This window comes from Haemaphysalis longicornis, unplaced genomic scaffold (assembly GCF_048455015.1).
Source record: "Haemaphysalis longicornis isolate Haplotype H1 unplaced genomic scaffold, Haemaphysalis longicornis Haplotype H1 scaffold_5, whole genome shotgun sequence".
In the NCBI taxonomy this organism is placed as follows: domain Eukaryota; kingdom Metazoa; phylum Arthropoda; class Arachnida; order Ixodida; family Ixodidae; genus Haemaphysalis; species Haemaphysalis longicornis.
This window is the reverse complement of record NW_027526385.1, coordinates 32151679-32223767: the sequence shown is the minus strand read 5'-3', so window position 1 is coordinate 32223767 and position 72089 is coordinate 32151679. Positions and strand designations below refer to the sequence as shown.

The following is a 72089-nucleotide window of genomic DNA, read 5'->3' as shown; positions in this document are numbered from 1 at the left end:
TGTGCGATTTCATTGCTATTACAAGGGATAGCAATACAAACTTTACGTTATTGTCTTCACTTGAACCATAAATCATGGTGATCAATGTAGCTCTCTTGTGCGAGTGATATATGGGCAGCCAGCGCCCAGTGTTTCCCAGTGCTCAGCGTGTCCTAGTGTCCGTGCTAATGAACCAATTTTTTTTCTGACTTCATATGTGTGATGCCGGAAGTCCTTTTAGATAATAAAAAAAACTTCTCACACGCTTAAGCAAAATTATGAAGTTTTGGGCATCAAAAAGTTAAACGAGATTCCCGATGGATATAACGACAACTGGTCCTAATCTAAACCCGGAATTACACTCAACTAAGGCTTCGTAAGCATGCTTTGTAGAAAAGTGTTGTGTTCGTGCCCAGCGGAAGCGCATTCCGTTTCGGCGCCTCCCGACAGCGCGCCAGTCGGCGCCTCTCGACCGCGCGCCAATTAGTGTCCCCCGCAAGGAGCCCTTTCCCTCGCCGACGCCGCCCCCGGTTCCGCGGTGCGATAGACAATGCGCGAGAGACGCTTTAAGGACCTTGCTGCAGAGCAGTCGCAAAAAGCCGCGTTCTTCTTGAGTGAATAAACCCTATTTTCGAGTGTGCCCGTGCGTCAGCTTGTCACTGACGGCGCGGACATAACAGTGGCGAAGAGGAAGTGTTTGTGCGACCCACGTTGAAAGGCAGTGCTACGCAATGGCTACGCACGCATCAGGACGATTACCTGAGTTCAACGGCACCTCCTGGGGATCATGGTTTGGACGCCTTCAATTCTACTTTGAGGCCAACAACATTGTAGACCCCAGCAAGAACGCACACCTGCTCACGCTGTATGGGGAGGAGACGAACGACACCGTCTGCTCCTTAGTTCAGCCAAGCACACCAGCGGCAGTGGACTACGACCACATTGTTGCGGCACTGCAGAAACACTACGACCCAAGGCCATCGGAAGTGTACAGCCGGGCCCGTTTTCAACGAAGGGACTAGATGGAGGGAGAAGCGGTCAACGCCTACCTTGCGGCGCTGAAAAAAATGGCCGCCGATTGCAACTTCAGAAAGCTGCCCACCACAACGGTAGCTACCAAACACCCAGTCGCCACGCCACCTGCGAACCCTACCATGCTACCACTGGACATTATACTCCGTGACCGATTTGTGTGTGGACTGCGGGACGGCTTCCTACAACAGCGCCTGTTTGGCGACACCGACTTGACGTTCGCAAAGGCTTACGACATCGCCATTTGAGCGGAGAGTGCCGGGAAGCAGCACCATGACATCTGGAAGCCCACCGAGCCGGCATACCTCACAAATCACCAGCTCGAACCCCCCCCCCCAAGCAGGTGGTAAAAAACCACCTAAGACGCAGGGCTGCTGGCGCTGCGACGAGCAGCACAGCCCGCAGTCATGCAAGCTTCAAGGCGCAACGTGCTATTTTTGCAAGAAACGAGGTCACATTGAGAAGACATGCATAACAAAGAAGAAACAGTCGAGGGCACCCCCTGAACGACACAAGCACGTGAATACCTCAGAGGCCATAACGCAGGGTCTACCAGCATCACCGGCGCTGTACGACCTAAACACCGTTCTCAAACTACGCACGCAACTGAAGATCGTGATCGAAGTCACCGTGCATCACCAGCCGATCCACTTCGAGGTGGATTCCGGAGCAGCATGCACGCTCACTAACGAACAGACGTACCACCAGACCTGGCGGCAGCATGCACCCATCTTGCTCGACGACGACACGCACCTGAGAACGTCGTCAGGGCAGGCCTTGCCACTACTGGGAAGTGCCAACGTAGACGTTTCCTTCAACGGCACAACCTGCCAGCTACCACTACTTATCCTGCGAGGGGCCGGACCTAGCCCCTTGGGCCGAAATTGGTTCGACGCTCTTGGGATAACGATGGGAGGTATCAACCAGGCTACCGAGGGCAATATTCCTGAGAGACAGGATTTCGTGGAGCGACCTAAAAGAAGTACGAAACGGTCTTCGCTAAGGATATTCCCGGTCACAACGAACCTCTTATCAACCTGGAGCTACATCAGGACGCCAGCCCCAAATTTCTCAAAGCGAGGCCATGCAGTCGGCATACGACGAAGAGCTTCGCTAGCTCGAGCAGCAGGATGTCATTGAGCCGGCGCAGCACTCAGACTGGGCCACACCACTTGTCGGAGTCAGAAACAAAGATGGAACTCTACGTCTTTGTGGAGACTACAGGAGCACCTTCAACCTGGCAACGAAGGCTTCTGCTTACCCACTACCAACGCCACAGGAGATTTTCAGCATACTCCGTGGAGGCCGAATTTTCAGCACGCTGGACCTGACCCAGGCGTACCAACAGCTGAAGGTGAGCGAAGAAACATCTGAATTGCTCACTATAAACACTACAGCGGGCCTCTACAGGGTTAAACGACTAAAGTTTGGAGCGGCAGCAGCCCCACCAATTTTCCAGAAGTACATGGAGTCCACGCTTGTTGGAATTCAAGGAGTGTGCGTTTACCTGGATGATGTGATCCTCAGCGGCACATCATGCAAAGAACACGCAGCACGCCTAGAGCTTGTACTTGACAGGCTAGCCAGCGCCAACTTGCGCTTAAGCATAGAGAAATGCTGTTTTGCAGTGCCCGAGGTAAAGTTATTGGGGCACCTAATGAATGTTGAAGGCATTCATCCAACTGATAACAAGGTGCGTGCTATCAGTCAGGCACCAGCACCAAACAACAAGCAGGAACTGCAGTCCTTTCTTGGGCTCATTACGTCCTACGATCGATTCCTAGAGCAGCGAGCGACTGTGGCTAACGACCTGTACCACCTGTTGCAAAATGATGTCCAATGGAGCTGGTCGCAACGCCACCAGAAGGAATCCGACGCGCTTAAGGACCTGCTCCAGCGGCGCGTAGTCCTTAACCACTGCGATGAAACGAAGCCCCTGCTTCTCGCCTGCGATGCATCGCCCTACGATGTGGGCGCAGTGCTCTCACAAGCCGACGATCAAGGCAGGGAAGCACCGATTGCTTTTGCTTCCCGCACCCTTTCAGCGGCAGAGCGCAACTACTCGCAACTGGATAGAGAAGGACTCGCAATCGTGTATGGAGGCATACACTTTCACCAGTACGTTGCTGGCAGGCACGTGATCATCATTACAGATCACCGACCTCTTTTGGGTATTTTGGATCCCCAGAAACAAATACCCCATACGCTGTCCCCCCGTATGACACGGTGGTGCATAAAAATGTCAGCTGACGACTACGAGCTCGTGCACCACCCAGGAAAAAGAAACCAGAACGGGGATACATTGAGTCGTCTGCCGCTCGACGAAAAAATTGAGGATCCCCCCCAAGTGGGCTGCGTGCTGATGTTTGAAGCTCTGCCTAACCCACCGCTAACGGCCGACACAGTCGCCGCAGTGACGCAAGAGGACCCGACGTTGTCGCAACTGAGCGGGGCACTGAACCAAGGCCGCGTGCAGAAACTGACCGGAGAAAACTTCAACGCCTTTAAGAAAAGATCAACGGCGTTGAGTCTCCATCGGGGCTGCGTGACACTCTGGTCACGAGTCGTTATCCTGCACGCACTACGTGAGCAAGCCATGGCGTTCACTAATGCTGGGCATCGAGGAGTAGCAGCCATGAAAAGGTGCGCTCGCAGCTACATGTCGTGGCCAGGAATCGACTACGACATCGAAACAGCTGCGCAAACGTGTCAAACTTGCCAGGGAAACCAAAAAGCCCCACCGAGAGCCCACATTCCTGACTGGGAGAAGCCAACAACTCCATGGCACACCCTGCACGTTGACTTTGCAGGCCCAATCGAAGGAACAACATTTCTAGTTGTGGTGTATGCCTACACAAAATGGCCTAGAAAGTTGTACAAATGAGTGGGCAACATCTCCGGTAGTCATCGACACCCTGCGCGCGTTGTTTGCAACGTTCAGACTACCTCAAAAGATAGTATCGGACAACGGCAAGACATTTGTGTCGGCAGAGATCAGGCGGTTCTACAGAGACAACGGCATCACAGCTGTGACATGCGCCCCGTACCACCCACCAACAAACGGCCAAGCCGAACGCTACGTGGCTGAACTCGAGAGGGAACTTTCCAAGGACGAGACAGGGTCATTACAGCGACGCTTGGCCCGCTTCCTTTTCAAGCAGCCCACAGCAGTGCAAAATACTACAGGCCAGACCCCTGCGAGGCTAATGTTTTCGCGGGAAATGAGGACGCCTCTGACGGCCGTTCTACCAGAGCCATCTTCAAAGGCGGCACAGGATGCCCGCGACCCACCGCGCAGCCGGTGGATACAAAAGGGAGAACGGGTGCTCGCCCGCCAGTTTCACCACAAGCCGGAATGGGTCCCAGCGACCGTGAAAAAACGGATTGGCCTGCGGTCGTGGCTCTTCGAGATTTCCGGGACGACAACTCGGCGGCACCTCAATCAGCTCCGCCAGCTTAGGCCGTCTCCAAGAAAACCAGGGGATTTGGAAAGAAAGTTAGGAAAGAAAATTTTGAAAGAAAGAAAGAAAGTGGAGAAAAAATGCCCGCCAAGTGGGGTCCGAACCCACGACCTCCAGAATACCGGTCTGGTGCGATAACCACCACGCTACCGGCGAGGCGATTTTCCCCTCCACTTTCTGGGGCATTCATGTAAGGTATTTTTGTTTCCTGTGCTTTGGGGTGGTAGCTAGTGCCACTCGGACTACTCTGGGTGAAGGAGACCTTGTTTTTAACCCCTGGGCCATGACTCGAATGTCTACGACATGTCAAGAGTGGTCGACCAGCTTCGAACCCTCTTAAACTTCTTATGGCACCAAGACTGCCAGAACAGATGCCCTTGCTGTGCATGTAGAGCATCAGAATGGGAAACGAGGGGATCGTTGAAAATAAGACAGAAGTAAGGGTTGGCAGTCAAGAAAACCTCGGAAAGGAAAGGGCAGGATGTGCTGGGTGTTTGAAAGAGATAACGAATTTGGAAAGAAAGAAAGAAAGTGGAGGAAAAATGTCCGCCAGGTGGGATCTGAATCCACCACCCAGAATACCGATCTGGTGCGATAACCACTACGCTATCGGCGGGACGACCTTCCCCTCCACTTTCTGGGGTATTTATGTTAAGGTATTTTTGTTTCCTGTCCTTTGGGGTGGTATCCAGCGCCACTCGGACTACTCGGGGTGAAGGGGACCTTCTTTTTACCCCCGGGCCATGACTTGAGTGTCTACGACATGTCAAGAGTGGTCGACCAGCGTTGAACCCTCTTAGCTCCCTTTGGCACCAAGACTGCCAGAACAGAGGCCCTCGCTAAGCATGTAGCGAATCAGAAAATGGGAAATCAGGGGCTCCGTAAAATAAGACAGAAAATAAGGGTTGGCCGTCAAGAAAACCTCGAAAGCAAAGAGGAGGTTGTGGTGGGTCATAGAAAGACATGAATAATTTTTTGAGTCACCTATCCTTTAACCTTACAAGGAATGATCATATTGACGATGTAATTTCAAAAGAAAGTAGAACTCTTGGCTTCATTAAACGACATTTGTATTTAGCAAATCAATCGACCAAACATTTAGCTTACACAGCCTTAGTTCGTAGATGGAATATGCCTCTTTAATTTGGAATCCAAATCAGACATACCTAATAAACAAACTGGAATGCTTACAGAACAAAGCAGCACGCTTTGTCACTAAAAATTACTCCCCGACATTCAGCATCACAGCTATCAAAGCATCCCTCCAATTACCCTCTATAGAAAAACGACGACTGATGGCAGTGCTCTCTCACTTCCACAGACTGTATCACACCCAATCATCCTTTGCAGCATCCCATATCAAGCACGCGAATCTCATTTTTCCTCGACTCGATCATCCGTTCAAAGTCCGCCCCATGTTTGCACGCACAAATCTTCTTCGACAGTCGCCGCTGTTTCTTGTCATTTATCATTGGAATAAGCTGCCGCAACAAATTGCATTTATTAAAGATCACGACTCATTTGTCAACCATTTGTAGGGCAGTTTAAACATGCTTGTTTAGGAAAGTAGTGTTGTGCTTTTGACAAGATGCACTATGTGCTTTGTATTGGGTGATTTTTCATTCTTGTATTCCTTTTGTTATTGTTTGCTAAACCCTACCCGATTTTCAAAATTACACTTGCTGTTGATTTTGAGCAACTGTGTTGAGTTCTTTGAGCTGTTTTGTAACCCCCCCTGAAAGGGCCTTTAGGGTATTTGAATAATAAAAAGAAATATATATATATATATATACCCACAGCCAAATCTAAAGGGTCTTAGTCCGGCGTCATTGTTCATACTTGTCAACTCTGTCGGACAGGAACAAGACATTACGAGGGATAAGGCATAATTGACATATACAGTCTTCCTTTAAAAAAATTATTGACGCTTGATTTTTACGGAATGCAATACTACATTCACTGCAGAAAAAAATTCACTCAGTCGCCTGCTGTAGCTCGCGCCATTACAGCTTCTGGCGGCATTTTAAGAAATCATGCCGCAACAGATACGAATAGTTCCACTAGGTAGGTTGGACCTTCTTCTTGGAACGCAAGTGGAGTAGGGCAACTACGTTCTACGGACGTTCAAGTAGGGCACCTCGATTCACGCGCGTCTCCGCCATACGACATGGCTGGCATCGAGGAACCCGGCCTGGAGCATTGGAACGTGGTAAATTTAAATTCACTTGAGTAAACCTCTAGCTTTTTAACCTTGGGAGGAGCGTGTCGGGAAAGGAATGGCATGAGAGGTGAGTGGGAAAGCAAAGAGAAGCATTTACGCGGCAAATGCCGGCAAAAGACTGTGGTCTGCAACGGAAGGAGCAGTTAGGCGGCATATTTTTTTCCTATTCAGATCTGTGTGCTTTTCTGCAAGCGACATACGCGCACAAAGCTTATTATCGGCGTAGTAGTTCATTTTATTCGTAATTCTGCACATGCCATGTCCAATGTGCACGTACCTCTGAAATTGTTTAATTGGCAGCAATTATAGTTTATTACTACCCAAAAAATCGTCTTTTCAAGTAACAAAATATTGTTTCCGTACGTTCACAATTTTTTTTATAAGTGATAAGTGTCGTCAGGTACGGCTTCCTGTCTCATTGCAGTTTTTTTGGTGGTGATTACTCTTTGGTTCCTTTGTACGAATTTTTTGAAATACATTTATTTTTACACCGAAGGAGACCGGTAGCTGCGGCAAAGACTGCCTGAAAGGTGCTCTAACCTCCCTTCAGACTTTGTCAGAAGCATTCTAACTTCACCAAATACTTCACACAATGTATGTCAGTGTACGCCTGTCTCTAAACAGAATTGTTTCCGCACAGCTAATATGGACGCAAAAGCTTGCTTTGTGCGCACGCTGCACGATCACTGACGAGTCAGAACAGCAGTCTGATTGAAAAGAGCGCGGAGTAAATTTTGGCCACGAACTACGCAAAAAATTACACCATCTTCCCGTGGGGAACCCTTATGAGGATGCGAAGCATCGTGGTGGTTCCGTGTGGTTCCATTGTGGTGCCGTTATGTTGAGTGATCTGGTTTTTACTAGCGCCACAGGTAATTCCGCGTCAGGGTCCATACCGGTGGCAAAGGCACGCAAGTACTGTTGTGTTACGGTGAGTAGGCGGTGGTTCTCGAGGCTCCGAAACTCGTCCATCATGTTGTTGTCGATGCTGCCTCTGTGGTAGAATCGGTAGCCTCCGTCAGCTTTGGTGAAGTAAAGGTTGTTGACATTAGTCAGTGTTGTACGGAACGGCGTTACAAGGAACGGCGTTCCTGGAACTAGTTCCTTTTTGGAGGAACGGAGGAACGCCACCGTTCCATTAAGGGTCGGTGGAACTGTAACGGGAACTCGTTACGTTTTTGAAGGAACGGCAGGAACGGCGTTCCTGCCGTTACATCGCTAGGATTAGGCTGTTTTTGATGCCAAGGCTCGAGTACAAAAATCCCCAAAGCGCTACTGCGTTTCTCTTCGTATAAGATGGTCAGTTTGCCCGCCCTTCAGCCGTACGTGCTTCCTCGAAGGTCAAAGGCAGAAGAATAACCACGCAGCAGGCAGCAGCTTGTGCTTGCTTTCATGCTGGTTGCTTACGCGGCGCTCGACGGGGGAATAGCGTAGCCGCGAGAATGCTTTTCACCCTTCATCATTTGTCTGGGGAGGCCAGAAAGTGCATCTGGCCGATAGAATTGTTCCCTGGCGGGGAAAGAATAGAGAGTTTTAGCAGTCCGTCCGTTCTGTCGTATGCGTTGTTACTGGGTTTACCGGGACCCGGCTGGGCACTTGGGCATTCATCACGGTAGGGGGATTAGTTCGGCGGGCCTGCCTTCTCCATGTCCGTTCCTCCGCACCCTTTCTAGTCGCCCTTACACGCGCTCAGGAGCAGACCGGTTTAGGCAACCCGGTAACAACGTAGCCAACGAAACGGACGGACTGCTAAACGCGATCCGGACTTTTCGGTGTCGGACATTTCGGTCCAGGACGTTTCGGTGTGGAAATTTCTGTGACGGACATTTTGGTGCACGACGTCTTGGCCCAGACATTTTGAGTGAGGGGATGTCCCAGGCATTCTTTGAACATTTTAGCTTTACTATTGTAATTTCGTGACTTGATATGATTTTACGTTCGAGACTTGTGCTTGCGCCGCCGTTCGTGGAAACGAACGGCGGTGTTTCGTTTCCTGGCGGAGCATTGCCACCCTGGCGGAGCATTGCCACGTGAAACCCAATTTCTGTAGCAGATGGTAAAAATTAACGTTGTTAATTCGGATCCGTTCAACCATTTTTTATTATTTCAACATTCATGTGAACAACCCTAATACTTAAAGTGTTACCAAAGCGCTTTCCTTTCACTTCACCCAACGGTGCAAGACGCTGCTTCTTTTAGTCTATTCCTCCCCCCCCCTCAGCAAAACTTCCGCGAAAAAACAACAACAGAAAAACGAGGTCGATTAGGCGCGTGGGCATATCGTTTTAATTATTCTCTCAATCAATCTAACCTTCGTTGCATTCGGTGTCAGTTCTACTTAAAACTAACAAAGCAACGATCGCACTTACGGTGGCGTTACTTAGGGGAGGGGAAGGCTGAGCCCCGCCGGCAATCATCCCCCAAAGTAGAGAGAGAGGGGTGTCACTTGTGTTTCTACCTTTGCGTCCACTGGACTTCGAAAACTTGAAGAAGACTGTTGCCGCTCTCGTCACACTAGCCTATTCATTTTTTTTTTCTGCTCTTTATATTGGGAGGAAGCGATGTATACCTGGGGTGTCCATGATATGTGCGACTTGATGAGTTAATTCCCAAGGCGCAGAAAGAGCTGAAGGCGCAGAAAGAGCGATTCCTGGAGTGGGGGAGCCGTCGATATGACCGCGACACGCGGAAGCGCGTAGCCAGGAAACGATAGTGGCCATTGTGTTCTCAGCGGCTTTTTGGGTGGCTTTTTGTGTCACATTATAGAGGTTTCGTCGCCCATGGTGAATGTAAAGCCGTTTCTCTGTTTCAAACGCGAAGTGTGCTATGTCATTGTTCTGAATGTATCATCCAATTCCTGCAAAAGCCTCCACTAAGAGGCTAGCAGTATGTTCTAAATAAAAAATAAAAAATCACTGCGGTGACGCTTCGGAGACCTTGAACTCCACCACGCCAGTAGGATTTTCAGGGGAAACCGATAGTAATATGGCTGTAAAAGAAATCTGGTCGAGATTCGAGCGTACAGGCGGGAGGTGGGAGGGGGTGGGGGCGCTAGAACAAAGAATTAAAATGTGGTAAATGTAGGCTTGTAAACATTAAACGAAGGTTGGTTGTCCCGAAAACAATGGGTGGAATTTGTATGCACAACCGGTTCGCGCTTAATCAGCATTTAGGACATTAGAACCTGCGGCTGTTTTCCAAAAGGCCCGTTTTTCCTCCCCGACAATATCCTAGACCAGTGTTCGCAAATTCATTTCAGCAAGGCAGCCCAGCCTACGTAATACTCTTCATAAGGTTTTCTTCACTCTGGGGGGCTAGCTAATGTTTGTTTCTTTTTGTATATTGAGTGTGCATGTAATTAATGTAATTTGAGGGTGTGTAATTAAAAAAAATACAAGAGAGGCGGTAGACCATCGTAAACACGGGTAATTGTGTTAGCTAAAAAAGAGCGAATCTAAATTAACAACCTGTCATAAATGAAAAAAAAAACGTGAGCTAAAGAATTCAATCGGCTGCCTAACAGGTGTCCCTAGGAAGAGGTATTAAACAAAAATATATAAATGTAGAATTTCTAAAAATAGCTGGCAAACATCGAACATGGCATCAATCAAGAAAATAAATTCACTGCTCCAGATTGTTGTCCATAACCCACGTTATGCGGAAATAAAAATATAAGGGCTTTCGCAAACAGGCAAGCACCGGATTATTTGGTCGCCGAAAAGTCCGTACACCGAAATGTCCGTACACCGAAACGTGCGTGCACCGAAACGCCCGTACACCAACATGTCCGTACACCGATATGTCCGCACCGAAATATGCTGCACCGAAATGTCCTCGAGCCGTCTGGAGTTTGTCCGGTGCTCCCTGAAACAATTCGTCTAGGAGCGTTTCTTTTGATTATCTTAATCTCCAGATAATCTGCTGCCGGTGGTGTTAATATTCGTATAATATACGTAGTTCGGTGTGATTTTTAAATGCCTCACTTAATTTCGACCCAGGATTATCCGACACTATATTTTAATTTAAAAACCTAATTGTAACGTTAATGTAACGACACGTTCCAATTTTCGAAGTGGAACTGGAACGCGTTCCTTTCGCAATAAAGGAACTTGTAACGGGAACTCGTTTCAAAATTGGCAAGGAACGAGGAACGGGCTTTCGTTCCAATTTTGGAGGAACGTGTACAACACTGACATTGGTGCACCGGCTGAGAACAATGTACAGGTTGGTTGGTTGCCTCCCACCATGGCACATACCCAAATCCTCCTTTCCGCAGCTTTGTCTTCTCCTTCTTCTTCTTCGACGGTTCCCCTACGGGAAGATGACGACGGTGGTTGAACGCGAAGTTATCTCGTGATGGATTCTTTGGTTGGCCAGTCCCTAGGGGCATCCTGCCACAATCGGCATCAGAGGCGCTGCGGGCGGGGCTGGTTGAGCTGCAAGGCGCGTGGCGCTTCCCGCCACAGCTTTCCCACGGGAAATTCAACATCCTCCTCTAATGTTTTCAGTTCGTCGTTTTCGTTGACGTTCAGCTTCGCGTGCCTTCGTTGTATCAGTAGCTTCTTGCCGTAGTTTGAATAAGTCAAGGAAATAAGGCGCGTTCGTAGCTCTTGCTCCTGTCCCGGATTTGTAGCGTAGTCGGAAGAGCACCGCGTACCTCCCGTTGCGTCCAGAGAGTCGTGGGATTGAAACTGCGCGCCGGAAACTATTTCTTTTTTATATTGTAGTCTCGCGCAGCTGTGGGTGTAAGAAGGAGAGTTGGGCATGCGCAGTGTGAGTGCGGACGCCAACGCGGGACATTCCGAAATCATAAGATGCTGCGCATTTTAAAAATGTCGAGTTCTGGAAAGTATTTTAAGAGTGCTCATAAACTAGTCGACTCCGTTCTCTATGCGGAATATTTCTTGCTTCTGATGGTTTACTATGTTTCCAAGAATTTCGCATTTTATGCCGGATAACTGGCGACTTGGCCAAAAACTTTTTTTGAAACATAAAGGTCAGCTGATAAAATTTCGATTGTATTGAAAGCGATGTTTAACCGCGAAACAGCGCTGGCATGATAAATGTGTAATACCTTTTGGTAAACGGGAACACTGCAATGATTTCATTCTTCCTCACACCATACATGTTCTGCACGTAGGGGAATACCAGACATGCTTTCCTACGGTTTATTCTGTCCGGGTGTAGATCTGTGGCTATTTATGAATGAAAAATCAATAGTCTAACTGAGGGTTCAGTAATCTTTTAGAAGCTTCGGATTAGATTTTAACTACGTTTTAGCATAGTTAGCCCTAATCCTGAAATATTGCCTTTTTTGAACTGGTGATGTATTCGGCCATGAAGCGAAAATCGCACTGGCTGTTGTCATTTCATCGCTATCTACGGTTTTGGGACTTCTGTACACTTGCCATTACAGCTTTATATCCGAACTGTTTTTTTTTCATAATTGAAATAAAATTAGTTGATTGTTCGACTCACCCGCTCAGGTATAATTCCCACTAGTGATGCCGCATGAAGGCGTAGGTTCAACCTCGGCTCAGCCGGGTGTTTATTTGTGATGTAACAGCAGATCCGGACGCTTGTTTATCACAATTGTGGGGCCTCTAAAGTTCCAGACGTGCGTATAAAATACCGTATCCGCTAACAACGGCATGCTGCATCACCCATCTACAGCAATGAACTGTTAAAATTAAATTTTCTATTATAATGTTTTTAACCGATTGTGTCTCTGTGTAGATTTCGGACTAAAGTCGTTGCTTCTTAAAACGGCGAGTTAATTTCCGAATTGCTGCGTTATTTGCTAAGTGGGTAATCGAATGGTAGATTTTCTCCTTAAATTCTTTTTTGGGCGTTTTTTGTATTTTACATTGCTTTGTCCGTTTACTCTATGCCTTCAATTTCAAGAAAGAGCCACGCTTTGTGCGTGTATGTATATTTCGCCAAACATTTTTAATCTTTTTGGCATAACGCCTACTGCAGTTTTTTTCTTTCAATCTGATCATCTGCATCTGCGCCCAAAACGATTGTCACGCTTCTCACCGGTGTCATTACTCCTCTTCTCTTGTGACGAAGAACCACAGGTCCTTCGTGTTAGAGTAAAATTTTCGCACTATCCGCCTCTCTTAAGTGCGAGTAGATGTGCGGGATACCGGACTAGCGCTTCCAGCGCGGTTGTCCAGCGCTTCCCGAGTCCGTTCTGTAATCCAAATACTGAATTTCCTCCCTCCATCGAGTAAATGACTGTCCCCTTGTTCTTGACCCGTATATGCACGTTAATTCTGTTACCCTTTGTTAGTTCGTCTTATGGATGAAATTCTGAGGATGAGAACTTCCTTATACGCTGTCCTAGTGGTGGTGTTCCTTTCTCTTTCTTTTGTGCGGGTAATTTTGGGGTATGGCAGGCTCTGCAATATTCTGGTCATGACCAGTGGTTGCATGAGTTTTATCGTTTCTTTTCCATTTTCATTGCAATTCCTTGGTTGGCCGTTTCGGTTGTGGGCAATGATTGGTTAAAGATTTCCTGTTTTGGCAACTGTAAGTTGGGCACTACCCGCTTGTCTAGAACACCGCCAGGAATTCTTACGTGGTTGTTCCCTGGTAGGGTATTCGGACCTATTTTTAGGGTAATTGTTAACTTGTCCGCGTGGCACCATCTGTCGTTTACCAAACCGAGCTTTCAGCGGAGACGTAACCGTAGGAATATTGAAAAGTATTTTGAACACTTATGTGACTATACGCTGTATAGTGGGCTTTATTTCATCTTTTTCGGCCTATAACCCATGCCTTGTTTGATTTTTGAGAGACCGGTGTTAATCCTTCGTCGCCTGTTTTAGTTAGGTCACCCACTGTTGATGCCAGGGTAAGTCCCTGTAGAAAACTCAGCGCGGTGGATCAATGGGCAAGGCGTTGCGTTGCTCAGCCCAAGGCCACTGGTTCAATTCCAGACTGCGGTTGTAGTTTTTCTGGTGGAAGCAAGAAACAAAAATGCTAATGTGTCTAAATTTCAGCGCACTTTAAAGATCCTACAGTGGTCAAACGTCTTTCGGAAGCTTCCACTACAACAAGCCTCGTAGCCCATGAGTCGACTCGGGTATAAATTTCCGACAATTTATATTTTTGATGTTCTGGTGGAAACCCGCTTTGATGTGATGACGTGAGTTGCTAGCACGGCTGGAGACCGTGTCTGCCGAGCATGCTACCACACTTGGCGTAGAATAATATTTACCGCGCAGGCGCAGCACCTGGTGAAAACGCGTGTTCTGTCTTTCGTATCCGACGTTGTATCATTGTCGTCCTTCCCAAACTTCTGTTGCCGTAGTGTCACCTCACCGGTTCAGCCGAGCCCTCGAATCTTGCTACCTCAGTCGCAGCTTACGGGTGGAAGCGGTGACGTATTTCTGTGGACGCTCGATGAGCACGACTGATAGCGGACGGCTAGGAGCCACGGGGTATCAAACAATTAGGCTAACAAAGCTATCGCGTTAAAAACCGACAAAAACACGGTATAGCAGTGATACATTTTTATTATCGGTTTGCACTTGCTTCAAGCTACTTAAGCGTACTTGGGTGCCTGAAGAAGTCTTCCAATATCATTTTATTTACCTATAGTTAATTTTTCTGTGTTTTCGTTCCTCGGTCTCTTGCGAGAGGATTTGTCGAGAGGACGAACGCTTGTACGAAGTAGCCTGTGAAGCACGGTGCTCTTGAAACACAGCGTCTCCCCTCCTCTTCTTTCTTGTGGTTCCTGAAAATATGAGGGGCAAGGATAAATTGCAAAGCAGAAACTGAAATTGAAAACCATATATTGGATGGTAAATTTTTGTTGATATGTCTTTGTAAACAAATAGGCCATATCAATTTAAACATTTATGATGGACTAAGGTTTCCAAAAAAGCACACAGTTTTCAAAAGAAACCTAAATCATTGCCTAGTCTAAAAGTAAAATTGATATTACCATCAAATCTCGGCTCATTGTTGCACATATTTTAGCACAGCAACTGGAGGCAAAATTATCAAGCATTATCTTTCTCTAGACTTTTTCTTTCTTTTTCTAGCAAATGTCCACATTGGTTGTGTTGGGTGAATTGTTTTCATTACCATATTTTACTGCCCTTTGTATGTAAATTGGCGAAATAAAAGTTTCCTTCACCGGCTACGGACCAGAGTGATGTTGGATCAATGTTGGAGCTCGTTTATGCCTATTTTAGACACTGAACTCCTTCCAAACAGTCCTTTACGACATTACCATGTTAGGCATTTGCTTTAACAAAATCAAAGCAGGAGTGCAGAATCCAGCTCGAGCAAAAGAAAAGACACCGAGGGCTTTTCCTACACTTTTAACCGCTATGCTGCGCATCACTTAAGCGCCCGCTCCTGTGGTTTCACGGCACCGTCGTCCGTCGCTGTAACTGAGCGAAAAAAGCGGGCACTGAAGGCAAACGAGATAGAACGATCGGGAAAGTGGAGGAGGAATGCATGGGGAAAGTGGGAAGGGGTGGGCAGCATGCCGAGACGGCGCGAAGTTTTCCCTCAGGCGGGGACGCGTTGCGAAACAAAGCCATAATATATTGCGCGCTTTCATGCGTTCGCATGATGCGGCGATTACTACGTAAGACGCAGGAGGTTTGCGCCCTTACAGAGGAGATTTCAGTTCGCGCACAGGCCAAATTTTCCGTTAGAAGCATCGCAATTGTCAGCAAAAAGTTTTATTGGAAGAAACTTGCTTACCGAAAATTCAACGCATGTCTGTGTGCGTATATGCCTGTGCGTGTGGGTGTGCTGTTGTTGTTGTTCCTGGTCACTTGGCTCATACCCACGTGTGGGATTGGCAAGGAATCGAACGTGAGAAGGGCTAGTGCGCCCGCTTAAAACACCGGAAACTTATAAACCTCGCTATTTATACGCAGAAAGAAAGAAAATGGAATTGGTTGAAAGTTGTAAGTGGATTTTTGAGTAGAACAACTGAGCTTTTTGGACCGGAAAAACTACATGCAAGAATCACCGCTAACAGGGCAGGCGCCTGGTCTCGGAAACGTATGCATGAATGGCTGCAGGCACCCCTCGGTGACAATATCCCAGTGATGTGGCCCCAAAAGATAGTAGTACGGGCATGGGAATAAGCAGGCCAATTCGTCACAATGGTGTGGCAAGATGACGTTGCCACATCATTGAAAAACCGCGGCAATGCAATAGGAAGTGCTCTAGAATCTCCTGATCACCACAGACAGCACATCGGGAGGAGGAGGCTAGACCAGCCCGGTGCATATAAAAGTTGAGTTGGGGGACTCGACATTTGAGGGTAGTTAATATGACCTCGCATTGTCGAGAGTCACAAAAACGGGTATTCCAAATATATTTTAAATGGAAATAATCTTCAAAATTAGTGATGATCCCTTCCTGCACTCTTGCTAGGCGTTGGTAGGTACGAAACCTTGCTCCTGCTACAATGAAGGGAATAGGGCATAGGTCAACTGGAGGGCTATCAAACGACGATCGCGCCAAGGAATCAGCCTGTTCATTAAGCTGTAACCCTTTGTGACCTGGAACCCAAATGAGGCAGATGTCCCGCAAATTGGAAGGCACAAGGAAGTTGAATGTACGAATAAGAGAGGAATTTTCAGATGAAGACAGAGTAGAACAAACCGATAAGGAGTCAGTAATTATTGCTACGTTAAAGTGCTGCGGAGGTACGTGTTTTAAGGCCAGAACTATCGCTAGGAATTCGGCTTGAAATATCAGTGTGAAATCAGGTAAACTCAGCGAGACTGACCAGTTAAGGTGTGGACTAAAAATTCCCACACCTGCGCGCTCCTCACGCTGGGATGCATCTGTTGCAACTATTGCATAATCCTTAAAGCTTGCCAAGTGGTCGTTGAGTATTCCTGTTAAATATCGAGACGTAAGCATTTTAGCGTCACTGGGAAAAATATTATGGAAAGTTGAAGGCGCAGGATGAACGTCAAAGGGCATTGTCAGTACTGTGGGAATATTGATACTCAATGGTGAGAGTAACGTCTGGGCATAAACACACTGTGGTCGAATGTACAGAGGCCACCAAGAGCTAAAAAACAGTGCCGGCTGAGCAACCATCAATGAAAAATATCTGCTCTGTGGAGATTCAAAAGTCCTCATAACCATCAGTGCTGTTAGTAGCCGAAACCGAAACTCCAGGCATGGAATGCGGGCCTCCAAATACAAGATGTTATTGGCCACGCACCTTGGGAGGCCGAGGCACAATCTCAGTGCACGATGCTTCAACATAATAAGCTTTCTGAGTTTGTAATATGGTGAACCGAAAAAGAGGGCGCAGCAAAACTCTAAAATTGGACGCATGTACTCCCTGTAAATAAAAACTAAAGTGTCCCTTCTCATTCTAAAACTCCTATTGCTGAGTCTCCGCAACAGTCCAAGTGCCCGTTCCCCTTTGGTCGCTATATGGTTTATATGAGGGCGCCAATCCATTGTCTGATCATATATCACACCCAAATAATTCAATGATGCCAACTCAGGAATAGTCGCCTCCCGATACGTCAGGCAGAGGGTAACCGGAGCAGATACCGGAAAAACAATAACAGTGCACTTATTGAAGTTAATTTTCAAATTTGTGTATGTTAACCACCTTTCAATGGAAAACAAATATGCCTATGGTATTTGATAAAAACATGAATGTCCTGGGCAGCAGAGAAAAAGGCTATGTCGTCAGCGTAAACATAAGTACAGACTTCCTGATTTATTGGAATTGAGCTCATTAGTACAATAAATAGGATGGGCAAAAGCACCGAGCCTTGGGGGACACGCCTTGTCTGATATAAAGTCGACGATTTAAAGCCATTTTTCGAACAAAAGAACTTCCGTCAAATTAAATATTGTTGAATCCATGAAAGAATGTACTTGACTACCCCACATTCTTTAAGTTTGGCTAGCAGTACGCTATATTCCACGCTGCCATACGCTTTAGCAACATCCAGTGTGATGAGTGCGCATACCTGTTTGTTTCTGCGCAAAAACTGAATACGGCTCTCCAGGTCAACATGGGCGGACCAAATGGAGCAACCCGGACGGAAGCCAATTTGATGCGGGCTAAGAATGCGTGTGTGTGTGTGTGTGTGTGTGTGTGTGTGTGTGTGTGTGTGTGTGTGTGTGTGTGTGTGTGTGTGTGTGTGTGTGTGTGTGTGTGTGTGTGTGTGTGTGCGCGCGCGTGCTTGCGTGCGCGTGCGGGTGTGCGCGTATGCGTGTGTGCATGCGTGCGCGCGCGTGTGCGTGTGTGTGTGTTCCTGCGTGCTTGTGCGAGGGCGTGCGCGTGTTAAACAAATAGGTTATACTATGCGTTATACATATAAGCATATGGTAAACATATGCTTATATGTTAAGCAAATATGAATTTTTTTTAAGTTCCGGTCTCTACTCATCATGTCTGAGTGATTTCTGTAAAGCGTTAAATAGTGTCCTGCACGCTTTATCATCCCAAAGGAAAAACGTCATTATTATCGGCGACACAAACGCCTACCTACTTTACTGTGCCACTCCTTCTTAATCGTATACAATAATATTCTAAACGGGTATGGCTTAAACGCTTTATTCCCGTCCTAACTCGGTGTCCTACCCACCGGCCCAACACGTTGGTAGACCAAACGTTATCCAATCTTGTTCTTCTACCCTCCTATGGAATAATTAAAGTAGAAATGACAGACCAATACCCCATTTTTTTAACTACACATGTCCTCTAGGAACGATGGCATGCGGTTCACGAATGTCTTAACGCGCCCTTATTTCTTGAAGAAACCTGAAAAACTGACTGGTCAGCATTTCTGCTCCAGGATTACGCGGAGAAAGCGTTTGATCTATTTACTTCCACCGTCTAAAGCCCTAGAAATATCATGCACCACTGTCCACTGCAACAAAAGATTTCTGGGTCCACATGACACATGGTTAAAACACAGTCTTTTGATATGTCTTAGAAACAAAAAAATCTTTATTTGGAAGCTAAAAAACAGCCGATTAACATACATCTGCTAGGTCTGTAAAAAAAGTACTCAAAATATTATGAATGCTGCTTAAAAACGCCAGAAAAGGTACTATGCGAGCGAAATTTCCGATTTGGGGAATCACGTAAGAAAGCAATTAAAAGTCATAATCTCTTTCCTACATAAGACATCCACGAATTCTTCCATAAAAAAAGAACTTTAGACTACAGAGTATTTGACGACCCATGAGACATCAAGATTGATTTTCTAAATTCTTTCAAACCGAACCAACCAGTTCTACGTGAATCGCCTAACAGGAGTTAGCAACGTTTACCTCAAAGTTAGTTTTTTTCTTTTGCCCAATTTGGCTAAAATGTATATGGTTATTCAAAGCTTGAATAACCTGGGTTCGAGATTAGACAACTTTGCGCACTCATACATCAAATTCAGGGCGCATCTCGTTTCTGGAGCCTTCCCCAACATTGTGAATCTTATTTAAAAAATACTCGATTCACATTCGTACAGAAAAAGGCCAAGCTAACACCTTTGTTTATGAAAGGCGAGAGACCCTGAACGAACTACCACCTCATACCCGTATTATGTTTCTTCGGGACTGGGTACTGAAAAACTGCTTCTTTTTTGGCTACTACGTTATTTATAAAAATTTGAGATACTATGTGCGAATCGGTTTAGATTCATGGCTGGCTATTCCACTGATCTTTCCCTAATATTTTTAACTTATACAGTTACAGAAGCCCTTGATGCTGGCAAGCTGGTTCGTTTGCGGTTTATTGACCTCTCTAAAACTTCCGACTCTGTTAACCATCACAATGTTGTTTAAAAATTAAATGCAATTGGGGTTCTTGGCCCTGCTCTATCCCTAAAAAAACTTTTTGTTCGAGAGGAAACAAATTGCTACTGCTATGCATCTAGAGTACATGCTCCTAACTTAACAGAACTAATATAATCGTTCCGCAGGCACCTTTGCTTGTCCCTCTGTCATTGTTAATCTTTATGGGTGATAGTTCACCATGCCTCAACTTTTCAACAAATGTACTTCATCCTGATGATACCACTATATTTACTACTGATACGAAATTAGAATAGCTAATTGGGAAGCCCAATGCTGCTTGTAATATTTTAGCTACAAGGTGTCGGAACAACATGTTGACCACTAACACATGGAATTTTAGATTTATTATTCAGATACACTTTATTCACTCACTCAGATTTGTACACAAAATATTCCCGAAAAACTCTGCCGTTTGCTTAAATGGGACTTAACATCCTGGCCCAGACTGGGGCATCTTCTTGGCGTCGAGCTTGATAAACAATTTAAATATCAAAAATACATCTCTTCGTTAAATAAAAAAGTAGCCTATCAAATACGAGTACTAATTAATGTTCGCCCTTATTTTGGGGTTGAAGACTCTAATTCTGTTGTACTATTATTTCATTCATAGTCAAATTAGTTATTGCACATTGTCTTGGGGCAATACATACCCAACGCGAGTGTCTCTCTTCAACATATCCATAATCAAGCTATACAAACGAATATTTTTAGTCATTACCATTGGAGCTCATTGCTGCTGCTTCGTGCGCATAATATTTTGTCTTTTTTCTAATTTTGCATGATTGCATTCAAATTTTTCAGTGGAAGGCTTCCTATTGTAAATATTACTGCTAAACAGCTTGCCAATCAGAGCTGCGCTCGTTTTGCGTTACATAACAAGGTTTTCCTCCTAAAGTTCCAACTAATTATGGTAACAAACCTGCCTTTTCTGATTTTTAGAAATTCAACTGTTTTCCTCATTTAAAAAAGTGCTTCCAACATTTATTCCAAGCATTGCGTACGCCCTAACATTCAGTCTATGTGAGTTGATTTTGTTTATTTTTTTCGTCTATCTTAGTTTGCTTTTTTAACTGTAATTGTGCAACTCTCTTTCAATATCGCCGCTTTTGTGTTTTAGATAATTCTGTAACCACTGTTTGATGAAGTATTTTCAAGTTGATGCTTGTAGTATCGGAGGTCCCACGCAGTCTTTGAATTCGAGACCTCCTACTGCAGATAAACACTGTATATAGTTTGGTTTCTGTGAGCAATAAAGCAACACCGAATCGAATCGAATAGAACGCTGCAGTGTCTCTCTTCAGAATGAGCCTGTGTCCTGGGCATGGACATGGTCACATCTAAATCGTTTATTACATCTGTCCTTTTACCCCTGATATCCTGAATCCCTAGGCCAGTTGGACTACTCTCCGCCAGATTAGATGGGTGCTGGGTAGCTCTTCCGCAGCTTGCTTTAAAGTTCTCTAAGCCTACTGATACATCTTTTACTTGGGAGATGCATTGAACACTTTGCGCACTGAAAACACAGAAATGTACAAGTACGGATTTAATGTAAGTGCTAAAAATTGGTCTTGTATCTCGCTCAGAACCACTTTATCAAGCGACCTGTAAATTTGTGGAATCACTTGTAACACAAGAGGTTTATCAGTGTCTCGGGCATATTGCTTGCTATATGGCTTCTATCTCCGAAGAGTTGTACCCCGGAGCAGTCGGCTTAGGTTGGCGCCACGAGGAAAAAACATGGCTGCCGGGACCTATCTTGAGTTCCACCATAGACAGTACGGAGGTGTGACTTGCCTCTTTGTGCATAAAGTACACTTTGTGACTGGTAGGCTTAGCAGTGACCATGAACATTCTGGGGGAGTGACCTTGCCACGCGGACTACATTCGGGGCAGCAAAAATAAAATGGGGCTGATGCCGCCTGTGAACGGTCATTGTGAGTCCAGCCTTTGAGATCCGTCCACTGTGAAGAATCTGCTTTTTGTATCGCACAGGTGAGATACTAGGTCGAACGGGGGAAGAGCGCGCAGCGTCCTTCTGTACATCATGCGAATCATTTTGTACACCAACGTACACCAGGGATGTCCTTTACATCGGCACGAATACATGTGTGGAACACGAGTACGCTTGTTTCGCGTTGGCCACATCTACCTGACGAATTTTTACGTTTTGTTTTTCGCCAGCGTCTCCAAAGCTGACACCGCGGAGTACGATTGGGCGCGGTTGCCTTTCTAAAACCAGGAAAACGTGAGCAGCAATTTATTCAAACAAACATGCCTAGCTGTCTACGCTTGTGAGCAAACAGGAAAGCTCCGTGCAGCACAGCATAAAGCATCACCGTCACCCCCCCCCCCCCCTGCATTGATAGGAGCGGAGAAAAAATTAAAGCCGTTCCACTCAATGTTAAAGCGGTTGGAAATCAAGAGAAGTAATTCGCCATAATTGGCTGGAGCGCAGTTATTTGCTCACTGCTGCACAAAATGCATTTCAAATTTCCCGCCTTCACACTGCTCGTGCGCCTAATGCCGGAAACTGCGCCAGCGGGAGTTGTCTTCTTTTTGAGCTTGCTTTAATTTTGTATGCTAGAGCTTTTTTGCGTCCTTTTGAAAGCGTATTTGTTTTTTTTTTTGTTTTTTTTGCTGCTGGAGACTGTCTGTGTCATTCCGAACGCGCTACGTTTTTCTTGGGCGCCTGTAGCCTTTCTGCGTCATTTCGAACGGGCCATTTTCTGCGGGGCTGGATCTTTTGTGCGGCATTTCAAACGCAGTGTTTTTTCTTGCACGGCTGGAGCCTTTCTGCGTAATTTCGAACAGGCCGTTTTTTTTTATCTTGCGTGGCTGGAGCCTTTCTGCGTCATTACGAACGCGCCATTTTCTGCGCTGGTGAAGCCTTTCAGCGGCATTTCGAACGCGCCATTTTTTGTAGCGCGGCCGCTTTTTACGCTTACTATCGTGAAAACAACCCTAACTGAATGAAAAAGGGGGCTCCCGGTTATATCCACAGATTTTTCCTTTTATGTACACACATGAGAAGACGCTTACGGAGCACCAAAGCAGCAATTTCGAGGTATTTCTCTGTCGCACGGCAACCCGGAGTACAATGTGGGGTAGTTTTGGTTAGTTCAGTACTTATGCGACATCTCGCATGCATTCGATAGTTTGCCGGGCTGCTATACGAAGAGAAATAACCTAAATTGCCATTTCCCTTGTCCGTAGACTTTTGATCTCGGCTGTACTTGCAGTTTTCTTTGCACTAAATAACGGGGAGAAGTATTACAGGCGCCAGCGGTTCGAACGTTATGACTATTTAAACCGCGTGGTTTTCGAAGCCTCAGCTTGACTCCCTGACGACGGTAAAGAAGGCTCTACTTGGGTCCGTTATCTAGCTCGGCCGCCAGATTCCGGCAGCCGCATCGAAAGTTAGCGAGCTACGACGACAAGGCGAGCCCTTAAAGTGTTCTGCACTTAATATTTTGGTGTGCCTGCGCGAATTTGCGGGAATAAATTCCCTTCAGATACGGCGTCACGCTCTGGCTGGCTGGCTAAGAAAACAGCTGGTCGACAATGTTGGGTGTCCACAAAAGTTGGAGGTTAAGCTACTCGGGTTCAAATAGAAGGGATTTGGATGGTCGAAAATATGTCCAGGTTACAATAGTTAAGCGTAACAGGCATTTTTACGAAATCAACCTGAGTTGCCGAAATAAAAGGGGAGGTGACCCGAGGAGTTCGCTCTCAATGCATTGTGATAGCCACCAATTCAGCGCGTAAATGTATTTCTCCTATTTGCAACCTGCATCGATCGCCAGTCGGAGCCTGCTACTTCATATAAAACCAAAATAAATTCCAATACGTTACGTCACCTTTATGTTAGTGGTGCGGATATGACGGAAATAACTTACTTCATCTTCAGCCCTGTCCTGAAAGGAGGCGACGACAATTCGGGGCAGCATTGCTATAGCAAAACACTGCCTTTATGGCGCTTTTCGTAGTTACCTTTCGTGATTCTTTGTTGAACATAATTTTATGAGAGAAGTAGATAATTATTAAGATGTCCCGTTCTAAGGGATTCTGCAAAAACTCTTGTAATTGTAATTGCACATTTGCAGCTATGCAAACATTTTTCTTCGAACAATTGAGGGCTTACCTTGCGGTTTAGGGTTCCGACGCACACGTAATGAATGTTCGGGTTTTCAGAAACTGCCCACTTGCTGTGGTCTACCGTGTTTACGACCTCGATTGCGTTATCCGCGCTTAAGTTGAAGTTCAGCATATGAACGTTTTTCACGGTGTAGGGGCCGCCGAGATAATCTTCTCGCTTCGCGCCCGGGCTGTTGAGCCACGTGGACACCAGTAGGTTGGACTTCAGTTCAGGAGCAACCAGGGCCGAGTAGACATCTGCGGAGTGAAGACAATTGCGAGAAAGTGGCATGCCCTATTAATACCAAATTGCAACCAGTCTGTACCTTCGATTCTCTTCTAATACAGACTTTCATGTTTTCCCAATAGTTCATTCATAAACACCAAATTCGTTCGAATTAGAAGTTCTGCGATGGCCGACGGGGATGAAAAGTAGGAAAGTTTGAATGGTATTTTATTTGCATCAAGATTCCACTCTGAAATCATGTTTGGGATAGTATTGTCACTGCGACGAAACTTATTTCGGTTATGTGCAAAACTTTACACCTGTGATTTCCAATTCTGCTTTGCAATTGATTACTATGGGGCACTCACGGGCTTCCTAAACGGGCGTTAATATTATTTTTTGCATAAATGCCCAGCGCTCCAACCTAGATAATATACAGTCTTCTGGAAGGTTTCATGACACTTTGGCAAAGTAATCGGTAGAGATTTGGCGTTTCTTATGGCGTGCTTCTACCCAAGGATGTGTTGCGTGTTCAAAACCTTTGTTCGGCCGGAACCCTACACAATACGTACTGGCCTCTGACTAAGTGAACATCTTAGAGAGTACGATCATAACGGCACTCCACTGTAATTGGCTATTTTGCATTCCCTATTCGTACTCCTGGGGCGAAAACACAAATAGCTCCGCGCAATATTTACCCAGAGCGACTGACCACTCACACAAGGAGTACCTAGGCGCATCCATCGCGAAGTTTCGACACGGTTGTGTCACTACGCGGTCTGTACCAATCAGGGTGTCGAACCGGAACCGGAACCGAACCGCAAACCGGAACCGAACCCGAATTTTTGCCCGGAACCGGAACTGAACCGGAACCATATTTTTTCCGCCATTTTGGAACTGAACCCGAACCGGAACGAATTGAAGGAACCGTTCCGAACCGGTTCCGGGACCTCAAAACTGTGATTTCTAGTTTTCCATCCCGGTACCCTACCTTGCATCCGAAGATATTTTTACCATTCGCCAGACAGCACCACGCAATATTTTGCATAGTCTGCAGTTCCCAAGGCCCATCATGTACTCTTCTAACTACTGCCCTCAATTTAATGTAAAGTTGTCCGTATATACGATCAGTTTGCGTTAGGTACTGCCCATCTCCCCAAATTATCTTTTTGCATTTACAATAACTTAATTTAGAACGCATATTCCCTGGCAACATATCATGGGGTATTCTTTATGGTTTCTATCTGCAGCGTGTTCAAAATCGTGAGAAATTTTCATGTTGTTAATTCCAATGCATCCGTGTCCGCTTGCGAAGGCCTTCAGGGACACCATCAACAATAAATCCGTATCTTCCACTTATATTAGTTTGAGTGGGCACTTATAGAAAAACAGCACTGAGACACAAACACTCACAGTTCTCTACATCACCATCACTTTCTCTTGTACAGTGCCGTTGTGTCCTTTGGTTACTGCCCTAGGAGAACATGAGAACTGAAAAAAAAATTGGGGCCTTCTCGTTTTCACTTTTAAAGTAAATGCGATAGCATTTCGATGCATGGATTTAAGTCGATCAACGCGGATTAGCGGGTAGACTAGGGTGGTTTAGTGAGATGAGTGAATGAACTAATGTGAATTAGTGGGACTCTGGTGTTGATTAATATGGATTAGAGGAATTAGCGAGTCAGCTAAGGCGGATTAGAAGGTTGGACCAAACATGATAGATTTAGGGTCCTTGGCATTTGTAAATTTTGCAGCGTTCTCTTTCTCGACCAATCAGGAAATTTAGTTACGCACGAAATAGGCGGAACGTTATGTGTCGACCACCTGAATGCTATAAAAGGCCTTTTTTTATGCACGTATTACGCTCTTATGGTATTTCTCGCGTAAGATATACATATTGCAATGAAGTTAAAAAATTATTGCCTAATGCATGTCTTATATTCACCAAAAGGTTCTCAAAATGTGTATATATATGAGGTAAGACTAGGAAGAAACTAAACTGAAAGAAAAAAAGGAATAATCAACTGGTGCGATGCGAAGACACCCCATAGCATTCTCCGATACCTTCTCTTTCTTCGTGCTACCGTTCGGCAGCCTTACGCAGGTGTAGCATCTCAACCCCCGAACACAGCCCCTTCCAAGCTGAGGAAGAGGCGATAGCACGTGCGCTTAGCCTAAGGGCCTCCAAATGTCTTATAACAGACTTATATCAGGTGTGGCGCAACTTTGCCAACAGTATATATTGCATGTTACAGCACTTCGAATGAAGAAGCAGAGACCACCAACGAGACCAGCCAGGATTGTATGGGCATCAGCTCATACTGCCATCGCCGGCAGACAAGATCACCAACCTCGTGGCTGGACATTTGACCCCCTTAGCAAGCGCTGATGAAGCCGAGCCCGAGCGCATGCATCCTGTATACATACCAGGAAATTAATTAGCACTATAAGCTCTCCCGTAGAACGTATTCCTTCCCGCACAATTGCTAGCGAATAACCAGGAAAGATTATTCCGTGCACTGCGGATTAACACCTTCCCACACATCACCAGTCTTCACCTCTTTGACAGGACACAATTCTCTCCATTTCGTCGCTTCTGTGGGGAGCCTTGGAACCTCATACACACAGTAGGCGGCTGCGACAAGTCCACCCTAGATCCACCCAACCTACACGTTTCCATAGAGATTTGGGAGAAAGCCTTGGCCAGCTCCGGCCTGGAAGATCAGTTTCTCTTGATGGAAACGACTGTCGACTCTACCCCTTGAGTGAGGATGCCTCTCTGAAACTTTTACTATATTTATTTAAAGTTCATTTTCCCTCTCTCTGCGAGGGATAATTACTGCTGCTTGTGACTTCACTCAGCTATTATCTTTCATAGAGCCCAACTGCTCTCACCTGTCGCTGAAGTGCCATTTAGCAAGTTCTTATCTCCGGTGGTTCCCTATCCAATGGCGTCCTGTACACGGCGTCCAATGAGTCATTAAAGCCGTTCTTTCTTTCTAACTGGTACGTTAGCATATGCAAGATGAGCAGAAGGAAATCGCTTTAAACGCCACCAGCCACGCTTGACAGTCGCAGGTTGACGCCGACGCCGGACTGTTTTCGACTTCTAGCAGTGCTAATGATTTCGTGTTAAAGCTGAAGCGCCCTTGAAACAAGGGGTACATGAAAAGCGTAGCAGACCAATCAATTTATTCAAATGCAAAATTATTTGCCTCATTGTGCGAAAACAGGGGTGCATGCGCGCGCGTATGCCTAGACATTTGGTGGAACCAAGAAAGATGTTGGGCGCTCAGGCTCTCCTGCGCGCCAAAAAGACTTCCCGCTCGCCAGTAAACTACCTGCCTGCCTGGCTCCCTGCCAGGCAGGCGATTGCTGCGAGGATGCGCGATTTCGGGACGAGGGGCAACCCGCCATGAGACGGCCGGACGGAGAGAGGAGGCGGCGGAGACGCAAAATACTGTACCATGGCGACACTCCAGGGTACTAAAAAAAGTCTGCAGAAATTCAAACAATCATCTACTAATGCGTAGCATTCCTACGCCGCTTGTCCTCAGTGTGAGTTTTTACAGCCAATTTTCTGGTTTTTATAAATCCTGTCCGACCAATTATCTCAATTGACGCTGCTATAATTACAAATAGAATATTCGCGAATCCATTATTTTGAAAAGGCAGGCAGTTATACGGTTTCCCATTTTCCTTAAATGCTTAATATTTTTCATATTTTATAATTTTTCAAAATTTCGTTCGACCAATTATTTCCATTCGCGCTATTATAACGATTACATTTGTAACTCGCGAAATCTGCCTTATTGTGGAAATGCAGGGTGTTACACGGTTCGCCAGTTTCCGCAATTATTTTACATTTTTTTTATTTTTGACATTTATAAATTTTGTTCGACTAATTATCTCCATTTACCCTGTATAACGATTACAGGTGGAAATTTCCCTGAATCCTCATTATTGTGGAAATGCAGGGTGTCACACGGTTTGCCAGTTTCGGTGATTACTTTTTTTTTATTTTTTACTTTTTCAGAACTTTTGTGCGACCATTTATTCTCCATTTACGCTATTATAACGATTACAGGTGGAACTCCCGCGAAATCGGTATTCTTGCGGAAATGAAGGGGGCTAGACGGTCCTTGCTGTTGGCAAAGAATGCTACGCATTAAAACGATTGTGGACGGACGGGTCGACTGCTTAGTAGGACGGGGCAATAGGCAGTCTGCAGGGACGCTACCCATTACCAGAAGCTTCTGGCGGAGATGCACCGAGGGGGAGGCGTCGGAGGCACCCGTGTGCTGCCCACTGGTCAGGAGGATACCTGTTTGCCTTCCAGAAGACTGTGGCGAAAACGCATTATTTGGAGACGATGTGCGGCCCGTCACTTGTCGGCGAAGGGAGTGGATCACATGGCTGCACAGCGGCTACGTAGAGCCATGCGTTAGAGCGCAGCCCTTAAGCACCCGCTCCTGTGGTTTCGCGTTATCCCTCAGCGTCGGACTCGTTGTAACCGAGAGAACGAAGACGCCACCGAAGATAGAAATGGCAGGAAAACGGAGGTTGCAAGTATGACGAAAGAGTAAGGGGGAGGGCATAATTCCGTGACCGTGCGAGACGTGCTTCACAGTGGCGACCCCTTACGAGATAACGACAGAGTATGCAGCGCGCCTTCGTGCATTAGCTGATGACCCGATCACTTCCTGAGGCACAGCATCTATGCGCCGTCGCCGAGAAGACCACAGTTCGCGCTGCACTCAAATTTCGCATTAGCGAGTGTTGTAATCGTCCGTCATTTTATTTTTCAAGAAAACAACTACGGGGTATAAAACTGCCGTGTTACGATCCAAAAAAAAAATTAAATTAAATTATAAAAATGAAAGAAACTAAATCAATAAAAATAAACTTCGGCCATAAAAAGCAGGGCTTTCAAATTCATACAAATACGCAGTCTTGTGTGTCCGAACGAATTTTTCATTTCGCTTCAGTTAATTTTGTAATCGTGGACCTACTATAGAAAACATTTTGCAGTACATTTTACAGTTAAAGGAACTCTTCAACACTTTAGATCAACGCTCTCGCTCTTATCTTCGCATCTGGAAGCACTGCAAAAGTTATAGCTATTGCCAGCACAGAAGAGCAGTGCGGGATTTGCTCGTCCCAGCAGATACGCCTTCCGTTTCTCCTTCGCTGTTGTGGTTTCATTTTAATGTCGCAACTTAAGGAAAGCCTGCAAATAGCCGCTACATCGCTGTAATGACGTCATTCCAGCGGTAGAAGAACGCTAAGGCTGGGGAAGAGAGAAAAATATTTCAAGCAAGTTTGTAAGTTATCTGATGGGGATAGAGCAGTACTTTTTGTCTGAGGGACTTTCCGACTCCCTGATCTAAGTACTGGATGTGTTGGTTGACTACTTTCTGCAAGCATTCAAGATTTCGAACAAAGTTGAAAAAAGTGTTGAGGGTTGCTTATTTTTGGCCAAAACAAAACATTTGCACCAAAAAAACTACATTATGGCTTCGTTTTTAACAAGAAAACCTGACAAGGAAATGAAAACCGAGCACAAAAAAATTAACAGAAAAAAAAAAACACGCCTGCTTTTTTTTCTCCGAACCCGTTCGAACCCGTTTGTACCGGTTCGAACCGGTTCGAACCGGTTCGAACCGGAACGGAATGGTGCGCCGGAACTGAACCCGAACCGAACCCGAAAGGCCTGAACCCGAACCCGAACCGAACACGAAAAAATTCCGGTTCGACACCCTGGTACCAATATCGATGAAAGACATTGACTCATAATGCACGAGGGAGCGCATATCTTCCGCTAGTGGTGGTATTTGAGCTGCAGTTGCCAAAAATCAAACATTTAGTTGAAGTCCGTGCTGCCGTGTTTTCCTGTTATTAATGTCATTCGCGCTGTTTTATTTCCTTTAACCAACTACACCTGTCTTCATGCCTCCTGCTCAACAGTATTCATTGGTTGTATATTCTTCTTTTGAGAGAGAGAGAGAGAGAGAGAGAGAGAGAGAGAGAAAGAGAGAGAGAGAAGTAGCATAAATGTGATTACTTGGGAGCGCTTGCCGAATTCCCCCCCCCCCCATACTAATGTACGCCGATTTTTCTCCCACGACTGCAAGGAGCACTGATAATCTGTCCGAGGTATTTATGCTCTTATTGTGGCTTTTCCTTGCACGTGCTCAAGAGGGCTTTTTCTCGATGTTTATTCATTTTTACTGTGGAATTATTCACATTATTTTTAGCCCCATGGCCCTTCTTTCTGATTTTGATTCTTCAAGCGTTTTTGCAGGTGTTCTTCAGTTCTTTAAGTATGTGCACATATGAAATAGCTCAACAATTTTTCGCTTATCCTTAAATTATGTGTTTTCCATGTCAGGCTTTCTGAATACCTCCTCCAGGCATGCTGTGAAAACTTTTTCCGAGATGGTATCTGCCTCACTAACTTCCGTTGGAGTCGAGAATTTGTCGTTTTGCTAGTGAAGGATTATCCTGTCCATATATCCCGTATATATGTAGTCTAGAAGTGTTTTGTGTGTCTCTCATATTCGCTGGTCTTTTAACTTGTCCGGCCCGACGGCGGTGTGTACCGTGAAATGCTTCGTCAGAGTCTATTAATGCAATTTAAACGTGTTTATTGGAGTTTGTGGAGTTTTGTATTACTTGATTAACGACATAGAGGCAAACCATTGTTGAGTACACTTCTCTAACACAAGCCTGTTCAATGTGTTGTCGAGAATCTGGGCTGCCACTTTTGCCGATAACTATTGCTGCTGTAAACATTTTCTAAACAACTGAGAATAGCCTCATGGGTCTTCAATTCGTAAGATCATTGGTACCTGTCTTCATGTGAATCATAATTATGTCGGCGTTTTTTCAGGCAATGGGACTTTTTGAGTCCTTTAGCATTCTGAAAATACTGTAGTAAGCTTTTCCAGTACAACATCATTTCGTTCCTTTAAGAGATTCACGGTTATGCCGTCGTCACGTGCGGCCTTTCCTCTGTTATTGTCCAAAACCTTTTGTACTTCCTTTTTAGTTACTAGTGGGACATCTCTATCTTGTATTGTAGGTTCAGTAGTTGCTCCCGGTTTAACGTCGCTAGCGTGTAACCTTGTGTTAAACTGTACAGCTGCTTTTATTATCTCGTCCCTGCTGATCGTAATGCTACCTTGCTCGCCTCCCAGTGCGGAGACTCTGTCATTGCCCTTGGCTTGCTTTCTCTCAGTTGCTTTTAGGCTTTCTCCTATTTCCAGCGTTTCCTCGATGACTGCCATATTGTGGGCGCTCATTTCGGCTGTTTTACTTTTGGTAACGACTTCCGACAGCTCAGCTAATTCAACCTAATTTGTCGTTCTTGATATTTTCATGTTGTTACTGTTCATAATTTTTTCCTTCGTTTTCTGAATTATTTGCTGGTTTGTTCTCTACATGCTGCTTCTCACACACCGACTATTTATTCTGCGATTGCCGTCGTTAGGCTGTTATTTATACTGCCTACACCATCTTTGTCTCCCTTGTTCAGTTAGGTAAATTTGTTTTGAAGGGTTATTATAAACTCCCGTGTCCGTGCTCACACAGACTTCATGCGCGGTTTCTTATTAGTATTAACGAGCTTCCTTGTTTATGTTTTGACATTCAGCCTTACCTCGCATCTAACCATGTCATGATGGCTGCTCCCAATGCGTGGGTATATTTATTTATTTATTAATTTATTTATTTATTTCAATTTACCCTCAAGACCAGAGGCATTAAAGAGGCGAGTGGATACAAAGATACAGGTCAAATACAAAATTCATTGGATGAGTACAGGCTTTTTAGGTTCCTGGGTAAACAATATTAGCTAGTGCGGTACGAAAAAGTTTGTGATCGACAATGTCATTTAAATGCAATGTTGTCATTTAAAATGCAGTCAGTTTTGTTTTTTACTGTGGAATTGAGATTTTTTATGTTCATTCCCTTTCCTGTTGTTTGTAAAAGAATGTGATTATTATTCCTAGGTTTTTTTTCTATCCTCGAATTTCACCAGTGTATCTCCTCGACTGTTGCGACTGTCTATTCTGAAGTTTCCCAGTGACCGTTCTTACATTTGCTTCCCACCTACCTTTGCGTTAAGGCTATGATTATGATCATACTCTCAAAGTTTTGGCACCTACCCAAAAAGGGGGAATTGCCAGGGCTAAATGACTTATTGTAATTTGTTAGAACTTCAAAATACTCATGTGTCTACGGAAGAAAAGAAGCCGTGAAAAGAAAGTTATCGATGATTAAAACCCGAATTACCATTATTACAGGCTGTCTCGCGTATCAGCAATCTGAAGCAGAATGTTAAGTTTGAATACAATTATATTATTTCCCTTTTTGCATATCCCAAACTTATTTTCCGCACTAGATAATAATTATTGAAACGATAGGGTCATCTTCTTGAACCGCGCTGTTTTAAAACAGGACAAGGAAATAGCACACAGGACGAGACGAAGCGCGAAAATCAACCCCAAAGGCTCAACTTGGTCCTTGAAAAGAAGTTGTCTAGCTGCCGAGAAGCGGCGACGCGTGAACAAAAATGATCTATTGTTTTCGATGCCTAGCACCAAACATAGTTCCGTAGGGGAAAGTCTGTTCTAATCAGATAGAAATTTACCCGCGGAACTCTGCAGCGTAGCACGGTGAAGGTCACTTCGCATTTGCGCTAACCACAAATACGAACATTCCAGAACTTGAGGTGTCGATAACCTTCAGTTGATAGGAGTGCCGGAGAAAGAGTAGCGTCTAAATTTGAATTATTTTCTTTACCTTGAAAATCAAAAAGAGCCATCTTAGGTATGCCAAATTGAACTGGAGCTGTGACATCGAGGTTAGCTAGACTGTCTGATAACTCGTTGCGTCTGATGTCCTTATGGTGAAGGGCACATTCTATCCATACAAGTGCCGTGAAAAGTAATTGTTACACGGTCTCGTAAACTTACAAGGATTTCTTCTCCCGGAAGCTGCCTGCCTGAATTGGTGTGCATTTAAAGGAGTCGTCTTCCCTAATACAAAAGCTTCCTGTAAACTTTTAATGGCTATCATAACGCCAGTGAGACAAATATTTGTGCTATTCACGAATGCGCGCTCCAGTTACCTATGGCGGTGCCTGTACCTCCTTCTGTTCCTTGCAACAGAAAACAATATAGCGTGGTACAGTGAAGAGTCTGACCAGAAAGTTACTGCCGATATAACTGACATTAAATTCTGATGCTTGTAAGGGCACTTCACATAGAGAGCGCGTAATTGCTAAACGACGGGTGCATAGATCGGGATGCATAACGAATAAATCTAATCTAGAGGTTTCTAAAAAAACGGTCAATTTCAGCTTTTTTGCCATTTTGAGATACCTCTGTATAATCGCAACACACAGGATAGTTGAATAAAACCTGATTTAAAATACCAGTGAACAGGGAGCGTGGGGGAAGTTTTACTGCCGAAGGGAAAGCGTTGTGATAGAAAATCTGAGCATCTCGCTCGATAGCGGATACTGGGATACCTTGATACAGCGTAACAGAAATACAAGCAAGGCACGGTTTTCCAAACTGCCCTTGGGGTGAAGCACGTTTTGGCCATACAGATGTATATAATAAACTTGGAGCACAAATAATGCAACGGCATGCGGAGGAGCACTGGCGCCGGGGGCACGCCGCCCGAGCGGACGCAAAACAAGCAGACACGACAACGTTGTGTGCACGCTACGCTGTTGTTTATCGGTTTGGTTGTTTTTCATCTCCAGTAAATTTGGTTTGCTTTGAATTAGCAAAACATTATAATAATTCTGGGCTAACTATTTATGCGAGGAGCGATGGAAACCAGGGGATCCCACTTCGAAATAACCATTATTGCTAACGACGCGTTCGAATTACCCGGCGTTTTCCCCCTGTGAAATATACAGGGTTGTACTGGGGCGAGAACGTCGGTTCGAATTAACTGTCAGTTCAAATCACAAGTTTTTGCTTGGCTGTCTTTAGCCTGTACCACTTGTTAATCTTGATCACACCAGCTGCTACTCTTTCGTTAGTGGCAAAACATTCCTCCGCGTTCTTACCTTGTTGGAATTTATTGTTCGTTGCGAAGCTAATGTATTCGTTCTTGGCTACATCGTGGAGCCTTCCCGTGCGGAACCAGCGTCCCTCCTTGATTTCTTCCTTGTTCACAAGAGCTTCGAGATTTGGGCTTTTATACCAGTCTGAGCGAGACGCATGTGCGTAGATGTTCGGTTTCTGAAGCCGCAGGTGGTCCGCTGTAAGAGTGAAGCAACAAATATAATTAAAATGTGGAAGGATTGTCCCTAATAGGTTTTGGGATTTTTAAATCATAAATGGCTATTTAAAGGAGCCATGAAGAGAAAACAAAACTTTGGTTCATTCAAAACATCGCCTCGTCAGAGCCGTACTGACGCCACTTTTAACCTAAACTGCGCTCAAATAGGCTGCATAACTAGGAAAATTGGGAATGGCCATGTGACCCACTAGCTCATTTTCCACAGCAGAACCTATCATGTCATACCAGAGAGCTCTGCGATTGGCGGAGGGCGGCAGCAGCAAGCGGAAATTAGGCAGACCTTATAAGCTTGCCGAACGTGCTATTAGCGCATTTTCTTTCTAAAGCCGTAGGAATGGTGGGACGAACAGTGGAAGTCACGAGAGCACACGTAAACATAGAAGTATCGATGCGTACTGCTGCTCGTACTGCGCGCACTATGCTTGGTTTAGCTGCACAGGACCGCTGGGCTTTGTTGTTGTCTCAGACGGCGCTGGCCGATTGACGCAAGCAACGGTGTCTTACGTGACCATATTTGTCGAGCGAACTTAATCTTTCACGAAAGGATTACTTTCTCCCTGAACAAAAACAAGCCAGGTTTAAATTTGGCCAAAAAAAAGCAAAGGCAGAAAATGGCTTGCCACTGTATGGTGGCGCCATCCAGGCTCACTAGCGGTAAACAAGGCTTCTCAATCGGCTGCAGAACGGTCGGTTCCTGTGATGTGCTTGCAGACCCCAAAAACGCGCATTTAGCGGGCAAATCATAATTTTACCTTAAAATAATAACTTTCTCAGTGAATAAAGCATCCTTTGCATCCGGACAAGCGCTGGGGGCACTACAAAACAGGAAATCTTCAGAATAACACAAACTTGTATTTTGTCTTCATAGCTCCTTTAAAGTACGGGGAAACCGAAATGATACCCACCATTTACGTCATACCTAGTATTGTAATCTTCATCTTAGACATAGCTTTGAGTGACGAGGATACAAAACTGGCCTATCTCTCAGTATATATGCACTCTCCCCGGTTCGCGTAATGTCTTTGGCGGCTAAAGTTCTACCGTTTTAGCCGTTGTGTGTCTGCGGGTGAGAATACCTAACTCATGTTTGGTGGACAGTGATTGTAGTTCTCCATCCTACATTTCCTCACTGCATTCGCGTGATATGGGGTACACTGATCTCAATACAAGCAACTACTACTATTCCGATATCCTCGATTAGCTCCGCTGTATAGGTTTCAACGTTAAAACACTAAATGTTATGTAGAACGCGTTGGCTGGGATAACCGTTTCATCCATACCAGCCACGTCTTACCCAGTTTACACTATATTACGAAGTTTTCCACAGATTCATAATGTTTAAAATCAGGAGCTTCACGTGGATGTCTGCTAGTTACCTGCTAGTAGATGAAGTACACTCTTTGTAAGTGAAAGTAATTTTTCTAGAAAAAGCCGGACGTATATTTATTCTGGAATAAAGTTAGGCGGATGTCAGCTAGTGTCAGCTGGGTAAGCTAGGAAGCGAAAGAATTCAAAGAATTCAAGATGTAAGCTAGGAATCCAAAGAATTCAAAGTCAAACAAAAGTTCGCAAACATTGATTTATTATGGAGCCACACTACAACGAAATCACCGAGAAGAGGTTTACGGAGCGAGAGCACTGATTGGGCATAGGTAAGATGAGCTGGGAATGTCTGCATTATACTATTTCGCAAATGTCACATATAGACCAATAGGACATTTTAGATGAAATCAGACGTAAGCGAATGGTATTGTGTCAGCTTAGCATGTTTACTTCTTCCATGTTTGCCTAATTGAAATGTAAAAGCCTTCGGCATCTGTGCTGTTGGGTTGCTTATTATCAGGCACCAGAAAGAACATTGTCCACTGGAGAGAGAGAACAAAATTTTGTTCTCCGCAGGACCTAAGTCTACTAGAGAACTGGTGTTGTAATGCCAAGGCTATTGGATGAATATATCTTCTTATTCATCATCATCATCGTAAGACTATCTACGCCCACTGCAGGGCAAAGGCCTCTCCCATTAATCTCTCTTCTTACGAACAAACATTTTTTGTACCCCAATCATGCACGTCATTTCATATTGCCCTGCTTCGAGGCTCACCCGCAAAGAACGTCATTACCTATCTTGGAAAAGCCTGAGGCACGGGGTTGAAAGCCACGTCAATGTGATGCTTGGTAACAGTATTTCACTCACCTATTGTTTCCAGCTGAGTTGAGGGGAAGGTCACACACAGCACTGTTTGTCCCTTGTCGAACCTTTCGTTTCTCGGAAATTCGTACCCATGAAAAGTTTTAGGAAATTTCGTCGCAGTATGGATTAACCACACTCCTGTCCGTTCATCGAACATGAAAAGTCCTGTAAAGAGGCAGTGACATGGCGATGCTTCAAAGTCTCCGTTTTTATCTTGGACTGCAATCAATGGCGTAAGCGGAAAATGGAATGAGATAGAGGCGAACAGCGAAAACGCCCGTTTGGTCGAGGCATGTTAAAGATCCCCAGGTGGTCAAACTCAATCCCGAGCCTTCCGCAATGGCGCGCCTCATCGCCTGTGTGGTGTTAGCGTTAAAGTCCTTCAATCAATCAATCAATCAATCCATCAATCAATCAATCAATCAATCAATCAATCAATCAATCAATCAATCAATCAATCAATCAATCAATCAATCAATCAATCAATCAATCAAAATAGAATCAAATAGAGCGGCAGCATTGATTCTCTTGTGACGACGCTCTGCGCAGGTCTTGAGCGAAAGGGCGTTCACAACGCTAAGAAAGGAGCTAAGGCGAAAAGCAGAGGCACTCTCTTGGCCTCGCGGGCTGATTAGTTTACGAGAAAAGCTTTAGAATTGTACTTAAATATCCAAAATAGGTTGTAGATCAGTTGGCGGAGAAACCGCTTCTAGACCATTGCTCAAAGCCTCCAGCCTCCGCGCAGAGCTAAGAGAGGAGAAGACGGCCCCGCCTCAATCTCATACATGGACAAGATCGCATGCACACCGCGAGTCACGTGGTCAGAGGGCGATTCAGCTGCGGAGAGCGCATGCACCAAGCCGGCAGCTGGGGCGGAGGCGACGGCGGCCAGCGAACGAGGTTCTCGGCGGAGCTCGGGCTGGCGAGTTATGTGACGGGTTGCCAGGGTCATGGAGCAGGTGCGGTCAAATGAAGGTTAAATTTTCCGATACGGCGAAACAGCTCTACGAGTTTAGTAAACCATTGCTTTAAAAGAACAAGCCGGGGAGTGTGAGCTCGGCATCTCGCGCCGGGAAAGTGAACCAATGTAGCGACAAGAAGTAGGAGAAGCTATGAGAAAGAGGGACGCACACCCTCGGGGAAACAGCTGCGCCAAATGTGGTATTTCCCTGCCACACCTGCAATATGAGCCACCTTCAGAGCTGAAGGCACGGACGGGGGCAAACAGGATACTGCATTCGTCGGCTAATGAATGGAACGTGTTTGGAGGACGGGTTCGTGGGAACTGGTCAATTTGTAACAGGCATGGCCACGAATTTCAACAAAAAAGTTCAACAACAAATGGCAGATGAAGGACCGATAGAGGCGATGGCGAGCGACCGGAACGACTTTCACGGGGTGCTGTATATGCGGATGGATAAAAGGTGACGAAGGTTGCCGCATATGCTCAAGCCTTCAGCATACTTAAGAAGCTGAAAACATCGCCAGTATGTTTATGAACCTTCCCCAATATAAAACTGGAATTTTTATACATAAAGCCACGGAAGGTTGCGTGGCCGAGTAATTTGTTCCTGCATGTGGTGTTCACACAGATAATCATTGCAGTATAACGTAATGAAGTAGATTTTCGTACAATTTTTTTACTAAACGACAGTTCGAGGCAAGAAAGTGAGTACGCTAGACATCAGCTACGTGTCTGCTAGCTGTGCTGCAAACGTATTCGAAAGAGAATAGCCTTCTGCCGCCCCTCTCCCGTAACACGTTGCCCTCATTCTCGCATAGTTTTGGCTCTTCCCCTCCCCGGTGTCATCCCCTGTTGTATTGAATGCCTATTTTCTCAATTGAATTTAGTTTCCCAGCACTCGCATGGCTCGTGGGCCATTTAATTCGAGAGCCTGCGACCGTTCATTTGCTAATATCAGTTTAACTTGTATTTGGATTCAGGCAACGTTGCCTCTGTAGGCTATGCACTAATATCATGCCTCATACACTCCTGAGCGCCCTTCGGCGATCCTAAAGTAAATATGTCTTACCCACGCTACTGTTTTAGTATTTTCGAATGGTCTCGCTTGTCAGCAGTTTTTCTTATAAATCTTCCGTTTTTCAGGGTGGCTCAAAGAGTGACAGACAGACAGACAGACAGACAGACAGACAGACAGACAGACAGACAGACAGACAGACAGACAGACAGACAGACAGACAGACAGACAGACAGACAGACAGACAGACAGAGACAGACAGACAGACAGACAGACGGACGAGAATTTAGTGTTCGGCTAACCAAGTATTTCGAAGTAATTCATTTGCGTTCCCCTTAAAAAATAAAATTGGAAACAACACCCGCTCCATTCAAAGTATTGCAGATTTGCAGATATACTGAAAAACATGAAAAACATGAAATTAATGTAAGAAAGCAAGCCTGCAGAAAACGAACCAGAATACTGCACAGAAAAACACACACAATACCCCAGTCTTCAGCAATAGCTTCACACGACACGAAGGAATGGATATTTGATAACAAAGAACAAAGAAAGCGTCGTAAACATGCTAATAGCATGGATGGTTAATAGAGCATAAATATGTTATCTTTTTTTTAAATATAACTTTCTGAAAAGCTTCAAAAGCTCCTGTGGTTAGTAAATAAGGATCTTTTGGGAAGTGCACAGTGCACCAAACCGCACTTGAAAATACAAGGCGCAGCAGCAGTAGCTGGGTGCACTCTGCACGCAAAAATAATCACGTAATCTCATACACGGCGCACTGGGCCCTAGTGCACATGTAGGCAATAAATGCAGGATTGATTTCATGTGATGGCCGTTGACGCCAAGAGACAGTTGACTAGCACAGTGCCGCATTATTGAGATCCCACAGAAGCACTCCACAGAGTACTGGGTGCGATCCCGATTACTGATAAGGGCTCGGAAAATCGAGCTTGATACCAAACCTCGCTGAATAGTTGGTCGTCAATGTAATGTTCCACTATCATGAGTCAGGAATAACTATCACGTTGTACTCAACCATTTCGGTTAACATCATCAGGGCGACATTGTTGCCCAGATACGTCTCACGGAGTGGTGATCTAATTGGATGTTGCGGAAACATATTTTGTCTCCGAACATACTGGGCGGTTTTAGCCTAGTCTGGTTAGCGTTGAGAGACCGAAGCTGCATACTGGCCTCAGGATCAGCCGCAGTGTCTCGTCAATTCCGGCCAGTAAAAACAGGGGGTACCTGCCATTTCCAGCTGTAAGGACAGTTATTTCTTCGGCGATGGAACGGAAACAGGTATGTCCAGTGCAGCCGCTATGCACCCCTACCATTCTTTCTCGTTATTATCCGCGGAACACTTCCACGCGAGGCGATCCCTCCCCAGCAATGCAGCCCAATCACCGCATTTTGAGACCTTGCCGCTAGCTTCACATTCTCTCATGAACTAGTTGTAACAATGTGTGACCACAAATACCCGAATGGCCCGCACGTGACAGAGTTTGACGGGAACAATGTTGTTGACGACGGCAATGTCCTGCTTGAGTTGATATATGACGGAGGAGTCATCACTGAATTGGTTATCACGATCCAGAAGAGCGCAAAGGCTGTCAGCAGAGGTGGAATACAACGCTAGACGGAAAAGATGCAAACGCGAAGTCGGACCATGAGCAGGGCTGTTGACTCCGCATCAAAATATGTAGTTGGCGTGGCAATGGCCTACCACCTTCCAGCTCTCTAAGCGATTTTAAGTAAAACAATTTGATTTGATAATATCCGCAATCGGGGTTCGTAAGAACACTGCCTGTTGAATATTTTACTCACATTGCAGATTTCTGCCGCAGGGACAAAAAACCGTCATGATGTAATACGATAATTTTGCATCGTCGATATCCAAACACCAAAATTACGCCACCTTTAAAATAACAAGAAAACGCGGCTTCTTGCGTTTGCCTAACCTAAGGTTTTCAGAAGACTGTGTATGCTATCATTGGAACTGAGCTACGGCATTTGGAGGAAAGGTCGGATCGATATTTGCTGCGACAACATCACGGTGACGCGATGCGTATAAAAAGAAAAAGGCACCTTTTGTGTGTCCGTATGTGTTTGCTGCCTGTTTATCCGGGTCGTGGTCATTGTAAACTGCGTAGACCAAATCCTGCAAGAGTACAAGAGGTCACTTTTACACCGTCCTTATAGGTTTTGTTTTGTTGCTTGCCGCTTTGGTAGCTGCTTCAGCACGTGTATTCCGCATTCGTGACAATTATTTGTGCGGCCGACAGACTGGTAAGTTCTCGCCTAAGCACACCACTAGTAATACAAGTGGGTTAACAATAGGCTACAGTGGGACAAAAAGCGTGCACCAGGTTGAAAGTTCGATTGAGGCTACAGTATGACAAGCTTCGTCCTGAAGAAATTGGGCTCACGTTGAATAAGTATATTGTAATAAAAAGTAAAAGATGGCGGAAAAATGGGATAACAAAGTAAAAAAATAGTTAAAAATAAAGTATTCTGTGAAAAACGCCAACGCATTTTTCATCTAAACCGAGCGGCCCCACCAATTTTTATAATAACTTGAGTAGACTCAACTCGGCTCCTTTTCGTTTCTTATCCCACTTTTGTATACGGAATTGTGCACATGACTTTACTCTCTATGAGAACCCATTGGACGTGGATGTACTGATGAATACGAAATAAAATGGAAGTGCTTTTTTCAGAGATACGGTAGTTTGAGCGACCGAAACATTACCTTGGGCTTCTTCACTGCCGTCAAAGGCGCAATTGTGTTGGCCAGTGCTCCTTTATTCTTGCTGTCGGTAATGTCCTTGGATGACAGTGTCCAATACTTTGCAGATGATGGTGTGTTGGAGTCAACGTAGAAGTATTCAGTCCCTTTATACACACGACCTTTCGTGTCTTTCACACCCTTCGGAAGCTTGTACATGAAGAACCTGTTGACATGAAGCCACATAGTGGTAACTTTCTTGAAAAAATCCAGTAGGGCTGAAAACATTTTCCCGTTGGGAATTGGACATCGCAAGGTATAATGAAAGAAACGGTCAAGGGAATTGAATATTTCCACACAAAATAATAAATTAACATTTCCTCGTGGTTGGAAATCCCTACAAAGCCAATAGAGCGGTAAAACAGCAAAATATTTGCTTTCTTAAGAAATATTACTTGAGTAGAATATTTGTTGTACTAAAAAAGACCCTGCAACATTTTACTCAACTATTTTAGAATTTGTAATATTTTCCAAACGCAGTGAAGAAGCACATGTGGCGTCGAGCATGGGGGTCGTGAAGCACCTCAGAGAAACAGTACTCCTCTACGTCAATTCACCCAACTTCGAAACTTGTGAAAAGATTATTCTTTCTCTGCCCTGGCATGTTTTCGTTCTCGAGTGATATCACTCGCTCTTTAGTGCGGCCATTGTCGGGCTCCATTTCTGTAGCAGCACTGAACGCTTTCGATAACCAATTTACAGAACATCGTTGGAAAAGCAAACGAGAAAGTGGAAGGCGAATCTGCAGTATCACGAAAATTAATCCATGCAGCTCCATGCTGACTATAACTATTGCTTTCCCAGCAGCGTCAGCATTAAAACAAAATCAAAGCCCTTATGGGCAGTTTTGCGGGGCCCTCTTAAGGATTAACGTGCAGGACACCAAAATGATGCCTTTGGCTTAATATAACAACTGCCTTTATCTTTCTCCTTGGAGAATATTGCTTAGGGATTTTAAAATACGAACAGTCCTATTGCGCAGTTTTTAGAAGCACTTTTCGGCTAAGCGATCTGAGGGTAAAAGCGCTTGTTGCGGTGAGACGTTTTCATGGTCATGCATATTTTTGAGGTGTTTCAGATTTTCCTTTACAAATTCACAAAAAACAAAGCGTAAATGCGTCTAGATTTAACAGGCTTTTTTTTTGAGATAGACAAGAAGTGGCGATTCACTCGAATTTATCTGTACCCACGAAGTATGTTATTAAAAGAGATGATGATGATAAATTCTTTTATTAAGAAGGGGAGGACCAAAGGTCGCTGGAGGGGGAAGAGGGGGAATAGGGAGGGAGGTAGACACCCACTAAATCACGCTCGCCAGGCCACTGGCAACGCCAAACTCGGCTAAGGTCACCAGGTGTTGAGGATGTTCGAGAATGTCCCTATGTAATGCTTCCATATTTGAATTTTGAAAAACACTATGGTTTAGTCTATGAAGATCAAAAGCGGAGGAGTGCAGAATAAGATGGTCCATGTTTGCTTCACACACAGTGTGGCAGAAGGTACATGTGCAGGGGGCAGCGGTGCCAATGCCCTTCTTCCGGTCAGCAAGTGTCTGCCATTTGTGGATCATATGAGGTGTAGTGGCCGTGTTGGCAAGTACTTTGTTAATAAATATTTCTTGCGATCGGCTGAGGGGTAAATACCAGAGCGTGGAAATCCGAAATTTTATCAGCACCCAAAAAAAACCCCTCCCGCTAAAGCTGAATCCAGAGAGCTTGCGTCAGCGTTAGCAATGAATGCAGGAACCCCCTTCAAGTCATATTCCCAGGTAACGGCCTTGAACACGGCTGTAAACAACAGCAAGACTGAGGCTAGGTCCACGTGTGTCGAGCAAGCCCAGGTTGTCCCGGCAGGTGCCCTTAGCAAGCTCCAACAACAAATGGAAAGCTTCATTCAGCAAAAATTTGAAGCAATGCAAAAACAGATCATGTCTTGGATGCAGCACTCTCAAGGGCACCGCGAGCAGCCACCAATCAACCCAGTGCCAATCGCAAAGGCTGCAACTTCAGCTGGATTACCTCCCCCCAAGAAACCTCTTTTAACCTCCCTAGAACGCCCCTCGATATCTAACGCTCCGTCGCAACCAAGTGTGCTGTCGCAGGTAGCGCAGGAACCCAAAACCCAGGCTCCCAAGACGCAGTTACCCAAGTTGCAAGAAGAGCCACAAAACTCACCTCTCCCTCTTGAACAACGGAACCCTGTTTCAACGGACTTGCCACTGGAAGCAATCACGAAGTTGCTGGAGAAAATGAACTCCCGTATGGAGGCAATAGAACGGGCCTTAGAAAAACAGGACGAATTACTTAAGGAGCACAAAGAAACCAATGAGCGGGAGCTAGCCCAATTGAAAGCTAACCTAGACGAATGCAAGAGAAACTACCGACGCGCCGGTCATCGCAGCAGAGACTAATCATGAAAACTCCGACAAATATATGCATACAATGGAACTGTAGGAGCATCTCTCAAAATTTCCAGGCATTAAGATATCATGTAGACCAATACAAACCCCTCATTATTCTTCTACAGGAAACTAGAGGCAAAGTTTCGTTGCAAAATTATCACACATTCATGCACCCAACTATCACCCACGGCTCCAGAAGGCGCATAGACCCTGTTCCCTCACAGAGAGGCCAGGCAGCAGTATTAGTCCACAAGTCATGCACTGCAATTCTCATGCAGACTTCACAGGAAAGCAATCAATACAGAGAGATTGTGGCAGTCAAGCTTGGGCTCCCCGGCAAAAGCAGACAGCACTCGCTGGTGGTTGCCTCTGTATACTACCGACCGAATCGCGGCACCACATTGCCGGACGAGTACAGCTGGATACCAAAATTAGTGCACGAAGCCAGTGGCACCCAGATCATCATAGGCGGAGACTTCAACGCCAAGCATCGAATCTGGGGATATGCCACCACTGATTCGAGAGGACGCTTCCTGGCTGATCAACTGGAGCTATTACCGCTTCATATCTGCAACACAAGTGGAGTACACACCCGAGCAGGGCTCCATGAGAAACAAGCCGACACTACGCCTGACTTGACCATTTCCTCCCTGAAAGCAGTCAAGCATTGGGAGACGCATTCTTCAACATGGGGCAGTGATCACCATCCCATTATTGTTACCGTCAATAAAAAAATTCGCAAACAGCGTACAACCATCCGAGCCGTAAACTGGTCTCACTTCCGAGATGGCATAGGAGCTCAATTCGACACCATTGAAGAGCTCGCTCAGCTTATGCGAAGCAATCTGAGCTCTGCAACCGAAGAAACAGTTGGCGAAGAAGACACGGGACTCGCCGATTCTCGGATGGTAGCACTGTGGAAGAAAGCTAATAAGCTCACACATCAGTACAAGACCAACGGTAAAAGATATCAAACCCTCCGTCAGATCAGAGACACCTACAAGCTCATCAAGCAACACGGGGAAGAACTCAGTAGAGCCCAATGGGTCTCTACCTGTGAGCGGCTCGGCAAAGCTAAAGGAATGAAGCAGCTGTGGGCAATCGTCCGCAAAATGCTCAACAAAGGCAGAGGTCCTTCTCCGCTAGAAACTCTTACTCTCCGCCAAGACAGCGACACGCTCGAAGAGGAAATCATTAAATCTTTTTTTCCCTCACGCCAGCCTCACGCCACCTGCTCCCATCGAAACACCCAAGCTCGAGTCCACAAACGCAGAATTAGACGCCCCCTTTACGCTGGGAGAACTTCATGCCGCCCTTAAGCATGGCAGAAGTGACTCAGCACCGGGACATGACGGTATCACTTGGAAGATGTTGCGGAACTTAACCGAAGACACTGAGACAGCTCTGTTGAAAATCATAAACGAGCAGTGGACCATGGGAACAGTCCCGGAACACATGCGCCTTTCAATTATTAATCCGATACCTAAACCGGGAAAGGACCCGACAAAAGTCACCAATCTCCGCCCCATATCGCTGACACCAACCTTATGCAAACTCGTGGAAAGAATGATACACACCAGGATAACCCACTACATCGAATATTGCAAGCCAGGCTTACACCCGTCTCAGGCCGGGTTCAGACCCAACATGGGAACTCATAATAACCTCTGGCTGCTTCGGAGGGTCCTGAACCGAAACGCAAGAAAGGGACCACCAGACTACATCCTGGCAGTCGACATAAAGAAAGCGTTCGACAATGTCAAGCAGGAACACATTCTGTCTAATCTGGCCGGGATTTACCCCAGTCAGCGTGCTCTCGATTGGATTGCCAGATTCCTGGAGAACCCGACCAATTCGACTTCGGAGCACCAGCAGTGTCCAGCCTGTGACATATTATCTCGATCGTGGTGTCCCTCAGGGCTCGATTTTGGGTCCCCTGCTCTTCAATGTAGCCATGCTTACTGTGGCCCAAGAGCTTGAAACCAATACTGGTGCCCGCTACAGCATTTATGCGGACGACATCACCATTTGGACAGAGGGACGGGACTACAGTGGGAATATTGAAGATATGGCCACCGAGCTTCAGGCTGCGCTAATTGCACTTGAGGAAACACTTCCAAAACTAGGACTTACATTAGCGCCGGAGAAAACGGAACTCCTCTATGTCAATGGAAGGCGGAGTGCCCTCCTGGCAGGGGAGGCAATCACGTTAACACTGGGGCAACATGAAATCAAGACTAAGCATGGACATGTCAGAATTCTCGGCATTCCTATACACAGCTGCAACACGGGCCACCATTGGATCATGGAACTCAAAAGGCAATGGTCTACGGTCCTACACGCAATCAAACGCGTTTCCAACAAGTTCGGCGGAACACGACAGACAGCCTGCACTATCCTTTTGAGATCTATTGCAATTGGTAAGATCACCTACGGGGGTACAGTCGTAACCCTGTCGAAAACAGCTGAAAAGACATTGCAAGTACTCCACCGACACATCCTTCGGACTATCACGGGGCTTCCCAAGTTCACCGATCTACGAAAGCTTCGGGACCTTGCACCCCTACCGCCAATCGAGGACATCCTCAGAAGCGCTCAGTCGTCATTGGACAACCGGCTGCACCTCACAATACAGGGCCAAGACACCTTGCTTTGGGACACCCGACGAGTCTGTACAGAAGCCCGGGTTACTCCAGGCGAAACAACCACCTTGAGTTTCCCTACCCTGCACCCCTCCAAGACTTGCACGACCCCCGCAAATGACGCCACTTCAGCCAGAGAGAACCTCTCCCATAGGCACAATCAGCACAGCGCCAATGCAGTATTTACTGACGCCGCTCTTAATGAATTTCGCCTGGCCTTGGCCTGGTACAAACCCTCGACAAGAGAAGCCAGACGTTACGTCTGCACACTGGACCACGCAACACTTGCACAAGCAGAACTTTTGGCTATCTGGACAGCTCTGAGGGACAACACCGGGCCTTCCGTCATATATACAGACTCATTTGAGGCACTACGTAGTATTGAGGACCCAAAAACAGACGACGCCACTGCTCAACGCATCCGCCTGATACTCCAGCACAAGCAGAGGAACGACATTGACGCCAGGGTCAGCTGGACGCCGGGACACGTCGGGGATCGCGGGGGTGGTAACGAGGTGGCACATGGTCTTGCCACCTCACAATCTGGAGTTATACCTGTACATCTCCAGCCTCTCCTGCTCGGATCTCCCGACCTCCGCGATCACCCCTACGCGGACTCGCTGCCAGGCGGCCACTTCGAAATGGCGCGAGTACGACGCTACCTCCGGTTTCTTCACCGCGAGAGATTAAAAAGCATTACCCCTCCACAAATCTTTAAGAAATAAAAGAGAAATGGCACGAAGTACATTCGATTTGCCTTGTGTACAGCGTACACGAACAATTACATTTTTACCACATAGCACATACTAACACTTACCGAAACAGTGATGCTGTGTTTCTACTATAAGGCATGTCATGTACCGCGGGGAACAAACCGTGAAATGTCGTGTATCTTAGTAAGAGAGAAAGGACATAACGCTTACCAGGCGACGTCGGCACCTTTGTCATTCTTGCACGAAGTGCCAGCGTTGACCACGCACACGAGAGCAGTAACTGCCAAGCAGAAAACTGCAAAGCCTTTGAAAATTCTCATCCTTGCTTGCTCAAAGAGATATACCGGATATTTGATCAACCTCTTTTCGCCAGTCCTAATTTGCGACTACCGACGTTTGCGTGCATGCGAGGTAGAATTAGCGCTTTTTTCGTCGTATATATATACGCTTCAGAGAGAAAAACAGATGTCATGCGAGGTGATAACATTTTGTGATAGCTTTGTTTCTATTATCGGCATTGGCACACCCTTTGCTCACGGTGCTTTGTTTTAGGGGAGGCGAAAGAGGTTCACATATTGAAACGCTAATAGCGTTAACCTTGTTCGGCCTACGTGAACAATATTTTCTGCGAAGCATACCGATAATAAACACATCCTGCATTGCACCATTATGAACAATGTCGGGGGATGGTCATATCTAAAAACTTGCGAAAAAATGCCATAAAAATTAATGTATGCGGGTAGGAGGAATTTGGGCCGCTGATAATTAACGGTCACCGGCTAATGCGCGATGTCCAGTACACCTTTATAACGGCATAGGTTTAGTGCCTACATCAATCACCCCTCCAAGGCTGGAGTTCTCTTCTGGAGTTCTCTTCTGGTCTTTTTCACAATGCCTAGTTTAAAGGCCATTATCTGCTCTGTTCTAACTTTCCTGGGCTACGCTTCTGCTTAACGATTTTGCACTCCTGCAAACACGTTTCAAAAAAGAATCACTTTTTGATAGTAACGGCATATTTTGTAGTCTTCAAGTGTCCAGACACGTTTTAAATGGCTTAGGCCCAATTATGGAATTAACGGCGGGAGTTCCCACTTAGGGAAAATGTTTTTTTTTTTCTTCAGCCAAACAGGTTTTATGCTGTTGGAAATTCGATTCCTTGCTTTGCATATCACTGTTCGATTTTTTCTTAACAAAGGACTCGACACGACACGTGACGAGCTCTTCGATGTGAGCAAAAATCCTGCCAGCCCCCACATGCTGATACTCCGCACTTTTCGAAGTCCTTGTGCGCTAGGAAGAAGCATCTAACGGGTAACAGCGCCAGTCTTGCAAAGGTAACTAAAAGTATCAGTGTAATTCCACTCAATCAAGATGGATAAAGAGCAGAGCCGTTTTTATATTTTTGATTAGCCCGGAACTCCCGCTCAAACCGGACCTGCATGCCGGGCAATCGTTCAGTGGAATTGCAGGCACGCCGACGGCGTTCGCTTTCTCCCTCGCTGTACTCAGGGTTCGGACGGGCATCGTGCTCACGCTTGGCGGACGCGGCCCGATCGTTGTCGGTGGTTTCCTTCCATCAAGTTCGGTATTTTTTATAAGGAAGCTTCACCGCGCCACACAAAATGCGGGATGGCTAACTTACAAAGACTAACCTTACACCAACCTCCTCAAAGTTGTCTTCCCTTTTGAACACAAATGCATTGCTCTGAAGACATTTTTAGGCCATATAAGCCATCTAAACACAAAATATAAAGATTCGGAGGGAATCGTAGGACCCAAGGGAGAGGACGTCGTACAGGCCGAGAGCCTGAGGAGAATGTGCGCGGTCATCCACGGCATTTGCAGCGAAACTCGGCCTTGCAATCGAGACAACTAGCGGCTCTACCCCTCCAAAGGACAAGGTAACGTACAACAGCGCCGCTCTAAAAACCTCTTTCTGGGATTTGCATATTATTTCTCAAAAATTAAACCTCAATATTGCTTTGCTTATAATTATGATGATCACTACATTATCCTCATTATAAAGGTACTCCGTAATGCAGAGAAATTCAATTTCATTCGTTGTTTAACGGTTTCCACTCCGCGCCTTCTGCATCAACAGCCCAGTGCATTAACCACTGCACCCCCATGGTAGGTCGCCCACAACGCGCAGATTTAACAAACATTCAAAAAGAAGCCGAGAAAAATATAAACAATGAAGCGGAGTGCAAGATTCTAGTTTTTTTTTTTAAATAAAACTAGTCGCTGTTCAACAGCTGGAAACCTTCTTATTATGTGGACTGGTTTTGCTGCGGGAGCTAATCTCCCTGTATATTTCTACACGGACATCGGCAGGAATACAAGGTTGTTTAAAATTGACCAGAAGCTCCCAAATGAGGCCGTACATATAGCAGAATTACTTGTATCTTCATTTGAAAGCATTTAGCTAGACGTCCCGTAAAAACGCACGCACACAGCGTAAGAATTCTTACTAAGGTTTACTGGTCGTATGACTACGTACGTAAAGCTGGCATGAATGGAGGTTACGTGTACTGCTTTTGCACACATTATATTTTCCCAACGATTTCTTCGAGTTTTGTGCATAGAGGGAATTTCCCTGGCAGTGCTACACTTTCTGAAGCCAATTTGTAATCGTTGGAATATCAAAGCGCCAATCAAAGGACGAGAGATGAAAGGGCGGGCGGAGTAAGTGAACTGAGATACTAGACACAAATAAGTCAAACAGTGGGAACCGTATTCATGGCGGCCGCACTACATCGGTCAGCATTAGCACCTTAAATTTTTATTCGTTGTGTGACCGAGATCCAACACTTGCATTGTAGGCAACGAAGTTGGGGACGTTGATGGTCCGTTAGCGATGGCTGTGAATCTATTGTGTGTTCGGGTATTGTGCTAATTATCCTCAACCGAGATCCGTTGCGTTTATCACCTTTTACGAGATCGGTAGGGATATTTGCGTAAAGTTAAGGGTATGACTAAACCCTGTATGGTCGGGAGGAATTTTAAACAATAATATTCACACACGCCCACCGCGAACAAAGCTTAAAAAAATTAGCAGTGGCTTGGATCGATTATGCCAGGATATACGTAGCGTGAGCTAAGGTTCAGCTGGTTATTCTTAACTTTCCTGGTTGTCTAGGATAAGCTTGATTATCATGCTTACTGCGGCTTCAATGACACACGAACGGTATACGCATTATGTGACACATGTATATTGATCAAGCGGATACGGCGCAGCGTCACCAATCGCCCCAGAGCTAAGCTACTTCCACAGGCGCACGCCGGTGTTGCTGCGACGCACAAGCCATCGTTTCTACACCCGGCCACCCCTCGCATGATCATCAAGTGGACGGGGCCACCAGGTGCGGAACGGAAGTCGGTGAAGACGCTGGGCGCGTGAGGTGTGTGAGAGAAGCCGGACGGCGAGCACTACTCCTCGCGCATGCGCAGCACGGCTCTCCAGAAGCCACGCGAAACTGCTCAACCTCGGCCAGTGAAGCTCACGCTACAATACTTCAGTTTTGTCTCCCACACGGTAGCCTTGGTCACAATCTAAGACACGTACCGAAATTCGCCGTATCCCGTCAACAGCCGGCCTCAAACTGTCAAAAGCATTCACACAGATTGAAAATCTTATTTTCTACACAATTGCATGGGTTGAGTCACAAGGAGAAACGTAAAGAATACCTGAGGACACCTAATATTTGCTACAAGTCGTAATGCGAAAGCGTCATAGCGTAACTGAACGCCGAAGACAGCTTTTCTAGTTATTTTTGCCGGCTGTTGCCAAGTTCTGCGAAAAAATTAGCGGAGGATATTTTTTTTTAGATTGAGACGCCGCCCTATTGACTAAACCGGAGCCATTTTGGAAGCTATTGCGGAGGATTCTGGTGCACAGCTTAACACCCTCTATCAGTGGGGCCCTCTGTTGTTGGGGCTCCGCAGAGCACAGAGGAGGGCCATCCAGCGGCTCGAGGCGGCTCTGGCTCTGCAAAGGCGAAAGGGGGCCTTGCGCCCGCCCGTCCCTCCCGGCACTCCGCCCTCCCATGCGGGAAGCGGGGGTCGGGGGCCGACGGTGGCGGCCGGGAGCGCTCCGAGTAGCTCGAGCGGACGCCGAGACCAACCGCCTCGGGGTCTAAGCCCGACGCCCTAGGACTTTTGCTACTTGGGGTGATTAGATAGAGGGGACGCGACCGAGCCCTGCGTGGCCGGGAATCGTGTCCTTTGCACGCCGGATGCCTGAATAAAGTTCCATCTCTCTCTCTCTCTCTATCAGTGGGGCGGGTGCGCCGCTTCGCCGGGTGAACGTGAACGTGCTTGATGACGTCACCAGTACTCTCCGCTTTCCAAGTGGTTCTTGAAGCGTTGTCTGAACTGCTGTCGTTCGTAGTTGAATAAAAGCTGACAGTGGCATAGAACGCTTTGCAGTTATGATGTCTTAGGAGAAGCAGCGCCACCCGCGGTGCATCTGCACTAACAACGGGAATTTTTCGCTCAACCGCCCAATAAATGCTCCCGCATTGAAACTAAAGGACGAATACTTCCTGTTGTAAAGGAAAGTATAAGGCTGTGTGGCAAGGATGAACTGGACGGTGCTAGTATACGACAGGCTTTGGAATGCATGAACTTTTATTTCAGCGACCGTAGCTTGAAAAAAACACTGATTTTCTCTGTTTTCTTACTTCGGAAAAGCATGGCTGTCTGCCGGAAGGTTAAAGTTCGCACAGCGTTCGTAATAACCCGTTACGTTGTCATGGCTGGTAATAAAATGATGCGTCGTGTCAGCTATACCGGTAAAAAGTCAGCTATAAAAGCCGCACTTGATAATTTTTCTGAACATACTCAGTGAATATCTTGGCGTGAGAGACAATGGCAGTCACCTGTGTCTATAAATGCGTTTTTGTGTGTGTGCGATACAATAGTTTCTGGGGATAATAATCATAGAGATCGTCTTCTGGCATAGATTTCGTTCTCTGACCTTTGTCCTTGATTGGCGTTCAGGCCGGGGGGTGTCTGCTTGATTACGATTAGGAGCACGTGATAACAACCTTGACTCTCGACAACAGATGTTCAGTTCAGTTTTTAGTTCCCAGAAACTAGTGTGTTTTCCCGGGTAAAAGCTGCCTTATCAGCTTCACAAAGCCCTGGAAAACACATACCAGGCAATTGCAGCAAGCACAGGAAAGTGTTGCTGATATTAGGTGTTGCTGCTGCGTGCGATCAAACTGGGTATGTGCACGTCATTTATAACGTCACGTCCGTGACAGCTTAAACAAACAACTAAATAAACGTTTCCTCCTATGAAACCACCACCCAAATCCTTTTTCGCGAATAAATATAAATATAGGCACAGAACACAAGCCGAAGACACCCCGTAAAAGGATGAGCTCATCTCGTATTACACCCCGAGTGTCCGCGCGAGAAATGTCCGGTATACGCTGCATCCGTCGGGCACTGATACGCACTCATACGAAAAAAGCGCACAGAAACGGTCCGCTGCAGTTACACCCCAAGGCACACAATTGTTCATCGTACGACCCCAAACCAGAGATGGGCGTTGTGCAGACCAGTTGTGACGCGGCCAAACACAGCGGCACCGCGCTGTCCCCACCCTCAACCCCACCGCGAGCACCGCAGTCCGAACGAACGTCATGCATTTAATTTAAGGTTAGCGCGTTTAGCTTCGCAGTGACGAAATGAGGTGGTGGAGAGGTCAACAGTCAATTCTTTCGGAGCCGTACGTGCCGAAGACCAAAGCTCCGATTTGACCAAACTGCGAAATACCCAAAAGGGCTGTCCGGCATTAATTAACTATTTGGTTTGCTTCCATGAGAAGAAACACCCTATGCTCGGATGAAATTGTCACTCCGCTTTGTCTCGTTCGGATTTTTCAAGGGCATGTTTACGCGGGAATCTACGTCACAGTGTTGCGCTTACCGTGAAGCTGGGTGCGTCGTCTTGACGAACAATTTATTTTGAAAAAAGTGACTAGTTTCAGATATCTCGGTGTAGTGATCGCTGACGACCTCAACTGGCGCAGCCACGTTGACAATGTGTGCTCGGTAGCGTACAAAAAACTGTGTTTCCTTCCGGTAAAACTACGAAACGCAACAATAGATGTCAAGCTACTTCATACAAAACGCATACAAAACATCTATTCGCCCTGTACTAGAATACTGCGGCGTACTTTGGAGTCCACATCACGAAGGTCTAAAAGCTGAAATTGAGAGAATTCAAATACCCGCCGCCAGATTCATATGTTCAAAATACAAAAAAAAAACTGACTCGGTTACCGACGTGCTCAACTCATCCAATGTGGAATTGTTAGCAACTAGGCGACAAAAGAACAGGATAAAAGCATTATTTCAGGTTCTGCAAGGCCATATAAACATTGGCAACACTGTGTACATACGAGCACCTGGTAGACATAGAAAGAGTTTAAATCATAATGCAGCAATCCGACCTTATGCCGCCCGCACGAACGACTTTCGTTATTTGTTTTTTTGCCGATGCCATAGAAAACTAGAATAGCCTGCCTGCACAAATTGCTGAATGTACCGATGTTAAAGCGTTCGAAACTTTTCTTGACACTTCCGTTCCTTGAAGTCACGTCCCTTGAAACTCATTCGATTTTCTAGGTTCCTTGGCAGCTATTGCATGCGGTTCTTATTTGATAATATCGATAGTGTTGGATAATCCCTGTGTGCTTTTGATTTTGGTTTCTGCGTTACTTGAAAGCGAATTCATGTAAGTTTTATGTCTGATGTATTCCCTCCCTGTAATTACCATCAAATGAGGGTTGACAGTATGTTTAAATCAACGAAAAATAAATTGATCATCTGGGGCTTCTTCGACGGCGGCATTCTACCCGGCATAAACGGTGCTGCTGCTAAGTCTCCTTTCTCGCTAAGATGGTGGCAGCTGCTTTTGCCGTCAACATGGCCCGTCGAGCGTCGCTTCCACCCATGCCTCGTTGCCGACGAAAACGCTGTCTTTTTAGCACGGCGTCTCGGCCTTGGAGACCCCTGACGGCTTCTGGCGCTCGACCGCGTGCCGTGGGAATACGGGCGATACGAGGCGCAACCGATGGTGCCACCAGCTCCCCTATTCTGAGTTTACCAAACTCGCCCTCGACCGGTGGTTCATCAGCAACAACCCTCGTTGGGTCAGCGAACTCACATATCTTCGACACGTAGTTGCCGGTGCCTTCCTGTGGTACACCAGCAGCCGGTGTGACCAATTCACCACTCGGGGCGAGTGGTACGGGCTCGAGCTCTGCGGAAAGCGGGATGGGCTCGCACGTCCCTGCCAGTGGCATCGCCTCTACCGCCAGCTCTACTTATCCGCCCTCCTCGTCTTCTCACGCAACTGCTGCGCCACCCGTGTCGCCCCCGGTCGGGTGTGCCTGCTCAAAGGCATTCCAGTAGCGGTCGCACGCTCTTACCGGCAGTTCGGAACTAACCGGTGATATTAGCAGGGCACGTGGGCCGAGCGGTTCAGGCATAGAGTGGACGAGGACAGGAGATGTCTTTGCTTCGCAGGAAGCATCCTCGGACGACCCCCCTTTGCGCGAACCTACCTGAAGCGCGAGCGCAACTTTCCTTCGATGGGCTTCCAAACGCGCCCTTGCGACTTCAACCTCTTTCCTAGCAGCTTGAAGTTTTCCTTCCCGCTCTTCTTCGCAGATCTCCCAACTGGACATTGCTCTGGATTTAGCTAACTTAGTGCAGAAAAACCACCAATCATCGACACCCCTTTCAGGCAGCAGTGGTCGCACGCAGGTGAAAAGGTTGAAGGGATTCACTCTTCCGTTGTGATGGCCAGGTGCGCAGGCTGTAGCTCCCAAACGGGGCTCGCGACACACCGTCGTTGAGCTGGAGACGATCGTGTCGCTTTCCTTCGCTGTCTCCTGACACTCCGCGGTGAGGCTTGGTGGCTGTCTTGGTGAGATCGAACTGCAGGTTTGCTCCCTAGGAAAGAACTGTCAGGACTCGCTCTTTGAACGATGCTCCACTCGATCTCGTTGTCCTCGTAGCTGGACTTGGCGTGCGGTGATTCCTGTTCTGCCGACTGCGCCAGCAAATTTGAGGACTTCTCCTTATCAAAAATGCGCCGCAGTGTCTCATGTCGCCGTTATGCCGGATAACTATGTACAGTTTTTGCACAGGAATATTTACAAGGCATATACGAAAGCGCAGAACTAGCCTACAGTGGGGCGTAAAAGCTTGCGGGGTGTAGCCGGCGCAGGCGGGACTCTTTCCGTGACATGCAGCAAGTTTTAAAGCAAAAGACCCCCTTCGTCTCGCCGGGCTCGACATAAATACCTTCGAAGAGGGAATGGGAAAAGCAAAGAAACCAACACACAGCACGGCCAGGTACGATACTCTCCTACTCAGCAAGGTGCTTTCGGAGAACGTCCGTACATGGTGGTCGCCACCCATCTTGTCAAAGAAAGTCGCGCCCTTTTGTCCCAGGCCGAACACGGCCTTGCTCCTTTCCGCAAGCGCCACGAGACGAGGCGGCCTACTTTTCAGTGGTCCCCTTCCGGAGGGTGTCGGCCGGCGTCTCCAGGTCTATGTCGTGGAGGGCGCCCGTAGTGTGACCATCTTCACGGTCAAACCTTACAGGGACATTGTGTGCTGCGATTGTCATGATTTCAACATCTTTTTGGCCAGCGAACTGGTTGCAGTTTTTTTAAAGGAATTTATGTCGTTTACATCCCTCGATAAAACTTGCGTGGTCGCACATACGGAGCTAATATTACGCGTGTGCTTATTTTTAGCTCGCAATGGTAGATCTATGTGAAGTAGTTGCGCAAGGAGGCGCAGACAACTCTTTCTGTCAACATTGAAAGTTAAATAAAAGTGTTTGTTTTGTTACCTCGGAAGGTCCTATTTAGCTTCAGATGGTGGCACTAAACTAACACAATATCGCAATCAAACAAAATATTTCAGAAACGAAAGAGGGCGTGGCATTCAGGTTGTTAGAACCTTCAATATAATGTGCAGGCGACTTCTTCCGTTTGACACGAAGACAAGGTCAGAGCCTCAGTATTCTAATTGACAAATTATTTTCCATTCTTTTGAAAACATCGCAAATGCATTAAACATTTTGTACCAATTTTTACCCCCGCATGACGCCTACTGCATTCACAACGTTAGCTACATGTCCCTATGCATTGATTGGGCAGCCTTGGAATTCAGTCACGGTACTCAGTAGCAGCTTTTGAAGCAGGGCGTTTTTGAAGTACAATGTCAGTTCTCCTCTTTCATACTGCGAGTGCTGGAAATGTGAAGGTCAAATGTTGTTAGCGGTCTTATTTATGTTCTGCGCGTTGAGTTTTGCATTCCTTTCGTCAAATTCAAAGACACAGTAAGGGTAAAACTGTTGTTGCCAACAAAGTAAAACGTGTTAGTTATACAGCAGCATAAAACGTCACTGGGGCCCGTATTTGACACCCCTGACCACCTAAACGTATCCCTCGTGCGCTCTATATTTCGCATCATACTAGAGTTTTCCATCAACTCATAAATGTTTTCGTAGACTAGGCAGACATAAATATATCAGGCTATCTTAATTTTTTACAAGAATTCGTAGATCTGACCTAAGTGAAAATGTTGAAAAAAAAAAGTTGTCGGCTTCACCGGGAACATCAGAGCTACTGCGTCTCGAACCATGGTCGTTAGCGAGAAATTCGGCGACTATACCCTTAGGCCACTTGAGCCGAACGGCGAAGCTTGTTTAGTGTTTAGCAGTTGAATAAAATAATAGAGACACTGTGATCTACGCGAAGAAGTAGATAACGCAAGTTGGGGCGCCTCCGGGCGGCCAGTCTTGTCAGTCACACCACATGGTTGAACGCTAGAGTTGCATAACGGGGGTAAATACAAGTCTTTTACGTGACGGCCCGTGTTAGCAATGACGTTATCAAGGCAATTTCAAAGCTTTATTCTGTGCTCCTTGTTAATCCAGCACCCCCGGGGGCCGTATTCAGGTCACCATAAAAGGAGGCACCATAGGGGTAGTCGGTCTTCGCAATCACGGTCACGTGCGTAGTAAACATTCACAAAGAATAAGCATTCCTGTAGAAGGAACATTAAAAAAAAGTGAGTGACAAATGGGAATCGTATATGTCAATGAACTAGCATGTGGTAATGATAAAAAATTGTTCAAATGTCACCGCCGTGTATGGTTTCTATAAATAGGAACAGTATGGACGTAGCATGCGGTTCAGTGTTCGAACACACAGAAATCGTCTGACTGTTTCCGAGGAGATGGCCCGCATGCTGTGGCCTTCCGAATACTTCATTTCCATCGTCTCCCGCTTGCCTAGCCTAAAGCTTAGCCTTTCAATGTTGGTAACATCGTAGTCATAGTTGCAGTCAGCTGGGGCACTGCCGCCAACCCCGTTGCGCCAGATGGACACTAGCAGGTTGAATGGCAGGCTGTGGGCGACCAGGCCCGAGTAGAGGTTTGCATGATTGGTAATATAAACCTAAAACAGCGGGCTCGTGCTAAATTCCATCCATTATGCACACACATCATTAACGGTTGCGCTGAAGCACAACTTGAACCATATAGTTTCAACGAATTGATAAATTTGCCAACACAAGCGGCTGCAATGGCAAGCGAAAATCAAAGGATACTAATTTGAACCGTATTTGGATCATACTTCTGAGAAATTCTGTCATTGATATATTTAGCAGTTCAGCGAACGTCCGTTGGTTTATGTGAAAAAATCTGACATTCATTGGAATTCTTTTTGCAATCTTTGGTGCGATTCAAATCGGGGATCCACAAACATTCCTGTTTCTGGTATAAAACACATTTATGGCCCTGTAAAGAATTGAATAGAAAATGTTTAAAGATGATTTAATTATTTTATACCTCCAATAAGGGGCCATTCATTCGTAACGCGCATTCTTCACGCTTCTTCTGTTCACAAAACCAGCTAAAATACCTCAACTTTTTTTTCTGTGTGCCGTTTATTAGAAGAGAAATGCGTTTGGCTCACAAAACTTACATTTCACTGCACTTTTATGCTTTTGGGCTGTTCATGCAACCGTACCTTTCTCCCTACACTCACTGTTGTCTTCACCCAGTTTGGTCAGGCCCACTTCCCCAAATCAAAATATTTTCCCATTGTAATTGTCGAGCAAATCTTTTTTGTTTAATTAGCGATACAATATAGAGATACACCTGTAACGCTAACTTTCCGCAGGGCGTATGCACAGCGTGCATTCCGCTATTCTACCATTTACATGGGGAATTTAATAACGGATTTGTCTGATTTAAAACCAAATACTCTTTATTGTGTTAAACAGTATCTATCCAGGCCAAACGGCCCGATTTATCACTGACCTGCTTTCCGAACATTGTGGTGGTGTAAAGAAAGAGTGCGTTATCATAAGCAAGGAAACCTTGATTCGCGAAACAATAGATGGTGTGCAATCTGGCTGCAGCAGTGCAACCCACGTGCCCTTGTTACGCAACGAGGTCTGTTTTCCGAGACAATAAGAAGTGCGCAAAGCTGTGGTGGTGTTGAATAGAAAGCGTCGACGCGTGCGTTTTTTTTTATTTCATACACAAAACGACCTAACATTCCCCTAAGTGAACCATTATTTATCGTGAGCAGACTTTTTATGATTTTGGACCTCTTTGTTCTGCTAAATATTTCTGAACTGTCATGCACCCTCAGTACTTATAAAGGGTGCCTCAGCTATCATGCACCCAGGTTTTAAAAAAGAGCAATGGTGTTACTGAAATAAAACCTTGTAAAAATTGTTTCCTGTACAGTGGAGTCCCTGTCAGTAATTTTTTCGTTATGAGTTCTAATGAATGAATCGCGATCATTTTTCTAACTCGAGAAGTACTGTCCTAGTCACTGAAGTTTCAATGAGCCACTTCTATGTACCCTCGGGAGACATCCAACTGCGGTATTTTCAGCGACCAACTAATTTTTTACTCAATTATTCGGACTGATAAAGAAACCCCGAGAATTGTGAAAAATGCACCGGGATGGTACTCCGACCCGCATCATAAACCTGTGCCCTGAAACAGGACGCCCTTAGGTAAGCCAGCTTGAAATAAATAAAAGAAAGCACGAAGCAATCCCGCCCGAGTTAGCGACTTATCTGCCACATGCTTCCCGCGAAAATTCCTGCTGCTGCTCCTTCCATGCATGCCATTATCAAGGTGATGCGGAGTCTCTTCGGGCATCTGAAGGGGAAAGCAGTTTCTTTAATTTAGCTTATTTGAAGCGCTGGTTTATGAAGTGGGTGGGAGTACTGTATTGTGGTACCGTTTTATAATGTCGCTGTGTTTCGTAATCAGTCAGAATCAGTGAGTACGCAATCAGTTCATCAATAAAATGACGACGTTAGATGCCTCTCGTGGGTACGTAGAAGTTAACGCAGAATTGCAAGATCGACGAGCATGAAGTTTGCTACACAGAACGTGGTTATCACGGCCGTGGTTGCAAAGCTAATGTAGGGGTTAAGGCCTATGGCTTTGAGCATAGGCATCAGCACCCATGGCGCTTCACGAATAACTTCCGCGCCAAGAGAAGTTTGAGAGAAGGACGGGTCTTCCGCAGTGATGCAAGTGCACAGCTGTCATAACTGTTCAGATACTGGTCAGCGCTCAGAAACAAACCATATTCACATGTGAGGAGAATGGCGTTTATCTTTGGCATGATTAAGTTCAATATTAAAGCAATAAAATTAAGCTTATGAAATCTTCCGGTATATAACGTTTCCCAGGGAAAGTTTATTATTTTGGGCCTTCCTTGTATACAAGTGATACGAAGCTTGCAAGTATTCACTAAATATACATTCGCGGCGACACAGAAAATGCCGGAGAAAACTCAATGGTTGAAAACTGACATTTGTCGCGGCAAAGATACCGCCAACTGAAATGGTGATGCTATATTCGCGTCGCACATTTTCTGAAAGAAGAAACGCCTCGCCGGTTAGGCGAGTCCATTAGACAACCTAGAAAAGGGACCCGTGGACTTCACACACGTTCTTCACAGGTGGCGCTGAATAACTTCAAGCTGTAAAATTCGCAAATAGGTTCAGAGCGCGAACCGTGAGAATTTGTACGTTAACGTTACCAACTCGTCTTTTCATACAACTAAAGACATTTATTTGGCCACAAAACATTAATTATTATGTGTTAGACCCGTTATATCTAAGGAATGGAAGTTTTGCACCGGCTAACGACATCCAAGACGTAGCACCTCCAGTAGTCGATCGTGGTGGGGAAAGATGATGTACTCTAATTTTGAATTTCTTTTATAGTGAAACATTCTTTTCCGGCAGACTCGTTAATGCCACCAAGTAGAAACACTATTATTCAAAGTCGAAGTCAAGGTGTCTATTCAAGATTAGTACGAGGTTTTCAGCCTCCTGCAAAGGAAAGCTGCGAGGACACTTTGATCTCGATGGAGTAACGTTGCTGCGTTCGCGGATACGGAAGCATTCTATGATAAAACTAACGCCAAGAACAAACACCCTTTTTCAGAAGAAAAGCAGCTTCTTTTGATGTGCTGTTAGTGGTTATTCCACTTTTCTAGTATGTTTCTCTTTTTGCGCGTCAGTTGTGATTAAGGAAACGGTGGTTATACTGGGCCGTGGTAGTTGCGTTGGTGGGACGATGCAAGGGACGTTTCTCTTTGAAAGACATGCCCTAAAAACACCGCATCAATATAACGAAATTAGTTACTCAATACGTGCGAGCCTGCGGACAGCTGTTCCCTCCCAATTATAAACATCGTTAAACGCCTCACTATTCTAAGGTTGGCAAAGACGCCTTCGACTCCCCCATAGTTTCCAGCTGACTTGTAGAGAACGTCACTCACAGCATTACTTCGACAAACTCGGGCCCGCTCTGTGGTTGCACACAGACACCCTTGTGAAGCATTTCCGGCAACTTCGACTCTCTGTGGATCATCCACACGCCCGTCTCTTTATCGAAAAATAATGAGACCTGCACGAAGGGAGAGAAATCGCGGTTTTACGCTGATAGTGTGGTGCCAAGCCTGGAATAAACGACAGGCGCGGTAATCAGTGTTCAGATGAGCTGCAGAAATCATTTAATGCGAAGTGCGAAGGTCCGTCAGTGACGATGGCCCGACGGCGGTTGACAATACAAGAGCTACACCTGAAGGGTGAAATGAAAGCAACCCTTTGGCCTCCTGGTACATTGCCTTATCGCGCACTCTCTGAATTTCAAAAACGTATTTTTTATTTTAAAATGGAATGAGTTTGTAAAGTAGAAATCAGCGTTACATATTGAGCGTGGTTATTGCCATAAATGACACACAAACTTTTTCGTACCGATTTTTATCGTTAACGGGCGATAAAGTATAAGAAGTCGATTGTCCTAAACAAACTCGGGACCTACGATGCCTCGGCCACTCCGCCCACTAAAACATTCGACATAAACTGTACTTTATTGCTGACTGGTAACTGTGTAGTTTGCTACGACCCGTTCTATGATAAATCGTTTTAAGGTTCCTTTTTAGGACATCGTTTTTAATAACCACTACTAAATAATATAGCAACATATGAAGAACTTGGCGTTTTTATCAATACCGTGTCGGCATTCCACGAAACTTTAACTTATAAATGTCAGCTGCAACCCCGGAAGTAAATAAAAGAAATAATTTTCTTCTGCCTGATCAGGGCCAGGACTGCACCTACAGCTATTGTAACCCATATGGAAATATGATGAATTTCTGAATGCTAAATGCAGATTTGGAACTAAAGCAGTTTTTTTTTCAGAGGGCACAACTAAGTGCGCAGAATACCTCAATATAAATTACTCTATTGCAATTTCTTCATTCCCGGTTTTGCCTACAGGAGATAATTAATAACTTGAACCAACTACATTCCCCAAGCAACAAAAATGATCGAAACGACGTTGTTACTGATTGTCTTTTTTGAGGAAAAGAGGGTTCTAGCAAGAAATTCGAAGAGCTCTTTGCGCTGAGCACGGAACGATATAGTCACTCAGATAAAGTGGCCGGTGTCCCTCGAAGTGATACTCCTAATGTTCTCCTTGCAGCCATTCACTTGACTGCATGCCTGTTATTCTGGCTATACTACATAATCCCGCGTTCAAAAATGGAAGCCTATCAGAAAATACCGCTTACGATGAAAAAACCATAAGAACTCGCCCGACAAAAAGTAGGCTGCATGGGGAAATAAGACGAAAAGTAATAGGAACTAAATGGTTATGTTTAATTCTTCTTACTATGCATTATTCAGTTACAAGAGACATCAGGCTAAATTATTAAAAAGTAAATGCTTTTATTTATTGCTTGTTAGTAGGCTAGAAGTTGCATCAAGCTAAATGAATGTGTCGATGCGAGCTAATTATTATGCTACCATATGAATAAGGCTTAAGCACCAATCACGACTTTAGGGAAAAGGATTTTAACGAAACTTCCTTTTTCATAAAGTCGCACGTGGCATCTAAACTATTTCATGTGATGGAGCTCAACCTTCAAGGAAAGATTTGAGCTCATTGTTACAATATTAACGCCAACATACAATAAAGACCGAATTGAGCAGTTTATTTAGAAAGACCCCGACTTAGCAACATAACGTAAGCATTGCGGATATAAATTTTTCCAGACATTTTTGCTTGTTTATTTCGCTCAGGAACTAAGTGCGCAACAAAAACGTTTAGCCTTGTCGTCTTACTTTCTATTTTCAGCTTTAGTAGTACCACGTCCTGTATTCACTGCAGTACGCTGTCACCTCTGTGCAATGCTCTATTGCAAACGTTCCCCACGAAAGTCCACGATTAGCAGGCAATATGTTTGCACTACCATTGCTGTTTCGCTATGAATAATTGCAAAGATTTCGTTTAAGATATATTGCTGGAATAATGCCGTCCAATCCAGGAACGCTTAGTTGCGCTGGGCGTAGTACTGTACATGTGTACTGTACAGATAAAAAGATACGTTAGTGCATAGTACTCTGGAATTGTAATACCTTTGCCGACACCGGCTCATCTTGTTTCTCCGGCAACCCCCAGCTGTCCTTCGACCAGAATTGGCTAATTCTCGCCCGCCCGTGTAACCGGAGTGTAATTCGCGGACAAGACGTACCACGAAAAAAACTGATGACTATGACATCTCCACCTCCAAAGTTAGCGGGTAGAGACTATCAGTGGGTCTTGGAGACGTTCGTATAATCTCTTGTCTTGGCCCAGTTGTCACCGCTTGTGTTATTGTAACCAGCGAAGGCACGAATTCGTCGACTCCTAATCTACATGTTGCCGCGATCCTCCTCTCATCATTTATGATTTCGTGGGGCAGGGACCCGTTCATTAGCCCTCACTTAGGCGGTACTTTTCGAGAAGATATGAATGTAGTGATGTTGTATGTTCTGTTTTCGAACTCAGGAGGGGACTTCAAGATTGGCGCAAAGAGCCTTTCGCACTTGCTAAATTCGCCGACCGTCACTAAGACATTCCGCTCACACCATGTTTGCCCTGCTCCTTCTGAGCTCTGCCATCTGACTTATTTTGGGAGGAGCTTTTTTTTGGAAGAGGAAACATTACAAAGCAGAGACAACGACAAGCTAATTTACGCTGTTCAAAATGAAAAAACTCATACCTTTCCTCTACTATGTGCATTGTGTGGGATATTGCGAGTTAGAACTGCAAGTCAAATACTGCAATCTTAGATTAGGATGGCTCAATATTTGCTACGGAAATGTGACGCTGGCGTTGATCGTATCGAAAGAGATAAGCTCCTTTTTTGTGCCCGACGCATGTCCTGTTATCTTCCAGACGATATGAAGGCTCGTCGTTGTACACAAAGTACGTCAAGTTCTGCAAGAGGGAAAAGGTCACCTTTACGTACCCCTTGTTGGATATCAATTAAATGGAGGTGTTTTTCTTTTTATTCACACTTTAGCTCTTGTCTTTGCAACTAGTATTTTAAACTGCGCGGAAAAGCTGACTGGTCACTCCTACCCCATGAAACCCGGCCACTTGAACCCACTTCGACTCACATGAAACCCAACCATTCTAAGTAGTTGCGTCCCATTGGGTCAAAAAGCCTACAGCAAGCTATCAATAGCATTTTTATTCACTAGAGCAGGGCCTACCCACCCTGCTCTAGTATTTGCGGTGTACTAAACATTTCGAGAAAAATAGCGCGAAGAAGACGAGGGAGAAGAAGGAAAGGCAACGACGAAGGCCTCAATTCACAACTGAAGTTTATTAGCACACCCAAACACACGCACACACATACTGCATACAGTCCCGGAGGCAGCCTCTCCAGTAGTGATTCTCTTTGGTACCATAGATACCAATTATAATCTTTTATTACCAAGGCTGCATTCAAGGATTCCTGCATGATAGTTCAAAGCTACTTTTTATTTCTTGAGATTTATAGTTAACCTTACCAGTAGCCTTTGAGTATATAATTTCTGAAGAATTCTCCGCGCTTCTTAGACCGATTTACCGTAAATTACGCCTACCCAAAGAGGCGAACTGCAGAAGGTAAAAAAGGCATAGTGCAGGATTGAAAACAAAGTCACTTAAAGGAAAATGTGCTCCAAGCAAGTTGTAGAATGATTGGTTGATTGTGGGGTTTAACGCGCCGACGCAATGCAGGCGATGAGGCGCGCCGTAGTGGAGGGCTCCGGATTAATTTTGACCACCTGGGGATCTTTAACGTCCGCCGAAATATCGAACAGACGGGCGTTTTCGCTTTTCGCCTCCATCAGAAAAGCGGCCGCCGCGGCCGGGAATCGAACCCGCGACCTCGTGCTCAGCAGCGCAACGCCTTAGCCACTGAGCCACCACGGCGGGTAAGTTGTAGAATTTGAGTATACAAAAAACAAGAAAGGAATGAATTTGTAGTGAATGGTAATGCAAATTTGGGTTAAAGGCAGTATTCGCGCGAACTCTTACATTCTAGCTAGAGAACCCAAAACTCATCCTTCTGCCATTCCCGGCGCTTGCTTCCATTTCGAAAGTCTGTAGATGGCATTTCAGTGGGAAGGCAAGACTAGCGTAAGAAAAGTGCATTTCCTTCGTCTCCCGCAAATCTCTTCTGAGCTGGCGGAAAGAAAAAAAGAACGCTTTGCGCGGGTTGCGTCCAACGTGTGTCCGTTCGGTCGCGAAGCCAATGCGTCACCAAGAATGCCACACCCGCATATTGCTCTCTTTTAAAAAGCATGGGACGTGATATCTGTGCAGAGTAGAGCTCGACTGATGCTGCCGTGTCCTCTTGACTCAACAACGCCCACGTACGTACGTGTGAATTAGATGTGACAAGCGAATCATGGTCGACGTCACAATTTTTTATTCATACTCGCCGCTCCGCCGCACAAAAACACAGCTCGCTTTCAAAGCGGCTGTCCATGCACCAACTGCTGTGTGGGAGGATGCTTTGTAAAGGGAAAATTCAGTCACTTCAGTCCGTCAAGAATTACAATAAACCAAGAGAGAGGGAGAGATGAGAGAGAGATAGAAGCTCTTCATCAGAAAACAGTGTATTTAGCTGGTGTACAAAATCGCCTTCATGCTACTCTCTTAGGGGAGGGGGAAAAGGAGCAAAGGCACAAGAGAATGGAGAGCAGAAAAGAGATACAATCTGAGAGAGGCAGCAACGAAATGAGCTAGAAAAAGGAAAGTGCAAAAGTCTCAGAGCGAAAAGATATAAATTTTTTAACTAACCCTTTTTAAAACACAACAGTACTACCGCGAAAACCAAACAAGAATTCCCGTTGTACAACAAAAAACATTGTTGTAACAACAGAAGTCCACGAAAAGGCTAAAGTTCCAGTGACTACCCGATTTTAAGAACTCCCCAATACATAAACCCAGCCTGGACACTGCGAAAATTGTCAGAAGGCAACCGATCACAAGCCAAGAGCTGATTACTTTTTCACAAATGAGTGCTCCTGCTTGCCGGTGCAACTTGTCGTGGGTGTGTTCAATAACACTTGCGAAGGCAAACATCGTGAACGTACCAGAGTGCAGCTGCGCCACATCACACGAGATATCACTTTGTCCGCGTAGGAGATCGCCACTCATCGAATCGTACTTATCATAAAACTTAATCTTTGGAGTAGCATTATTGGCGCGTAAGATTGTGGGTAGAATTTCGTACTGTTCACCTTCACAAGTTGTAGTCTTTCCATTAGAATCGTTAGTGGGATACCATGCGAACAATACTTCGCAACCTTCGAGCGATGATTTCTAGTGACCGGGATTACCGCATTGAAATGATCGCCATTTGTGTGGACATCTTTCTGCGCACTCAGACTTGGAAATTTTAGTTTCGTGTCTTTCTGTTTTAGGTTGAAACAATAGTGCTAGTGGTGCTAGTGGACTTTTTGCCTCGATGTGCCACAAGACCTTGAACTTTCGGAAGTTAAAGGTTGTCGTGAGTCAAAACAACGGTGTCGAGGAGATACCACCATTGTGCAGCCGACACCACAAAATGACACGATTTGTTTCCGCCAGCAGCAGCTGCGAGCACAAACACAGACCTCGTGTTCATGTGCAGGTTTTTCAGATATATTTCGGCAAAGAGTTTTCTGCGACACCACCAGCGAGTGTATTTCCGCGGAAAATGCCGGATGAGCAGATATATTACGAGAGTTTTCGGAGCCATGTTTACACTTCACGTACACCAGGTGACGGTGCTGCATCATCCAATGTTTATGAAATGCAGAGTCATCGGTTAGCGATGAATGACTACTGTTAAAACCTTAAATGCGATATCTTGTAATTAGAGTATGAGCGCATAACACCACAGCTAAAATACGCATGGACACGCTACTATTGAGGAACCCTTCAAAACCCCTAGGTTATTCGCGGCCTCTATGACTTTGTTGGATGTCCAGTGCACAGAACTTCCCTCGGAGACCACTTCAAGAAGAAGTCCTGCCTTTTCTTTCCAGTTGCACTGTTTGCGTCGTAGTGACTACCAGAATTCACAAAGAAGCACTATTGTCCAAGAGGTTGTTTTCAGAGTTCAAAACTCACTTCAGCAGAAGTGCCCAATTTTTGTCTAATTTCAAGACTTCTCTGTACTCCGCTTCATCTCATTGCAGTTATTGGCTTAAGCTACCACTCCAAGCATTAATTCAAAATTCTTCAGAAACGTCACACGATCGTAGTAATCTTAACGGCACAGAGAGGGTCTGATAACGCAGAATATTTCTGCATATGCCGGAAAATACAAATGTTAATCAGTTCGCTGGTGGCATTGATAAGCTGAAAAGCCCATCATTTCAGATGGGTTTTTTAAGTAGGTAGTTGATTTACAAATGAGGATATACAGCATAAGGAGGATATAATCGGTAGCAAGGCATAAACAGTATGCAACATACTGCCGCGGGAAAATGAACATCTTATCTTAAGCCAACGAGGTTCAGTGTTGTGTGTTCCACCGCGGAGCTGTTTGGAAGAAAAATGCTTTTTTGTCATCTCTTTGTATTGCCCCACGGATACCACATAATGTATGGCGACAGCGCCTCAAGGTACGAACAGCACTCAAAACAACTGCCCTGGAAACCCGTTATGTGGAAAACGCGTACGAGAAAAAAAACTAAATTTCTCCTAGCATCAACAAAGCACGTCAATTAACATACGTTGCACCAAAAGGTATTATTTATTTTTGAACTAGAGTAATAGGTCGGCCATTTAGGGGATTGAACCTGTCTCCATTTAAAAGGACTCAACTTGCTTGTTCTTCTTGTTCTGTTGTTCGCGACAAGTGTCGCGCTACACGCAATGCAGCCGGTTTTGTGAGCGTTCTGCGCCTTTTCTAAAGGTCTGTGTTCGCTCGTGAATATACTCATCCTAATGCACAATTATGTTTCCTGCTGTGCACCTTAAGAAATGCACAAAGCCACAGCTGAGGTAGCGAGTTTGCAACAATGAAATCTCTTGTAGATAGAAATAACCCAATCACGATGTTGGTGATTAAGCAAGATTAGTTGACATAACTTTTGAAGAGAAAGAAAGCACAGGGTAAATTCTCCGTTTGACGTTCTTGAAGGGCAGCGTCTCAGAAGAACCCTGTATTATACGAGATTCCCGACGGATCTAAAGACAACTGGTCCTATTCTAAAGCCGAAATGGCCGATAACTATTAGTGTCGTTGTAAACCTGCTTTGTGGAAAGTGTTAAGAATGTTTTTGTTTGTTTGTGAGACGTTTCTTGCCACTCGCGTTGCAGTCGGTTCTGTGCGCGTCCTGCACCTCTTTTAAAGGCCTTTGTTTGTTCCTGAATATACACATATTAAGGCAAAATAATGTTTTCTGCTACGCACCTGAAGGAAGGCAGAAAGACTTAGTTGAGATAGCGAGCTTGCAACAGGGATATCTCTCTAGATAGTATTAAGCCAATCATGATGTTGATCATTAGGAAAGATATACATATATCTCAGTAAATCGCTGTGCAACTTGGCTCAGAAAAAGCAGCCTGTAATTATCAAATATTTCTTTCAAAGACAAAGTTCAGGGTTTTTCTGAGAAAAATATACCAAAAGGGTAATTAATTTCACCAATAAGAGTACTTGGCGTACCACGTGTTTATTGAATAACAAGTTTTTCAAATTTGGAACGAAACGTGGCAGGAATAGGTGCTACGTCTCAATTGATCGCATGAAGTAAAAGGAATGCATTTTCTTCTGAGTATGAGATGCAGTAGGCAAATTTCGGCAGACAGGCATCGCTTTTTTAATTCTGCTCCACGCGTACTGTGTGATGGCCCTAACAATATAAAACGCATGGAAGTGATAGATTTCTAATTTATTCTTATTGAAAAATTTGTACAGTTTTCAACAAGCAGGGTGCTTTATACCTGTTGTCGTTTTAGATGCAGTAATAATATCGTGACTTTACAGAGACGTGCCTTTAAGAAAGTTTAGGGCCGGGAAACCTTGGATTGTGGTTGTAGTGCATGTGTTTGTGAAAATCACGAAGGATGTGTGATCTTGTATGCAAAACCATAATCAGGAAATCATATAAACAAGCTCTCGAGATACCAGCTATCACGTCCAAGGAATGTTTCGAGGCGTTAGGAATACATAATACATTGGAGGAACTTGAGAGTCGCAAAGAGTTGCTCAGCTAGACAGACTCACAAAGACCTCGACTGGCCGTCACATTTTAATTGCTCTAAGCATCCGGTACGAATATGAATTCGGCACCAAATGCGAGATTCCGCGTGAAGTATGGGAATGGATACACGTTCCTCCTATACCGAGAAATATGCATTCCGAACACAATCAAGGAAGAAGACTCGAAAGAGCGAAAGCCTTACAAAAGATATTATAAAACACCGATAACGTGGTCTACGTGGACGCCGAAGAAAACGCAGCCCGAGATGCCATGACCGCGGTAGCTATCGATTGCAACGGCAATTCCGTAACTTGCGGCACGATGCTGACGTCGCCGCCGGATGCGACAGAAGAGGCGGCCATTGCGATAACGAGGGCCTCCACGAAGGCTAAATTTATTGTGAGCGACTCTTAAACGGCCATTCGGAATTTCGCAAAGGGACGGATCTCGTTCGAGGCACTGAGGATTGTGGTCCGCTTCAAAGACCGCAGGAAGGTCCAAATTGTATGGAGGCCGGCACACTCTTCTCTTCGCGGTAATAAGAACGCTCACGACGTGGCTTAAGGTTTGGCTTACCGAGCCGATCACGTCCAGGAAACATCTGAGCACTTCTCGCGCGCTGGGATCGGGAGGGACCGCATGGTCTCGCAGAGAGACAATCAGTACAGATTGGAGGGGGTTAAGTATCCTCCCCCACACTGTACTCGCAAAAAATGGCAGTCTGTAGCATGGCGCCTCTTACAGACAAATACATCCCCAATCCGGTCACGTACAGCAATTGTTAGCCGGGGCTCTACACGAGCGAATGTAAGCTATGTACGGTCAGGGCAGACCAGCGCCATAATATTTGGGAATATACCCAGAAGAAGAATTCACTATTAATTAAGAGCGAGGAGCAGTGGGAGACCGTTCTGTCCAGCTCCGATTAGCACGTACAGGTCTGGGCTGTCCAAATGACCGAAGACGCCGCCGGAGCCCAAGGGCTTCTGGCTGCCGTCTGAGGGGGGGGGGGGTGAAGAGGATCCACCTCCTTCGCTTTAAAACCATGTTAGACAAATAACTGTTCTCTCTCTTTCTCTCTCTCTCTCTCTCTCTCTTGTAATGGTGTACGTATTTTTCTTTGTGGTTGCGTGATGGTTCCTTGTACTCAGCGTCCATAACCTTTAAAGCTAGTGTTCATGCACTTAGGCTTTCAACCAAAAAATTACACCTTGAGTAGGCACGCATTGTTTCCCAAATACATTTCGGTGAGAAGAGCACGGTTTTTTTAGGTATTAATTTTACGGCTGTTTTCGGTGGAAAACATGCCCCCCGGGAACATTACCTTTCCCACACGCTGATCTCCACATAACACTAAATTGCTAATATATTTTGGGGGAATCAACCTTTCCTGTATTCAGCCACCACCAGCAAGTTGTGAAGCCTTATCGATGCTCATCGCGTTGTGGTAATAAATATCTACGGTGCATCATTACGTGCATCAGTGGGAGTGCCACTATCTACAAGTCAATTCGGAGCAGCATCACTTCGGAGTCTAAGGGAATATATACTATTATAGCTTGTACAACGGCAATGCATGGTTATTGAGAATTTTTATCGCCGCTGTTTGACTCAAGTGAAACTATTTTTTTCCCATTCACGTACTTACGACTCTTCACCGAGGGCGGTTCTCTGCTCTCTATTCGCACTGAGAGTAGCTCCTAACATACCAATCTTACCGAAATCGACACTACTCTCGATATCAGGCTGACTGATCACGACATAAACCATGTTCTATCGACCCCAAGCCAAGAAATCACACTCAGACAAATTCAAGGAGGTACTGTTCCCCACCCCATCTGTATGCATTTACTATTTCCTACACAGTACTCTGACAAGTGTGAATTCTGCCAGGAATCAGGAACTCTGACACACATATTATTCGACTGCACAAAAAACTCAGACCTTCCGCCCCTGAACCCGTCCCCTTCCTTTGAGCTGTGGTAGATACTGCTGTCCAGCTGTCGACCTGATGACCAGCCCCTGCTAGTGACCTGGGCTATGGCAACCTGGACATCACATGGGCTCCTGGACTAAGGAACCACTCTCGCATTAATGCGTAATAAAGTTGTCTCTCTCTCTCTCTCTCTAGCGACCCTTAAGAACTCCTGTCGAGTACATTGCAAAAACATGTGTATTGTCTTCTCGAAATACTCCCCCACAGTTCTGTATACCACAAAGCGTAGAAAAAGACTGACTCCTGCAATGGGACAAATATTACAGCGTTTCATTTGTCTGCCACACGTGAAAAACGTTGCACGCAATCAGTGTCAATAAACACACTTTGAGGCAGAACAGCCGAGATGTATGTATTTATAAATCTTTATTAGGAAAACGCTTGGATAGTGGCCTAAAAAAGAGGAGGGTTGTTTGGGAGGGAGTGTAGGCCTCGTGTAGGCCCTAAATTCTTAGGGCTACGCCTAACTCCTTGGCGAACTCCCACAGAGAGAGCAATCTCTTATTGGCATGACTATGGTTGGTGGGCGTCGTCCACGCTTCGTATGATGGCACCTGATGGGCGTGTAAGGCTCGGAGTTCACTGACGCCCCCACAGTCACACAGGAGGTGTCGAATGTCCTTCTTGACTTTGGAGTCATTGCAGTACGGACAGGGGTACGGCGGGTCGATGAGAGCTGCGGAGCCGTTGCGTCTTTCTGGGTTACTACGTGCCGACAATTTAACGCTGGAGCGCCACTTGTCCAGCACCTGCTCCATAAGGGCGCCCCCTGTTCGGGCCTTGTAGGTCAGACCTTGACAACTTCTGGGTAAGCCCTTTGGAAGAGGGTGCTCGTTTTGGGTGTCACGTCTCCCACGTTTACCTTTCTTCGTTTTTTCTTTTGTTTGACGAGGCTGGCCGGGTCGACGTCAATAAATAGTGGCACCGGGTGTTCGGGAAGCTAGTGGGACGTAGAATTTTATGCGCTGGCTATCCCGTGAGCAACCTCGTTTCTGTCGTTAACGGCGTGTCCCGGCACCCAGTCGATGCATACCTGGACGTTGAGGTTGTTTTTTAGGGGTCTGCACTCCTTCTTAAT

At 45.6% G+C, this 72089-nt stretch overlaps 1 protein-coding gene across 1 annotated transcript; it reads right to left on the bottom strand.

Moving 5' to 3' along the window:
• Nucleotides 1–14198: 14198 nt before the first annotated feature.
• Nucleotides 14199–47341, bottom strand: LOC144138037 (deoxyribonuclease-2-alpha-like). Its single transcript, XM_077670091.1, has 7 exons — nucleotides 47120–47341; nucleotides 41118–41319; nucleotides 40454–40526; nucleotides 36387–36548; nucleotides 33957–34151; nucleotides 23651–23901; nucleotides 14199–14437 (listed from the first exon to the last, which is right to left on the bottom strand). Exons 1-7 carry the CDS (start codon nucleotides 47227–47229, stop codon nucleotides 14288–14290), a joined length of 1143 nt encoding a protein of 380 aa, XP_077526217.1. The 5' UTR covers nucleotides 47230–47341; the 3' UTR covers nucleotides 14199–14287.
• Between the last annotated feature and the right edge of the window lie 24748 nt (nucleotides 47342–72089).

Excerpts from the sequence above, each read along its gene's own strand:
- LOC144138037 (XM_077670091.1), bottom strand. The coding sequence starts at position 47,229 with ATGAGAATTTTCAAAGGCTTTGCAGTTTTCTGCTTGGCAGTTACTGCT. Across the intron at positions 36,549-40,453 it reads CACATACGGACACACAAAAG|GACTTTTCATGTTCGATGAA; the intron begins GTGCCTTTTTCT and ends GCCTCTTTACAG. Across the intron at positions 23,902-33,956 it reads GAACAATAAATTCCAACAAG|ATGTCTACTCGGCCCTGGTT; the intron begins GTAAGAACGCGG and ends TTCACTCCGCAG.